This window comes from Tachysurus fulvidraco, chromosome 6 (assembly GCF_022655615.1).
Source record: "Tachysurus fulvidraco isolate hzauxx_2018 chromosome 6, HZAU_PFXX_2.0, whole genome shotgun sequence".
Classification (NCBI taxonomy): Eukaryota; Metazoa; Chordata; class Actinopteri; order Siluriformes; family Bagridae; genus Tachysurus; species Tachysurus fulvidraco.
The window spans coordinates 20379158-20451246 of NC_062523.1; the positions used below are offsets into that span (position 1 = coordinate 20379158).

The window sequence follows — 72089 nt, forward strand, 5'->3', positions numbered from 1 at the left end:
AGAAAATTATTAGCAGAAAATAGAATGTCCATTAAAAAATACAACAGAATATCCATTAAAAGATTTTAAACATAAAAAATAAAAACTGACTGAGCCACCCGCTTCCCCAGCTCAGTCCCAAGGCGGAACAATGATCTACACCTTTTTTCCAGTGAAAAAAAATCCTTAACTGTAAAGGAACCTGCATATCATTGTCTCAAAATGAAAAGCTAAAATGATTTTTTTTTTTTTTAATGTTTGGGAAAGTGATAAAAAGATTTTTATTTTTTTTATTTTTTCTATGTGAAGGTTTCAGGAGGGGTTGTATTTTTCTACTAATGTGGAGGCAGATTTTGGATATCCTTAATCTTGCCTCCAGCAGTTTGGAAAAACAGAGAGAGAAGGAGAGATGCGGGAAGCTGACCAAGGAAATCCTGTTCTTGAGATTGGCAAGCATAGAATCAGCATTAGAATTAAAAAAAAAAAATCTTAAGGGATTTGGGCTTTTACCAAAAACAGCAAGCCTACAAGGAACCATATTTGTTTGCTTTCTTTCTTTTTTTTTTATTCTTTAAAACAATTTTCATGTGCATTTGCCTTTGCAATAACAGGGGCCTGTAGGGCCATATCCATACTAGAGGTGAGTATGACAAAGCTTCAGTTCACATGAAGGAAGTGAGATCTACAGGAAACAAATTATTTTATAGACTAATGCTGCCAAGCAGAATTTGAAGACCATTCATGCACCTATTGAGCTTCAAACATCTGTAAGTATTTTCCATATTTCACTACAATGTAATATGCTAAATGCCCAAAATGCTAAATCTAAGGTTCCTCATTCAGGATCATGTTGCTTTTCAGTGGCACAACATTCTCTAATAAAGCCATGTAATAAAGATAAAAATGGCTTATCATCAGCTGAAATAAGTGACAAATAAATGAGAAATTAGGATAGTTTGAGAATGAGAATATTGCACGATCGCATCATCAAACACTTGCTTTGCCAAACATTACACTCATTACATACCCCTTCCAAACACACACACACACACACACACACACACACACACACACACACACACACACACACACACACACACACACACACACACACACACCATGCAATCAGAACAATCAAACACAATGAAGTTAGTTTCTGTCCCCGTTGCAACACACAGAACTGACATAGTGAAAAGCCGTCCAGTGTTAACTAAAATATTAAAAATACTGAATATAAAATACTGCAATATACAACATACATCTATTTGTGAAGCTTGATGCAATTCGTCTTATATAAGTTAGTAATTTTCTAGTTCTTAGGTGCAACTCAGCAAATTATGACTTGCTCATTTGTTTCAGTAGTTTTGCCTATTCGCTATTGTATGCTGTTCCCTCCGCATTTTTTTGGTGAGAGAAATTAATTAAGTGCTACTAGGTCTATTGAGCCTTACACCATGAATGTCTCTTGAATTTCTTTAGAAATCTTACTGTTATGAAGTAGGCTTAATAAAAGCTTATTCAAGCATTTTATCTCATATATTAATTTTTGGATTTAGGGCATGTATTGTGTTAGCATCAGTACTTTCTCTCCATTTTACGCCTATTCTAGAAGCATTCTAAATCCTAATCATATATTATAGTATTCACCTGCACAGTTCCTCACAGCCGTTTCAAGTATGGTCAGCTTTATGAGGGGAATTATTCTTTAAAATCACCCAGAATACTTTTCTATGCTTTTGAGAAATTTAGTAATGGAAGTCTGATCTAACGTTTACTGTTCATCTGTGCGTGTACATATTCAGAATGGTGTATTTCTTTTGTGATTAAAAATGCACATCATTTTTAGCACGTCTGCTCCATGTCGTGCTTGTTCTAATTCGTATTCTATTTGCCAAACAGCACATCAATCTAGTTGCTAGAATAATAAACCATCAATATATGTACAAAAGAAGGCAGAAATTCGAACTAGATAATAAACAAGCATCAAGACCTAATACATGTCATGAATTTCATCCTGTCTTTTCATTCCACCTGCATATCAGATAACACATTTTAGAAAGCTACTCTATACAAAAATATCATATTGTTTATCGTATGCTTTACTTCACAGGCAAATGTTACCCGATTTCAGTGTCTGAAATGAGAGGATTCCATCAGCATTCAGAATATGTCCAAGCAACCTAAAGGATCTTAGCAATTGTCTGCTCTGTACTTGGATATGGATTATATACTAAATGTTCTTAATGTACTTGAAAATTAACAAAAACATACTATCTTTAAAACATCAGTCATATAAAGAAAGCCGAAATCAAATTTCATAATGTTCGATTTGAATCGAAAGTGATACATACAAAGTTGCACAGGCCTAATCATGATTTTTTTTTATAAATTAGAAGATTTCAGATCATCACTATGTCTTTCTGTTCCTCTCTTTTAAGCAAGGCCTTATTGGTTTTTTGTCGAATTCAATGTATGTACTCCAGCCTAGCGCTGTGTGGTAAAGAGAATCAGAGATATCACAGAGGAAGCTCCCAGCCACCTGTCAATCTTCTGTCTTCCTCCCCCTGGACTACCCACCCATCACAGCTAAATTGCAGTTTAAAGGATGGGGGAGCATGAGTGTGTGTGTCTGCGCATGTGTGCTGGAGGGGCTCGAGGGACAGCACACAAAAGAGTGGAGAGCTGACCAACGCTCAGGTGAAATTGACTTGGAAATCTTCCATGACTCGTTAGCATAAGAAAAGAGCTTGTGGCTTTAGACAAAGACTCCTTTTCTCATGCAGAAAATCAATCTCTCCTGGGGCCCAGCCATTGTTCACTGCCACAGTACAGGTGTCCCTTCAATGGTCCTTAATCAAAAGTGTCAAAACAAAGTTAGAAGTTATCTCACCACTGCTGTCTTGGAGTGTGTGTGTGTGTGTGTGTGTGTGTGTGTGTGTGTGTGTGTGTGTGTGTGTGTGTGTGTGTGTGTGTGTGTGTGTGTGTGTGTGTGTGTGTGTGTGTGTGTGTGTGTGTGTGTGTCTGTGTGTCTGTGTGTGAGAGTGTGTGCGTGTGTGTGAGAGTGTGTGCGTGTGTGTGTGCCAGCATACCAAGGTGTGTGGTATAGGTTCTTGGCATGCATGTAATTTTTCTGGAATTGGTATGTATCATACTAGGGTGAACTTAAACGTAGGTATATATGCACTTAAGTGTGTAACCAACTTGTGTTTAACTGGTAAAATAACAGTTCTTGTCAGTTCTTCAACCAAATGCATATAGTTTTTGTTTGTATCCATAATGGAGCCAAACAAGTATGAATACAAATCCTTATACACAATGAAACGGAGGTCTGTTCGAGAGCTTCAGCTGCTCCAGTATTCAGTCTTGCACTGGAGCTGCTACAGTACCGAAGCTTAATTCAGACACAATACTGTATGTATCTAATATGCAATATGTAAATTAGCTATGCTTTTTATATATTTTATTTTAAAGATGCACTAAATTATGCTATTTATTGCTCGACATAAGAATTAAATTCAATAATGACATTTGCATTTGCCATTTAGTCTATTCGAATTGACATTTTGGAGCTATCTGTTACATTCGGCGTGCCGTGGCTCTGCCTTGATGAGCAATCGGACTGGTGGCATATAGAAGAAAATGAAAATCTAATCAGCTTACAATGCAAAAAAAAAAAAAAAAAAAAAAAAAAAAGTTTTTTTTGCTGCAAAATCACCATAAAAGGCTCTGTTTCTCTATATATTCACATTTTGTGTGAGGATGTTTAACGATTTCAGACCTCTCAAATAAAGGAGGGTACAGTGGCATATAACTTAAATGATAGATCAGTTACTGTTTTGAGACCATTACAGATTTTTCAGTTTTCCCTTTCATTTAAAATACAGATATTTATTCTACAATATTGTTTTTAAACAGTTTATTACAAATGGCAATAACAACCAGATTTGTAGCAACTGAGTTGATGTAAAAAGTTGAGTTGATGTTTATTAAGCCTATACTGTAATATAATGAGAATTGGGGCACTAGACCTTTCTCTCTTACCACCGCTCACAGTCCTTTTTTTATATATAAACATATAAGTATACATCCTGTGCTGTTAGATCTAGTTTTATTTGCTTATAAGAAGTCTGATTTTTTTGCGACACTGTCAATACTAATCTCCATTACCGAGGTTTCAGACGGGCATCTTCTCCAACACTTTCCACATCCCAGGCCTGGGTCAACTTCTCCTCCCCAAGGCCTACCACCCCAAACACAACCCTTTCATTCCCGGGGCTATCCATATGTAAACAGAGGGTTGATTATAAATGACTTAGCAGAGCAGAGAAATAAAGCCATCTCATTTACTCAAAGCCCAGGGGACATCAGCGTTAACCAACCCAGAAATGTAAAAGATTACTGCAGATACACCAGTTACATCATTGCTCAGTGGAGTTTCAGCAACAGCTTTCTTTAGCTTTTTCAATAAGCCAGTGGCATGTGGGTGATAACAGACAGAGTGGGAATTTCACAGTCTGCCTTTCTCACAGTTCAAGGTCTCAATAGAGGACTCAAGAAATCTGTGAATGTTAGGTCTGCTAGAGTCCGGTATTGTAGTCAGCTGGTATTGTAGGTGTGAAGCTTTTTTGATAAAAGCAAATCACTTAAAGATGGATAAAGAAAGTATGTTTTTGCAAATCAAGTGGTGGGTCAAATGCTACTAATTAAGCTTTTTTTTATATTTTGACCATGCATTGTTTTGCTCAATTTCAGTCAAAACACAAATTTTCTAAACTAACATCATTCTAGGATATATAGCAGTTTGAGAAGCTGATTCTGCTCAAGGCAACATTCAGACCAACTCCACTAGCGCTTTAAAGCAATAACTGAAAAAGTAATACCGTAGATTAGGAAGATGTTGTGAATATATGGGAATCATCATTAAACACTCAAGAATGAGTTAACTCCTGGTCTGATTCATTCATTTATTCATTCATTCATTCATTCATTCATTCATTGTCTACCGCTTATCCGAAAATAATATATATCAGACAATGTTTATTGTGTGTAAATTCTGCATAATAGCTAAACTGAAACAGAACTGAAATGCAATTGGCACTATTAGGGATTGATCAGGAAGCCACTGCAGTTTAGTGACAACCAGCCTGTGAGACTTAGACAGGTGGGGTAATATACAGCTGGAGATGACAGAGGGGCAGGATGTCACACTAAAGCTTTCAGACTGTCACTTTCAGATGGTAACACTGGTAAATATCCAACAACAACCTACCTTATTGCAAAGCAACACACACACACACACACACACACACACACACACACACACACACACACACACACACACACACACACACACACACACCCCTTCATAATTACATAATTATTAAAGCAGCTAATCAATGCTACATCTACACATACAGTAAGTCAACAGGAAGCGTTTCTGGCTTTAGTTTATCTTCAAACGTTAAAAGAAAATTAAGAAAAATTTAAATATTCCTTATTATAGCAAATCTATCTGTATTCACTTCAAAATGTTTCTCTATAGGTTCTCCCAGTATTTTATGAACAACAGTCTTTCCCATTTTAAATATCACTTGAAGTACATCAGGCATCATGAGTGGGCCAGTCAGCATCAGTCAGCTGATTCAGCAACCAGATTCAGAGTCTTAATATCAATAAAGATGTGATCTGTTTTCCATTACACTCAGACATCTGACACATGGCTCAGGGGGACACTTGAGAACAAAAAAGGGATCAAGGGGTATGACAAAACCAGAGTCTGACAATAATCCCTCAGGGAGCCTACTGGACAAGCCCTAAGCAGCGTCTAAAGATGAAGAGTCTACTGTAGCACAGAAGGATTAAAACCTTCTGTGCATGTCACCTTCAATCTCTGACTCCTGAGCCTAGAGGGCCATCTCTCAAACTCCTCTGAGTGAACTGAGAGGCAGATCTTTTATGTGTCAGACACTGTGTCCTCCATGGTATTAAAGCCCATTAGAGGTGAACAGGAGTCGGCATCAGTGTCAGCCTGTCAGTGTTGCACTGGTTTCGAGCTTGCTCTACTAAGTGAAGTCAAACTGGACACTGTTAAAATGTTCCTTGCTTAGAGGTCTCTCTCGAAACGTCACAAGAGTCTAGAATCCGGACATGGCATCTATATTGGCACTACCTCATGACAGGTAAGAAAAGAAAAGAGAGAAAAAGCAGGAGGGGAGACAGGGAAATTGATGCACCACATAGGATAATTATATCACTAGAGAGCAGTTACACAGCATGAGGTGAATTTTATTTTTTAAATGGAAGACCGTCATAAAAAAAGCTAATGCATTTGGTAAGATGTGTAAACAAATATTTACACATTTATAATTAGGCAAAATAAAAGGTTTTATATTCATTAACTTTGCTGGAAGCCCAGATACAAATATGTATTCATGTATGTACTGTACAAATATCTTGAATAGAGACATGTATATAATATATAATATTTACTATTATGATATTTTAATACATTATAACATTATTCATTTTACCTTCATTCATCTTTTAACAATTTCACTGTATTTTTTATTTATTTATTTTTATTTTCCTGGCATATAAGTTTGGTCATATAAAGCATTTATATTCAAGCAAAAAAAAAAAAAAATACAAAAATTTCTGCCAACAGATCATTAACATTCCAAGCTTCAAATAAATACAATAAAAGCTACTTAAAATCATCTATAATCTATAAACTACATGATTAATAATGTTCTATTTGTCTTTTTTTTTTTTTTTTTTTGCAGTGTACAGGTCAAACACATACATGAAAATATCGACATAAAAATATGCCAAAAATATCATAACGCTATATGACAGATTATATGTTCCATAATATATAAACTGCAAGCAAAGCATTAAATGAACTGAAACTGAGTTTAGTGATACTTTAAACTCTATAGAAATAAAAAGAAATACTTTTTAATCTTTAACATCAACTCAGCTGATTCAAATCAGATTTTTAGCATTAAAAATGCTAAAAGTAGGAGTTTACTATACACACAATATTTAAAAAAAAAGTTTAAATCTTCATTCTTTCTTGGCATATCCACTATTTACAGAGATTCGAACTAAACCCACCTGTATGCAGATCAGGCTGCAACTGCTTAGTGCAAATGGGTTTAAATACGTTACAGCCTTTAAATGATTCATCTTGGTATTAAGAGTACAGTACATTTCACAGAGTCTCTAGTCTGAACACACTATTTCCGCACTAAGAGTATACAAAGTATTGCCAGTTTTAAGCATTAAGTTAGATTTGACATATTGCTGAACTTTTTCTCAATCTTCTAATGAAGTAGAGAAAGAGGCTCTAAACTAATAGGTGCACATCATGTAGCAGTGTGAGGAGAGGAGGAGAACACAGCCGCACAGCCTGTTTGCTTTTCCTGATTATTCTCATGTCATATTGACATCTGAAATGACAACTTCACGGGTTGACATAGATAGACAGGCAGCTCTGACAGCACTACAACTTTCAACAGATGTCGAGTTCCCTCAGTCCTTTGAAACCAACATGACTGACAGGCAACAAGTAGCAATGTGTTGTTCCATTCACAGAACTTACAAAGGAACAGGAACAATAGGATAAAACTGTCAGAACCCAAAAAGCTCCCCCAAAAAAGGAAAACATCTAGGGGTAGTAATCAAGGTAGCAAATGAGACAAAGGCAACAGCATATTTCGACAAGGCTACAGAAAGTGTTTATTATCGGTCCAAACGGGCAAGACTCTTTTCTATAGTTAAAGATTTGTAGTTCTAGATAATGAGTTCTAAAAGACAAGCTAGAAGGCTGCTGACCCCTGGATGACCTGTATTTCTTAAATTTGAACAGAGATTTGGTCAATGCAAATACCACTCCCACGAGCTGTAACTCAAATGCTGACAGACAGACAGACAGACAGACAGACAGACAGACAGACAGGCAGAGAATGCAAGAGAGAGAGAGAGAGAGAGAGAGAGAGAGAGAGAGAGAGAGAGAGAGAGAGAGAGAGAGAGAGAGAGAGAGAGAGAGAGAGAGAGAGAGAGAGAGAGAGAGAGAGAGAGAGAGAGAGAGAGAGGACAACATAATGTCTCAACCACAAACATACACCAAGCATGCACAAAATTATCAGCATGACCACAAGCTGAGTGACAAACCATTAAAAAGGAGGAAGATGTAGGAAGGTGTAGAACACAATCTCTAGTGTAATAAGGAAATACGGGCTGTATGTGTAGAAGGATGAAGGGCAGAGTGGCAGGGATCACTGAAGTGAGTAAGTGGGGGTACAGAGGACAAGAAAGCAGAGACAATTAACTTCCGATAAGAAAAGACAGGTGTGTTGGGGAAAACAGAATTCAATATGAAGGTGACGGTGGGAAAAGATGGATAAAAGAGGGAGTTGTGGGATTGAGAGATAGAGCTGATTTAAATGAAGATGGCCATGACTGTAAATGAGAGGCTCCTCTTGGGATTCCAACTAATTAAAGTGTCCTCTCTTGGAGAGACAGAGATCACATTGACAGGCAGCTGTTGGTAAATGCTCAGTGTCAGAGGGAATGTCCCACAATGCATTGCTTTCAGAGGGGCTCCGATCAGACCACTAATTACAGTCTGGCCCTGTCAATGTCATTTAGATTTGCTGCCACCGAAACTGTAATGTGGCGTCAAAACCTCACAAGCAAGCAAGCAGGCACGCGCACACACACACACACACACACACACACACACACACACACACACACACACACACACACACACACACACACAATTCTGAATACAGGCACATTGTCAGTAGTGTAGTGTACACAAGCGTTGTTCACCATGTTATGATTCTTCATCTTATTTTGCTGACCTTTGCATGGAGTGGGTTCAAAAGGACCTGCACACAATCTAGCCCAATCTCGCAGTGCTGCACCAAGGGGGGAATTGAATCACCTCTGCACTGACCCAACCACAGTGACGCCCCGCTCTCCGTGGCCTCTGGTGTTGGGGTGAGCGTTCGGGACGTCCAAACCTGACCCTGCATTTCACCCCACTCCTCTCTGCTGTCTCCTAAATTTCCATAAGTCCCTGTCACAGCCCATCTTTCTCTCTCTCTCTTACAAATACAAATAAAGATGACAGGCTACACCGTAATCTGTCTGCCTCAAATACATGTATGGGTAATTTGTAATATGTATATGTGTATTTACTTTTGCATTACAGCCTTTTTGCATTTCTTATTATATACAAAGCAGCTTAGTATTTTATTAACATCAAAAACTGTGTTTCCCATGCTTTCCATTTATTCAGCTGTAATTAATTTTAGAAAATGAATTCTATACATATATAGGGATAACATATAAGGAAGCAGGTCAAGGTTTGTTTGGTTTTTTCACAGAATGGTGCATTTTAGAAGGCACCCCGGTGAGACGTCCATGCTTAAAGCACAGAGACAGAAATGACTGATCACACAGTTCTCGTTCAGTTTTCACTCAGTCTTAGAGTGATACTCCCCCCATAACTACCAACAGACAGAACCATCATACACACAGAAATAATTCTGTAATATTTATTTTGAATAGCGAGAACAGAATAAAGCAGCATGTGGTACAGGCAATACAGTAACCTTGGAGGTCAGAACACTGTTTTATTCTATATAAACAGCAAACCTTCCAGAATAACAGTGACCTAGAGAGAGAGGGAGAAAGAAGGGGTGGATGGGGAGACAAAGAGACACATCTTGAGTTAGGTATTCATTTAAATGCCTATGAATACAAGCTATTGATGAGAAATAGGCATCATTTTAAAAAGCCTGGCTAAAACCAATTCTATTTTAAAAACAATTACAGCTTTGAATTCATGTCCCATGTATGAGGTTGTAGATGCTGTTCACCTCTCCATGGTTACTGTCCGGCAGTGTGGGGAGTAATTATGGGCCGTTTTAGGCGAGACCCCCGTATTTGTGTAGCAGGCCACAGTCTGTGCATCTGCATGCTACCATGACTACCCCGGTGGTTTTGTCTTACTATGACCTGTATAATGAGTGTCACATTAGCAACACAACAAATCAAAACGCACAGCTGTCGGCCATATCGTGTCATCCGATTTTAATTAATATGATAAGTAATGCTTATTAGACAAGCCTGCTTCTCTATCACTTTTCAATTTGCAAAAATTTAGGCTGGGATAAATAAAAAGCTATGGGGGGTTTCTGTGAATAAAAATGAATATGAACTGATGTCACACACCATCCATTAAGCTTTATAAATAACGAACACATGCCAACATTAGCTCACATTCAGACCTTCCAGTCAAGTGAATCTTCCCGTTTCCTGTAAATCGGGAATTTTTGTTCATGGAGCAGGAAAAGTTTCTGCCGTTAATCGCTGCTCGATTTTTCTGGCTGACATCCTCACTTCTTTGAGGCAACGGAAATGCAATCACTGGCCTGTTTCACCTCCACATTGCCACCCAAACCTTGCCCTCTTGTAGGGGAGTAGAGAGTGAACCCCTACTGACTGAGGCATATGAGCTTATGAGACTCTTTCATTAAGCTAACATTGCTAATCAATGGAACATTCAGTGGATTTCCTGTACCACCGCTTTTTCCCTGCTAGGTCTTAATTGGCCTATTCTCTGGTAACTAAGATGAGTTCACTTCAGCAATTGCCAAAATCGTCTATATCATACATACAAAAAACATACAAACAGATGTGTTTCTCCATTCACATGTGTACACACACACACACACACACACACACACACACACACACACACACACACACACACACATACACACACACACAAGAGAAGAAACAGAGAGAGGAAAGAAAAAGGGAGTGCACAGCGGAAAAAAGCTTCTTATAAAACGGCATATTTTCTTTAACGACCAAATTGAATTTGATTGACTTAAAGAAACTGAGGGCCAGTGAAAATAACTACATCTGCACAAACAATAGAGAGAATATATGATCCAGAATAAGGACAAAAAACCTTGAATCAAATTAAGGCCTCCTCAAACTTCGATTTCATTTGGTTGAGGGTTAGATTATGTTCTATAATAGAGGTAATTGTAAATGTGTTTTCAAGCTCCAGTGAATACCACCTATACACAAAAAAGAGAAATGCCTAGCAATGCCTACTTGAACACTGCTGAATGGAGAGAAAAAAAACTTTAAGCCAGGTAGTGCAACAGATATCTACAGTGGCTGCTGATATCATGATATGATCTATAGAAGGCAGGTGTTATAAAAAACTAAACCGACAACATTTTTAAAGCATCTGGTTCAAGTTATGTCCAGTTTACAACCACTAGACCATGCAAAAACAAATAAACAGCCAAATCCTGTAAATCCTGTGATGACCGTGTCCTGGGGACATTGCTGACACATTTGTAAGTGTCATTCAATTGAAGAGAGCAGCACTTCTACCGAAATAGACGCCATTACCAGCCTCTCCATGTAGCACTACTGACTTGGAGCATCCTCTCTGACAGGGCTGTGTGTGTGTGTGTGTTTGCTCTGACAGGTAGAGTGATAGCAGCACACACCTCCACTCCCTCTGTCAACAACACTCAGCACTCAAGAGCACACTAAAACACCACTGCAGATAAAGTACATAAATATTAGTGTAGCATAATGTGTGTGTGTGTGTGTGTGTGTGTGTGTGTGTGTGTGTGTGTGTGTGTGTGTGTGTGTGTGTGTGTGTGTGTGTGTGTGTGTGTGTGTGTGTGTGTGTGTGTGTGTGTGTGTGAGGTCCTAAATGTGCTTGTGTGTAAAGGTGTGATATGGATGTACTACAGTAAACTAGAACAAAACACATTCACTAAAATACAGCAGCATCTCATTTCACAGTACTTAAGGTAACACACACACTCAATTGTTCACGTCTTTGACTGTGACACATCAGACGAGTGTCAAGAACGGCTTAGTTTTACGACAACCGAAACAGCATGTAATTTCATCACCTCTGTTATTGAAAAGTAGGTTTTGAATGCTTGTATTTATTTTGCATTCATTTGAAAAAATCAGAAATACAAATCTTTGTGACTATTGCAAGGCAGCTTTATAAATACATCAACCTTAGTTTTGATCACTATGACTTTCTCTACTCTTAATGCGTTCACAGTACAGGTACACCTTTACCACCTATATCCAATCAGCCAATCGTGTAGCAGCAGCAAAATGCATCAAATCATGCAGATACAGTTCATTAGCTTCAGTTAATGTTTACTTTAAACATCGGAATGGGGAAATGGTCTGATCTCTGTGACTTTAACCCTGGTGTGGTTATTGGTACTAGACAGGTGGGTCTGAGTATTTCAGAAAATGATGACCTGTGATTTTCACACACAACAGTCTCCAGAGTTTACACGAAATGTGAAAAGTCAAACCTTAGGACCTTTGGACCCTGATTTGGGGCTATGAATCCCTGTGGGTAGCTTCATCAGAGTCACTGAGTGGCTTCAACAATCATCAGCATCATTAGAAATAAATAATTTGCTGTTATCTAAAATCAATTAAAAGAAAATCACAGAAGTAATTTGAATTTTACTGTAAAGAAAATATTCATTTCAACATTCATTTCATTCATTTTTCATTAAAAAATTCATACTATCTTATTTTTCATACTATCTCATTATCTTATCCCTTCTCAGTAGTTTTAACACTATTTCTGAAAAGGAGAACACATTATGATAGTAAAAAACACAATCATTAATGTACTGGAATAATAATAGTGATGTTCCCCTCTTGATCTCTTGCAGACTGTTCCTTGTAAGAAAAAGTAACAATATCAATGTCATTTCCCATCCATAACACAAGATTACAAGATCACTTCATTGTGCTAAATCTATATTTTGGCATATTATGCGTATAGATAATTATTCAGAATTCCTGTTTTGAGTTGCTCTGTAATATTTAAAAAAAGCCCCAAAAATTACATAATGTAATGCAGACTGAAATGAAAATATTATGAGATGAATTATAAATAGGTATGTACTACAATTGACAGTAACAGACACATCAGCATTAGATGCTCTCACCATGCATTCTAACATCAACATTTTCCTTGAAATACACACCAGCTACGATAATGAGTAAAACTCAAACTATTCACAGGGAAAAAAAGATCAGCAATCTCTCTGCCCCGCACGCACACACAAGGACAGTAGGTCTTGTCACTAATCACTAGAATTAGATAAAACAATGGAGGTTAATGGTCCATGTGGCCCAGCAGCACATGAAGAATCAAGATAAGAGTCAGGGCTCTGTATCATGGCCCTCAACAGAGCCATTACTCTCTCCTCCTATGAAAGAGAACAGAAGGGAATAGCAGTGGGACAATCGATGCAAAAGAGAAGCACTCCCTCACAGTTAAAGCTGCAAAACTTATTGTAAAGTCGAAGGAAGAAAGGGCAAGGGTCTCATTCTAAAACACAACCTTTTGTATCGCCGTCACCTTCTCCCTTGATGTATAATGGTCTATTACAAAAGTGTGAGGCCAATCTCTATTCAATTAGCCTATCAAATTCTTAATGGCCGGATCATGAATGGGTTATCAGCAATAGAGATAAAATGAATTTATAACCCTAATAATGATTCACAACAAAAGGGCTTGTTTGTGCTGAATGTCACAGTTTCTTTCATTGCAGTTAGGACTTTTACTTTAACGCAGAGCAAAAAAATACACTGAAAACAAAATGTTTTTTTTTTTTATTGTAGACTGCTTCTTTCTTTGGTGGAAGTGGTTTGGAAACTAAGATCCAGCCTAGATTTGATTTAGCACCTGTGTGAGTTTTGTGTATCACACACATCCATTACATTTTAAATTCTGAATCTCAAAACACCAAGTACAGCTTTTCTCGGCTGAATAGACTCAGAGTAAGAACAGGAAGGAATTTTAAATAACAAGCCAAACTCTTCAGACTATGCATTAGAGCACATATGCATTATACCTAAGTAGACAAATGGATACTGGCATGCAAGCAAGCATACAAACAAAGCTAGAATTAAAATTCATATTCAGGCCACAGAACAGGATGTCCAAATTCTAAATGACAAATAGACTGTGACGACTAGAAAATAGCACGCAATTTCCTTTTCACTAAAGCAGCCAATACAATGTCTCAAAGATCGATACAAATGCACTGTGAGACTCTGACCATTACTCTGATTGAATCTCTGCTGTGATGCTCTCATATGACAGAGACCCAGGTACAGCACTCTACTCTATAGGCTGCGCAGATGGATTAATACAGTCTTAAAGCTAAAACTGATGGCCTGCCATCTCTGCCATTGGCCTCAATAGAGAGTACCTGTCGCTGGAAATGTGTATTAGTTCTAAAAGAGCACTGGATAAGTAAATGAATAAGCAAGTAATCAAGTCAGAGATAAAATGAAAGAGAGAAGACTGGCACGAACACACACTAAAACACATGATTGGACCGAGGTCTTCCACTAGACACGGAAAGTGAAAGGAAGTGGACAAAGAGGTGAATAAAGAATGCTTACTTAAAGGTGACATCTGGGCACCTGTCAATCAAGTACTCAATGGCGGAGCCTGAGAAATGGCGGGGGTGGGGGGTGGGGGGTGTCATCATGGATACAGCTCAAGAAAAAAAAATTTAAAGCACAGCATAAAGTCAGATATAAACTTATTTAGAGGGCTGTTCTAGATGCCTAGTCAGCACTCCCGTACAGCAGATTCCCAACCCATGTCTTGAAGTACCCCTGTCCTGCACATTTCAGTGTTTTCCCTGCTCTCTATATCTCTACACACATGCACAGTGTAATACAAGCACCACTTGTTGTAGAGCCTGATAACAACATTTCTTCACGAGGAAATGGTGAAGCTGGACAGCGAAGCACATAACCTTGGTTACAGGAACACCCACAGGAGCTTTACTCTTACTCATCTTAGACTAGAGAAACAGAATTAAAACACACTATTACACAATCAAGGACAATGGATGATGTGAAAACTGATAACGCTGTTTATGTTTTTAAAGTACACTCAATTCCTGAAAGTGTTCCTGATTGGAATTTTATTTCTCTCGGACAGTGTATGCGATTTGCACTTACTTAAATTATTTTAAATGCTTTTTAATTATTTAAAATTGATGTAATCTGTTATTGTGCGTCTATAGAATAATATCCAATATTAGGACATGTTTAATTATTTAAAACAGCAAATGTGAGAGTGCAGACAAAGTCGATGTTAAACCCATTCTTAGGCATCATTTACAGAAAGCTTAGTAACCTTAACTAACAAACCCACTCAACAGTTTAGCAAAGCATTTTTAAGCGAATCTTTCACATTATTGTGATTATTATTATATACTAAAGACAATCAAAATACCAAAGACAATCACCAGAATTTTGTCTCCTCCATGAGCACCATTCATACTTAAATCTACACATTGGCCTCAGGTAAAACATAGGGCATGTGGTAGTTTAGTGGTTAAGGTGTTGGGCTACCAATTGGAAGGTTGTGAGTTAGATCCCACCAAGCTGCCACTGTTGAGCCCCTGAGCAAGGCCCTTAATCCTATAATATCTAATTGTATAAATATTAGATAATGTAAGTAACCCCTGGATAAGGGAAATGCTGGAAATGTAAAATGAACCGAGTCATTTAAAGGCAGATGATATGAAGTATACAAGATACAAAAAAAGTTTACATAAGACAACTGTTATGTTTCCAATGCAAACGGGGGGTTATCAGTATGGCCTGTGAACTTTAGCTACACTTTTATTTTACTAGTAGGTCAAAAGCGTCTCCAAATGAACAGCACTGTCCTATTGGTATGTACCAAAACTGGAAAAAATGTTTCAAGAGCGCCATCTAGTGTTCACTGTGCTTCAAGTAAACTTTATAGCAGAGGACGTGAATAAGTGGTAAAGTTACTCACTTGTTCCTGTTAAACGTTGCTTTCTATCAGATTGTTCGGAAAATATGGGAAACACACATATTTGGTAGTTATGAGAAATGTTATTTAAAAAAGCTGCAAATTAATCACTTCTCAGTCTGTGAATATCTGCGTTTTTTTTGTAATATTTGCCCGACGTTATATCCCCCAGTACAACTCTGCCCTCTGCTGTCCAAATGTTAACACTACAAAGAGTTTTAATATTCTGCTTTGTGCCTCAGGTATGTAATATAACACACCCCCTTCAGATTATTTTTTTCACAAGACACTTTTTAATAAATTTCAGAGCCCTGATAAATCCATCTAAATAATCAATCTTAGTCTGATCAGCTGCACTGACTGGACTGTGGTTAAACAGGTAGACAATACCTGCTGAAAAAAAAAATCTCATAGGAATTGTAATGTTTCCCACTACAAATACCATAACAAAACATCATCTGTTCCATCAAAACCATTACTCAGTTTGTTTGTGGTATGATGCATTGTATAATGTGTTTGTGCACATCATTATATATTTATCATCAACCTCAATAAACTAGTGTAGAAACTTATAATAGGTCTAGATGTTTAAAGAAAGCCTAATGGTTGCCAAACTTGCTAAATTTGTTTTAATCATCCTTAATGGTATGCACTGGTAATAACATGCTGACAACAGAAGGCAGTCAATTACCAGTAGAGACCAACAGGGATGTTATGATAATAATAATCCCATTGTAGCCAATAAAACAATTACAAAATTATGCAGGATTACTGTTGTTTGTTTGATTACCTGTTTTAACTTGACAAAACAAGCATTAAATGCTTGAGGATTACCTAAATTTTGTGTAATGCTACACAACACTAAGGTAATCCACTTTGGCCACCTATAATCTGCCAAAGAAAGATTAGAAGATTACAGCAAGGAATCTAGTAGATAATCTTCAGCAGCTGGTTAGTGCTTGTTATAGAGTTATAACTACTAGCATTAAAAATGTGGCCAAAGTGGATTTTTCAGCATGGAGAGCATCTTCAAGACTGGTTGACACATTGAGAAGAAGTAAGTGGAGTCTGTAGGTATATTAGAACATCTTAGCCGCCATTAACTAAACTGCATTCAATTATTTGAATCGATCCTAAATGAACAAAAAGATTCTGACTACAAAATGACAAAATTCTTTTCTTTAGCAGTACAGTCTGAGAATCCTGACTCATATGGAAAAATACATGAAAAATAAATTTCTTTTAACTGGAAAATCAGTCGTGGTCCCTGTCGACCCCTGGTGTAGGTTATGAACAACGTCCAAACAATATTTTTGTCATTCAAAACTGACCACCTAGACATATTATCAGTTGCTGACTGACAGAAACCGCCATAAAAAAGTGAATGCATCACAAGAATTATTAGCAAATGTCCATTAAACTCAGTTCATATTGCAATGAGTAAATACTCAGAATAAGCCTTAGTCAGAAAAACACAAAACACACTCACTTACTTGTTGGCTGATTTATTGATGACATGTCATAGCTCCAAATGAGATTTATTTTCAATTAAAATATATCCATCCCAGAAATGGTCCTGAGAAGCTTACTTCATCTTTATGGGGAAGGTGAAATTTTTAGTTGATGTACGTATTAGTAGCTGGCTTGTCAACAGCACCCAAAACTAAGAATAAATTACTCCATATCAGGTGTTGGTATTGTTTAAAAAAAGTCAAGTGCAGATGATATCAGTCTCAGGAGTAATATCAGAAGACACCGAGAAGTGTCATTTCCTGAGATAGGATTCTACTCGGTTTCCTCAAGCGTATTCTTACGGTATGTGAACAATACAGGAATTTTGACAAGACACATAATTCCACTGACTTGAAAAAGCCAAAAGAAAGAAAAAGATGTTAGCAACTGTTTGTCATCTTGTTCATCAAGTAGTTCCATTAGTTGTTAAAATCCAAACACCCTGCATTAGAAAACACATATCCTCAAGTTTTAATTCCATTTTCTTGCTTCTTTTTTTCTGTGATCGTCTGTTCCTATGTTCCACCTGCGCTGTGATGACAGGCGTCAGATATTCCCTCAGGATACCAGTCACTCTTTCCACCCCTGTAGTCACATTAGGATCCCCTAGGGATGGCAGACGAACATTTAAGAGACAAATCAAGCACATTATTCAAGTTTGTAAGGAAAAAAAAAATCCTGTCCTCTGACGCCAAGAAAAGGAGGGAGGAGAGTTAAACGTAAGCTCCAAAACATACACAATACTGAAATGTAAAAAAAATCTATATATATCTGTGAGAAGTAGGGAAAAAGAGAAATGCAGAGAGAAAAACCATCACATCAAGAAATAAGATGGAAAAGATGTTAGAAACAGATGGAAAGGATGAAAAGAAATAAGAGAAAATGAGACTGAGAGCTTAAGAAGTGAAGAGAAGCACTCACTGAGCAAGCTGTTTATAAAGTCCAGGAGTAATCCATCCCTCTTCTCTCCTCATGCACAGAGCCATAGTACTGCCTTCTAGCCTCTCCACAGCATGAATATATTACTATGCACACAATGACACTGCTTATTGTTTATGAATTACTGGCCTCCCCTCCAACAAAGGCTATTTTCATAAGAAAACTAATTCATTTCAGTTCCTATTTGATTAGAGGCAGAGGAAAAGAAGCCCTTTGGTCAAAGCCCCAGAGGACTGTTTTTATTCAGTCCTTTTCAATAGAGCTTTATTGCTCTTCTTTTCAAAGCTGACGGGGAAAGGCTTTTAGAGTTAAACATTGACGAAAAATTATTGGGCGGCTGTTTTTTGTGCAATAACAAACCCTTTCAAAAGGACACTGAGCTCTTATCCATCCATCCGTCCCTCACTCTCCTTTCTCTTTCTTTTTGGCAAATTGTAAAGCCTGGAAATTAATGACAGACAGTAGCAAAAGAGGGAGAGAGCAAAAGAGGAAGACAAGCTCAGCCACAATGCATGTCAAATCTAAATGATCACAAGCTACTGAATAGACCCAGGGGAAGAAAGGAAAAGACAGGGTCTTAGAAGTGTGTGTGCGGGTGTGTGCATAGGTTGGTCAAAAGCTAATTGATTCAATGTCCACAGAGTCCTGCTGTCCCTTTCACTCAGGTCTTCAAAGACAGCTATTATAGTTCACTGTCAGTAACATTGGAGGTATTAATACCTGAAACTTAAGAGTCAAATAGAGCAACATCACACTCTACAGGTGTTACTAGCATTGTTCTCAACTGTCTGCTCCTCAGTCTATACCCTTAGTCGGTAGTAATACTAAGACTACAGATAAAGACATGAATGACAGCCAGAAAAATGATCCATTGCTATGAAATAGAAGAGAACAAATCATGCTGTTTCCTTTTTAATAATATACTTGTTATTTGGTGTAGAAGACAGTTGTCTTGTGAATAATACAAGCATAGCACTGAAAGCAACGATGCTGTCATCTAAACTGAATAAGATTTTTTAAAAATCCAAAAGAATAGAAGTGAACAAAAAAAATTAAAAGGCCAACCTGGCATTTATCTGCAGGATTTATCTACACACTAAAGGATAAATCGGGATAAATCAGAGCTTCCATTTTATCAGGATGGCATTATGCCCCTTTGTATTTATGCAGGAATATTTAACAAGAGACAAAAGGTGACTTTCTCCTCATTCATCCACGAACAAGGCAATGCTGGCATTCTGAAAAGGCTGACATTTGAGCTTTTTGCCAACACCAGCAAAATTATATCCTTTCCATTGTAAATCAATGAAGTAGAATCATCGCCCACAAAGGGCCTAGATTGCCTTGTCAGTGTAATAGGTCCTGGTGTATGCTCAACCTTCATCCTGCACTGCTGTACAGGGAAAAGAGACAAAGGCACAAAATCATCCTTATCATTGGTCTCACCATCATGAACTAAGTGTAGAAATTCCACTTGTTAAAACTCTGGTATTACTTTTAGACTCTTTTCTATATACTAGACACCAGATTGTAAAAATGCAATTGTTAAACAGTCGGTGCTGAAGTATAGTACATGAATAAAGAGTGCAAATAAATCTTCAAAATAGTCACCAAGTCATTAGAAAACACTTTTATTTACAGAATGTAAAATACAAAGGGAGTCGTGTGGAGGTAAGGGTGTTTAGTAAATACAGTGTTTTTATGAGGTAATTCCTGTCCTGACAGTCCTCAGAGTCGACCCATAAGTGCAGCTACAAGTAATTCAGAATCAAGTTACAAGAGATATAGCATATTAGTAATGTGGTTCCAACATTTTTACTACACTGTTAAAGAAGATGAGAAAAAAAACCCCAACAACATTGCATTAACACATAACATGCATGATAACTTTTTAAAAGTTCATCTGTATTCCTTATATAGTGAGCTTGTGGAAACCTAACAAAATTAGGCATTATAGGGTTAATTCCTGGTCACTTTTGAAACGAATGAACATGAAAAATATTGAACATCTGGAATAAGTACATTAGCTCTGGATTATTTACAAATTAAACATATGGAGTATTTCTAAACACAAATTTACAGTTAACACAAATGTACAGCAGTAATATGTGCAATAGTCAGTGAGGTGTCATGCAGCAGTATAGTAGCTGAGGTGAACCAGGAAGAGTTTGTGTACAATAACAGTCACTTCCCCTCTAGCATAATTGCATGGTCAGGTCAGTTGTAAGAGCCACATATTTCTTAAAATTGAATTAAACCCCTTAGTGAATTTACATTATTCCGCTGAGTAAAGACTTGAAATCAACTATGTGGAGGTTAAAAGTTAGAGAAGACTTGTTAGATACAATTAATTCATAACTAATTACAATCAAATTAGCAAGTATTTAATGTAATTGGTCAGAAATAAATGCTGAAGCAATGTAGCGATTGTCTGACTGGGACTCAATACATATATATATATATTTTAGGATTGTCTCCTATTGCAAATAGTTTTTGGATACAAGGCCACATATGGACCTGGAAAGTAGTTACCACAGATTTTTGAGCACATAAATGTCTAGATTGTTTCCTGAAGCTATAAAAATGTTCTTTAATGTAACCAAGAGACCCAAATATCTACTAGAATGACGATGGCCCTGTGCCCAAAGTGAGGATCATGAAGACATGGTGTGTTTAGCTTGGAGTAGAAAAGCTTAAGCCATCTTCAAAGTGAACTGACCTCTACCCCAATGAACGCTTTTGGGATGAATCTGAACACGAAAGGTCACCACAGGTCTCACCTGACATCGGTGTCAGTGTCTCACTAACGCTCTTGTAACTGGATGAACATAAATCCCCACAGTAATGCTTGAAAGCTTTCACAGAAGAGTGGAGCCTATTAATATAGCAAGGGGAACTACATCTGGAATGGGCTGTTAAAAAAAAAAAAAAAGAGAGATCAGTCTGTTGGTAAGTTGTCTACAAACCTCTGGCCATAAGTACCTCTATGTTATGAACTATCTGCATGTCAGTTTCTTCAAAAGACATGCAAATGTAGTAATTCCAAGATAATGAGCTAAGAGTGTTCATCTATATTTATATCAGAATTGGTTTCTAGATCATGGGAAAGATAAAAATTTTAAATCCTCCACAAAATGTTACCAAACCTGTAAGAAGAATTTTCATGATCTCACAAATTAGTCTCATCCCAAGAATGGTCATTCAGATTCTTTAGAACTTTCCGTACAATTCTCTCCAGATCTTTACGAGCTCGCTGCTCCTCTTCAATGGATCGTTTAATTTTCTTACTGTCCTGTTGATTAATTCAGTCACATCACCACATCAAAATACATAACAAGGTAATCGTACCACAGAGAAAGGAACAGAAAGATGGGTCACACGTACCTGTTTAAGTTCTTGGATTTCATCTTTTAGTGAATAAACAACATCGATGAGACTCCTAAGAGTTATAATAAGTTATTTCGTTATATTGTAATTTAATTGATTACACACAAGTATAAATGCTCAATATGACAGAGAGCCTTGTGAAAAATAGATGTTATATAGCAACACATGTACTCTTACCTCTCTTCCGTATCAGTCTGTCCATTGCTTTTGATTTCCTCCACAATTATCTTCTCCTCAGCAGATAGTATCAGGGCTGGAGCAGTGTCTCTCCTCTGTCCTGTTCCAAAAAAAGAAAGTCCTGCAATTTGGTTTTCACACATCTCTATGTGAAAGACTGATCGGTACAAACAGTTAAAGACGCACGTGCTCTGAAACAGTGAAAGGATCTAGTTAAAAGAATTGTGCAGGAGACTGAAGTAAAACAGGTTAGTCATGCAGGAAAGAAATGTCAAGCCATATTCCAGTAATGGCTTCCAAGGGAATTAAATAATTAATAATAAAATTTCATAACATTTCAAAAACATATATAAAGCCGTTAAGCAGTGAAAGAAAATTATAGTTCCCCAGAAAGGACAAAAATATTGACAAAAGTCTAACAAAGCCCATATTTATTGAAAATGTATATTACAGTGAGTGTTCTGTCATACTGGATTCTGTTTATATATATATATATATATATTTGTGTGTTTTTGTGTGTAATGGACACATTAATTATATCTTATTTTTGAACCACGTAAACATCACTGACTTCTGAATTGTACAGGGAATCAGAATACCGGCACAGTACAACAGACAAAAGGGCAGCAAGTGTTTTACATTTCTTGTCCATTTTTTTTTCTTTTTCGCTTTGTTTTACCACAGAAGAGAACTTGGTCACAAGGATTACATCACAACATGAAGAGTTATATTCTTATCCATTGTTCAAGTACTTTTGTAACTGGCAATATGTATTTCTCTTCTGTCTGATAAACAAATTGTACATTAGAGATAAAAGGTTCATTTTAAACACTACAGGTACTCACAGAGCTTTAAATGAGTAACAAAGAACCACAAACCACAGACCTGGTTTTAAATTATAGTTCTGAAAGGGCATTAAAATTCAGCATATTTTGGTGATGTGTAGACATTATTATGAACATACATATAACATATAAAAATAAAAATAAATTAAAATGCATGTAATGTAAAAGACAAAAATAAATACATAAATAAAAGACAGAGGTACATCTGCTAATACTGTCCAAAGTAGGAATTTTCCTGTATTTTACCAAAGCATTTGTGTACAACTCTTCTATTGTCTTGCATCCTAAAAAACTTGAACCTGGAATTTTTGTGTCTATGCTTTCCTTAGGTAAACCATAATACTTCACATTTCAAATATGACAATACTTAAATATTTACAAAAAGGTTAGATCTTATCATTTCTAGTGGAACATGAAAATGTTTCAAAATTCCGTAAACAAATGTCCTTCTTCATTCTTACTGGTGAAATACTAGTTAAAGACAGAGAAAGGCATATTCCCCAATTATCACATGAGGGGACACCAAAATAACAGGCAAAAAAGGTGCCAAGGCAACAAGGACCAATTTGGATAAGTGCACAAAGAGGACAAAGTGAGGTTTAATACAGGCAAGAGAAAAGACAAAAATATAATAAATAAAAATATAAATAAACATCAAAATAAATTAAATAAATAAACTAAAGTGAATGGAGTTAAATAGTACAAGTGAGGGAGTTTAGTTCTGGTGGGAGATGTAGGAGCTGCAGCTCTTACGGGAAACCGGTCCCATCCTGTAAGAGTGAGCCGTCCATATACTGTCATAGTCCGAGTCCTCTGAAAGGTCCGAGCTGCCCTCGGGCCTAGAGATGCTGCTGCGACGACCCATACACTCAATGCTCGATTGATCCAACACATGGTTATGCATCAGATCAGTGCCCTGCCATGCTGAGGTGACCAGAGGAGACAGTCCAGAGACAGAGGAGGCACACCAGTCGTAGCAGGGAAGGACAGTCCAATAAAATGAATGAAAAGTGGGAGATTTCCCCCAAAACACAATAGCGGTACATGGAATGGCAAAATCAATATGAATAAAAAGTGTGTCATCAAGTTGGAGACACGGAAATGGAAGCAGAAAAAAAATGGTTATATGTGAATGAAGGATATAAAAAAAATAGAAAGGAGTTAATGGTAAATAAATAAATGAATGAATGATGTCGAAAAGAGTGAAGAGGAAAGAGAAAAAGAGGATATTGTTACCATAGTTCCAAGAGTGACTTTGTTAACATCAAAGAGACACAGTGTTCTGTAGCCTTACTATTATGACAGACATACAGACTTAATCTTACTTGAGTTGAGAGTCTGTCGGGTTTTGGCACTCGTACAGTACGCCTCAATCACTTTCAGGATCTGAGCATCCTCTTCCAGTGCTACAGTACCTGTTATAATTACAGAGTTATTACAAGCGTGTTACCACAGTAACGCTCATCCATCAGCAGCAAGAACAAATCCATCAACTTACTTTTCCTCAATGCAAACTCCTCATCAGACGGCTTCCTTTCAGGTTTCCGTTTGGGCAGCAGCTTCTTCATACTTTTGGGGCTTTTACTGAGGTCCTGGAGCAGTGTAAAGAATGGAGTCAAAATAAATACAGGAGACAAATTTTAAAGAACATCACATTTTCATATGGAAAAAAAGTTGTTGTTGTTTTTTTTTTTAAGAACTATAAGAATTGGGATCAGTATAAATTCTTTCAGACCTAATCAAGACTATCCATTCACTCACTTTCTGTCCTGCTTATCTTACACGGGCAGTGGGGAACCTGGAGTCCCTGGGGACTCGGTATACAAGGTGAAAAGACACCCTGGACATGTTGCCAAGGCAAAATTACATACACTCACACACCCATTTACACACTAAAGACAATTTTGAGATGCCAATCTTCCAGTCAAATGCCACACACACACAGAGCAAAGGCGAGACCTGAGCCAGCAACAATCCTAATCCGGTCAACATCTCCTTTTACATTTTTAACCATACAGGTTTTTAATTACCTTTAAAATACACATGAGGTAAGGATTTGTACCGGTGTGGGATTGCTCTAACATATAAGCTGGAGAAAGGATAAATTTGGGAGGTACAAACAGAGAGAATTGAGCAACAAAGAGCCATATGTGTGTTGTGGGTGTTTGTACAAAAAAAAGTGGAAAAATGATTCCCGTAAATTGCCTGCCCCAATCTCCTCATTCCTGACTAAACTCAGGGAAGTACACAATATTTTAGATTATGGTGCACAATACATATGATCAACCATCTGAAAATATGCCACCAATCCAATAAAATAATCAGCAAGGACAGATGTCAAGACCCATTCACAAACTGACCTCTTTATAGCAGAGGGCAGCTGATGGTCTGAGTGGGGGTGCTGGCCTCAGGCAACTCAGACTCCAAGGTTTCTGTGTTTTAGGAGGTTCTAGAGGCCCCCACATTACTGTGCTGTTTGGAGCTCCATGAGAGGAGGAGTGAGGGAGAGTGTGGTAGACGGGAGCCACAGTCAGGCCTCGGCTCTCTGCATGCCTGGATGGAGTTAGAGGATGGGATGGAAGCTATGGAATGAGGCAAAAAGATGTGTTACTGTAAAGACAGGACAAACTATTACCATTTAAACTAATATGCTGTAGTTTGTCCATACAATGGTCATGTTATCTGTCTGTAAATTTTTGCACTCTTTAACAAAATCTTGCTTCTGAATGTCAATTGGGTTATGGTGAAACAAGACTGACATTTTTTTAAACTATGCAAACAGTTAGCCTGTTTGGTTTAAAAATAAATCTACATACAAGGAAACACACCAGATACTGTAGTTGATGGTAGGTCAATTGGCAAGTCTGATAAATTGGCACCAAATCTGGTAAAATCTGGCTTGATTGCCTTAAGACAAAACGTTCGAAAACAAACTTCATTCTTTAGGAGGTTATGAGTTAGCCATCGGTTCCCTAAAATAATAAGCTAAACATCTAACCAAATCCACATTTGACCAAACATAAAACCAAACCTATTAAAGCAATATGTTATGATTTGGGAAGTGCATGTATATTTTTTTTGGTGATACTTTGACTAAGCCTAATTCAGGCCCTAAAACTCACCGTGTGACAGGGGACGGTGAGTGGCTTCATGCTTGGGGCAGTCATGCTGGTATGTTTGGTCTGGCGCTTCAGGTGCTCCAGCCAGTCCTGTTGATCATGCTTATTAAAGCAGATAACCTGCATCCTCTCAAACATACAACCTGCAGGGAAGAAACACCGACACTAAACAAACCAACCTAATTCATTCACTTCTGCGCTGTTTGTTGTTAGTAAAAATGTCAAAATGTAAGTCGTCTTTTTTTTTTTTACCTGAGAGCTCAAAAGCATTCTTGTGGCGTTCACAGTCCTCTAAAGGAGTTATTGCCATTCCACTCAAAGGCAGCTTGCCCTGTGAAAAACAAATTGGACACTTTAATGTCTGACAGCAGGGCTGGAAATGCCATCCTGCTTATTTACACTAGGACAGAATGGTGACCATAGTCTGACCTGATAGATGAAGCCACTCATCCTCGGGCTGGCCGAGAGGATAAGCAAAACATGATGGAAAAGCATGAGGTACCGTTCATTCCTTTCCTGAAAAGCACACATCAGCACCATGGGAGAAGCTTAAATACACAATTTAGTGCCAACGTTTGTATACTATTGAGTAAAGAAAATAGCACTATAACATTTGTAACAAAGCAGATATTTACTATGTTTGGTTTTACAGATTCCTTCTTTATTACATCTAAAATAGTGAATCAAATAGTGTACATTAAAACATCGATAACCATAAAATAAAATAAACCATTTCACTTCAAAAGTATGACATCCCTTTCTAAATGTGATAAATAATCTATAAGAACATAAAAGCCCATCCTTTACTTTAATAATTCCCTCTAGTTTATAGCTTTTGAATCCTTTCAGTTGTAACAATTCATCCACCTTTTTTGTCACCAAGGTAAAATAGTTCATGCACATATAACTGTATGAATAGATGATAATCTGCTGACTCACTGCCAGTTTTTGTGAAAGGTACCATTCAGGACAGGAAGTTTTGAACAGCAGTTATGTAACAAAATTCTATTCTATTTTTTCTCATCGTAAAGGTACACTACACAGTACGGATAAAAGCTTGTGGACACCTGACCATCATACTAATGAAAACAACAAAACAGAAGATTTCAGTATTCCCCAAAAGATTTCCACCATTGAAAATCAGGTGGAGAAAAAAATAACCACACCCTTCCTACTTTGAGTAATAAGCCACAAGATATGAACAATAAATGCACAATTACCTCATTAGGAATGGGATAAAATTTATAAAAGGCCATGTGCAAGCCTTTTGAAATTCACCATCTTAGAGGGAAATGATATTTATTCATTCATTCATTCATTCATGCATTCCAAATTGAGACTAAATGTTGAAATCTTGTGTGTGTTTTCTGTTTTTTCACCTGATGTTATTTGTTTGTTTATAGAAACTGGTGATAAACATTATTGATGCCCTGATTAATAAAAACACATAGTAAAAGGTGGGTGTACTTTCTTTTTCTCCTGACTGATGCTTGCTGAGCATTTAGTTCCATGACCATTAATATACAGCTGGTTCCCACTTTACTTGAGCTCTTCCAATGCAGCCTTGGCAAACCATGTCTTCCTGAGCCTTGCTTTGTGCACTGAAGTCAAAGAATGACAGCTGTGTTGATATTCTGTACAACAGCATGATTGTTATGTATAGATAACTTTGAGTAACTGACTGACTGACATTTCAGACACAATATGACAAGAAGAGTGATACAAAAAGTGAATGTACCTGTGCTGTTATCCCAAATATCAGCACTCTTGAAAGAGAGAGGTGTCCAATCAAATTAGCAGACTGGAACGTGTATAACATATTGCATACTAATGAAGATGAACGCAAAGAAATCAAGCATCGCGTTAGTTCTGGCAGGCCACATCGTCAAGCATGCATCAGCTGTTAATCAGCTGTTAATCAGCTGTCCACGACACGCACCAATCCGGTTACAACATCCATATTAACCAACCATATTAAATTCCCATTCATAGAGCCATTCTAGCGCTTCGCTGCTGCTGCGATCTAAACTCCCTCCTCCAACCCCGACTCCACCATGTCGGAACCCGTGTTAGCTGTACCAGTTTACATCTTAAATCTCCACATATTTTTTTCTCTCTCTCCCTCTCTCTCTAATAATTTAATTATCTATCTATCCATTCTTTTCTTACTTTCCAAAAACACGTAAGTGAGCATATCAATACCATGCATGCTAGGGGGGTCTGTTCTATTTTCTATTCGCTGCTCTCCCAACTCTGTCCATGCATGCACATGGACGGCCGCGTGGATTCTTGCCCAGAACAGAACCATACCGCCAACACTAACTGTATGCATATCATCTAATAATTCCCTTGTCACAATGTGGTCCTGACAGAACACCCATCTTCTAAGAAATGAGTCTCACCTCACAGCCTTGGTTCTGTACCATGGCCTGGCTCATATAGATCACGGAGCCAAAAGTCTTGATGTCTTCACCCTCCCACAAACGAATGGATTCTGTGAGAATTTGCAGCTCCAGCTCCTTCCGTTTCCGCACCTCTTGACACTGGGCCTATAACCACAGAAGCATCAGGTGGAAAAATGGTTACCACTGATATGTTCCACGCCTAAGAGATAATGCAGTGTGACATGACAGTAGACACGACACACTAACATTTTGTCGCACATAACCAGGGTTTTTCCTACATTGAAAAATTTTTGTCAGCCGCAAAAGCCTTATTTGATCTGTAATTGGGTTTTGTGAGTGAAGCAGGCTACTGACGGAGTGATTGAGCACAGTGTGTGTGTGTGTGTGTGTGTGTGTGTGTGTGTGTGTGTGTGTGTGTGTGTGTGTGTGAGTGTGTTGACAAATCTTTCACAATGTCCTAACAGCTAGGATTCCCACACAACACGTCCGCTAAAGTCCGATTCGCGACCTATGGACTCCTTTGAGCCGATTCATTATAATGAATGGTTAAAGCAATTTAGCAAGAGTGTTTAGTAAAATTTAGCCTTAATAATCCACAGTATGCATAGGCCTATGACAATGTGTAGTAAATTACATGTAAAATAAGTTGTAATCGCTTTCTTTCACTATCTAGCCTTACAGTGATCGTTTTTTCATGAATAAATAGGATGAGAAAAAAAAAAAATCAAACTGCTTCTTTGTATTTATCTTAAATTTAACATTTATTGTCAATATTGTGGCTTGCGGATCATGTGGGTACTACAGTAGGGTACTCTATGCGGTGTCTGGATGACCATGTCGGTCAGCCACCACCGAAGACCAATTTTGACCCAGGAAAAACCCTGATAACTAGACAATGGACATAAATGTATAATCCCTCACAATACTAATTAGAGCAATATACAGTGATCAGTCATAACATTTAATTAGGTTTTAATGTTATGGCTGAGAGACACACTTTATTTGGCACCAAGAGTTAGCAGCAGACCTATTAATTCATTTAATTTGCAAGGGGGATCAGATTTGTTTGTCTCGCACAGCCCCCAAAAAAATCCCCATACACAGCAAGTTGTGGTGCATTGTGTGTTCTTACACCTTTCTATCAGAGCCAGCATTAAATTTAACAGCAATTCATGCAACAGTAGCCCTTCTGTGATATCAGACCCCACAGGATAGCCTTCATGCCCCACGTGCTTCAGTGCACCTTGGGTGTCCATGACCCTGTCACCAGTTGTCCTTCCTTGACCACATAGGTACGCTGGTACGTTTTAACCACTGCATACCAGGAACATCCCACAAAACTTACTGTTTTGGAGATGCTATGACCCAGTCATCTAGCCATCACAATCAGTCCCTTGTCAAAGTTTGTTTGGATCCTTATGCTTGCCTATTTTTTCCACAACAACTTCAAGTTCACTTACTGCCTAAGATATTGCACCCTGTGACAGGAGCCACTAACATGATCAGTTTTATTCACTTCATCATTCAGTGATTTTAAGAAACATTCTATTTTAATTATATAAAAACAAAAATAATTAGAATTATAACTTACAGAAAGGTTCTTGAATGCGACCATGCACTTTTGAATTTCAGCCCGATCTGGGTGACCCTCCTGAGAACAAAACATTTTTAACTGCTTGTTAATTTAATTCAGATTTACATATACAAAAGGATGCGTGGAGTTATTTTACTACCTCCATATGTCTCTCCAGTTCTTTCAGCAAAGTTGGGTATTTGTCTAGCCTCATGAAAGGTTTGCTAAGGCCTGTGGTCAGAGTGAGAATGCCCGGGGAACTTGCTCCTCTACTCTCCATGAAGTCTCCTAGCTCCTCACTATGAGGCAAACAAATACTCAGAGTCAGTGCTATTTTATAACTTACAGTGAAATGATTACATATAAAGTCAGGACAGATTGTAGTGGCATACCTGTGATCAGTGAGAATGTTAACAGCTGATGGATGGTTTGAGCAGTAACCTGTATACAGTGCTCTCATTTTGGGCATAAGGTTTAAAAAAAAGCTCCCTACTTTCTGCTGTAGCTCAGGAAGTCTGAAACAGCAATGTCAGAAAACGAATTAAAATCACAGACTACAAAAATAATGATTCTCCATTCTCATAGTTTCTTGCTTCTCTTTAGAAACTTCTCTAAAACAGAGCAGGGAATAATTATCAGTTATAGAGACAACAGAAATAGTGAGTTATTATGGTAGCAAAAACGTACATTACTCATAACGTCACCTTGTCTTAGAGGAAGACTAAATCTTCATCTAAAGTGAAGATGCAACTGCTGTTTATCATTTGTGCAATTATTTGCCTTCCTAAAGGTACATTTTCTCATCTTTCTCTAATAGGATTGTTTTTGTCTAATTTTAGAAATTATAGCTGGATTATTACAATTTAATTTATTCTGACATTTAGTCATTTCAGTGACAAACACTACAGAATTCCCAATCCAACTTTTGCATTTCCTGACCACAGTATCCATCTTACTGTGCCATACATTATAACGACAGACACCATAGTCTTTACATGCAGTATATACGAGTCTTCCAAGAGTCAGTATATTGCATCTATACATTCAATCAAGAATGAGTCATAATACTGATAAACATCATTACGAAGTGGAACTGAGAACTGAGTAGTCTGATATTAACAGTACTAACTTAGTGCAGTCTTCTAGTGACTGGACAAGAGTTTGTTGGAAGGTACTGATTTCCTCCAGGTTGCCCATGATGACACTGATGTCTGCAGAGCTAAGTCTAAAGTAGAATGAGAAATAAGCAAATGCGTCATGGTAAAATCAACGATGGTTAAGATTACAGAACAGATTCTACTGTCCATATTTACGTCATTTACTAAAATGAAAAGACTCACTTTTCTGTGTTCTGAAGTGGCCTCAGGTAGTTGGTCAGAAGGTTCTGAAGCTCCTTTGAGTACTCGGTCTCCGTTTCTAAAATGTTTTGTAGCACCTGGTGAAACAGAGGTAGGCCAGACAAAACGAAACTGATGTTAACCTACCACTGCAAGACATCAAGCTAAGACAATAAGCTAAAAATTCTTTGCAGTAATTTTTTCTATTAAAGCCTGAAAACAACCGCATTGTCTGAATTCTCTTTGCTCTCACAAAAAAGTAGGAAGACATAATTCACAGAACAAAATATCTACACTTAAAGCAATCACAATCAAATATCCTTTGTTTGTCCACAATATGATGATCATTTTCATATTTGACACACATAAGCATTAACATTCAGCTTGCTTACATGTAAAATATACACCATGACTGAAAATGAGGAATAATATTTTATAATCATGAATCATGAAGTGGAATGTTTCATAAATGTTATTTAATATAAGAAAAATATAAACAGTGTGATTGCAGGCTACATAGCGACAGCCTTTTCAGAACAACTATATAAAAATATCTAGACAAACTGTGCCAAGCTTGCAGGCATACCCAGTGTGTTAGCTCTAGTAGAGCCATGTCAGCAGGACCTAAAGAACGTTATCTCTGGTGTCCTCTGCTAATGAGAACATCATGTACTAAGAATAATCAGAAAAAAACAGACATAAATTTCTCTCTGTCCTTACTTTTTAATCGCATCAATAAACAAAAAATGTCAAATAGATTCCCTGTTTGCTGAACAGGAAATAATGAAGAATTATAAAATGTACATATGCTGCTTGATTTCCATTTATTATCTAGTTCAGCGCTCACATTAAATAAAGAGATGTCACACTTACTTTCTACAATAACAAGAAGCTGAAATGAACTGTTAAAATGTCAAATGGGGTTCCGAGACTGACAGAACTAGGGCACTCTTACATAAATGTTCTTCATATCTCTCAGACAAAAGAAACTTCACCATCAGAAATGGCCAGTGATCATGTCATCTCCCTAAATGACTCCTCAACAATCAAGATATCTTGAGGTTTTATCAGTTACTGTGTTGCAGATGTAAACATTTGAACATAAAGTCAAATGAAAACATACACGTTTAAAGGTTTGCAAGTTACTGAGCTACAAAATCTCACCAGGTTGTAGTAGGTTTTGCTCAGGGCAGTGGTGTCAAATCCTTTAGGGGGGCTTTTAAGTGTTCCAGATTTGGGGGAAACTTGTTTGTCTGTGACAGAGAGGAAGAAAAAAAATTCAATGCCACACACACACACACACACACACACACACACACACACACACACACACACACACACACACACACACACACACACACACACACACACACACACACACAGCCCAAAGTCTTTGAATGATCAAAAACGATATTGCATTTTTTTCCCTACATAATTGACACTTGCCACAACCTTTGACCTCTCTGACATAGTTGCTTGGAAACCAGCCAGTCCTTCCGTTGAGGTTGCCCTCCCACCATCCTCCCTCCTCTGTGCGGGTTACGGTGATGATATCACCCTTGGTGAAGGAAAGCTCATCCTCGTTGGTCTGCTGGAAGTTGAAGCGAGCCTTCACCACCAACTGGCTGTTACTGTTCTCAGTCATATCCTACAACAGGAAATATCACATCATACAGACAAAATTTGCATGAACTTAGTAATCAGAATGAAAACACACACAGACACACACACACACACACACACACACACACACACACACACACACACACACACACACACACACACACACACACACACACACACAAATAACCTGTATGTGCATATGCTGGTTTTTTGATCAGATTCAACAGTATGCAACTTGGCAAATAGTACACTGTAAGTCACTGCCTTAGTATACAATCATACCCACCAGGCTTCGGAACTGGTTATGAAGGAGTTTGGACGACCGGCCCAGTGAGGTCTGCGAGACCAGAGATTCAAAGGACTTGATGCGATGGGCAGTAGAGTGACGAGTGCATACAGAATCACTGCCAATGCCAATATCTGGTCCGATGCAAGCGAAGAAACAAGCAAAAGCAGGCATCGTAAAAACTGCTAAATAAGGCATAGTAAAAACTGCTAAATAAAGTACAATGTACAATTTAATGATGGACAGGTTTTGTTTAATATTGATGATGATAAATTAATGTTTAAATACAGAATGTTTTAGGAATGATGGGGAATTTAGCAAATATGAGGAAATGACAATCTGATAATATCCTTGTATTTGCTTCAGTAGAGTGTAAAACCCACCTGCAGTCACTTTGTTGAGTGCCACTAATGTGGTGAGAACTTTGCTGAAGTTCTGGCCTTGCAGTAGATCTCCTGCCTCAAATGGCTAAAGAGGCAGAAAAGAGATGAAAAACAGAATTAATGTGAGCTATATTCATGTCATTCAAAACTGATCACACTAAGTACATACATACACATGACTCTAATTACATCTCTATATTGGCTCTGTTTTAGAAAGAGTGCATTGGGAAGCTCAATTCTGAAAACAGTATGATAAATAATCTAGAACCACTATCGATATATGTCACATTACACTACATGTCAGGAATGTGGGGTAAATTTCTGACCTGCTCCTTAAATTTGTATAGAGTAAATTTCAACTTTACACAATTTCTAATTAATTAATTTTAGATAACCTAGACAACATTAAATAGTAGCTACTTTTATATCACACTTGCTACAGTATAATGTTACTTATAGAGTCACACACACACAATGATTCCAAAATCATAAAGTGCAGAATAAATGTAGAAAATAATATTACACACAATAATTGCAAAAAAAAAAAAATCCACTCAATAATTGGGAGAAAGTTCATTGATCGTTTTTCTACTGATAATTATACTCTCAAAAAAATTTTTTAACTATATATAAATAATTTAATCTCAAAAGGTATGTTGCAAATATCTTTGCTACCCTTAAGGAATATGACCAATACTAAAGTGGGATGGATGGATGAGCAAGTCAGAGCTCCATTCAGGAACTAGCTGCAAAAGCTTGATTGTGCAGTTTGTGCAAAACAAATCAGTTTGCAGGGAAATGTGGAGTTTGTCAGTCTCGTCTTTAATCAGCCCACTCTAGCTGAGGGATCTGTATCATTGCTTTTACACACACCCTTCTGTCATTCAATTTGGCATTCTGGACCTGGTAGTACGGATTCAAACATCTCCTACCTTACAGTTAATGTGATCATTTAGATCTCATGTAATGTTACCTGATGAAGTTGAAAGCAACACCAGGTTTGAGAGGAAGAGCAAAATCATAATACGTCCGAGTGTAAGTTCCACTGACGGTAAAATGCAGGAATCAAATGCACGGTCTACTGATTTCAGATCTGCACCCAAGGGAGCTGGATGAAGCAGCAGTGTTACTGTTTCAGTGTATATTTGTTAATAGTGTATGGTTCTGCCTGTGTGTGCATGCAGTGTTTGTTTTTTTTACTCTAGTTGCATTAGTTACATTAGAGTAATTAACCTCCTGTCATCAGGCTGATCCATGAATTTACCTTTAAATTGTACTGCACCAGAACATACAGGAACTGGTGTGATGCAGTGCTGCAGAAAGGAGCTGTCATAAGACACTACAAACATAACCAAAGGAACAAGCACATTCATTCTAGCAAGCAGGGTAAATAACAATTCAGCAAATAGTATAGCTGATATGAGAAAAACGATAGTTACTGCAAAGTAACTGCAGTCTGAACAATCATGAATAAATAATTAATAAACAAAAAGCTATGAGCATCAAGTTAACCAGTCAGACAGATTATTAGACTCCACCAATACTCTGTATGCACCAGAAAACTGAATCAGGGTGTGACACAATCTGGGGTTCTGCCCATATTGGGAACTCAGCTTTAGAAACATCTGGACATAAAGACTACATGCAACTGAGTGCTTGCATCACTACAATGAAATTCTTTAAATTGTTCTACACTTTTCCTTTTAACTAAGATATTAGTATAGTGTTAGATATTCCCCAAAAAACATTCAAAAAGGACTGTTTTGCAACCTCTGTAAAACAAAAAATATGACTCTACATAAAGAAAACTCTATAAGCCGAAGTGTAGTAATTACACAGAAAACTGAAGACCTACATACTTTAGTTTTTCTTCATACACAAGAAGCATAAATCCGTGGAGTTTAATCAGGGGATTTCTCCACAAAGTAGACTATCTCCATATGCCAAGCTTGTTTCAACAAGCCTGAATAATTTCCATCAATTTTAGTGTCACAAAGAAAGCTAATCTTAAGCCTTGCTCAGTTACTGAGGTAACATATGCATTTGGTGAAAAATCAATTTTTTATTTTTATTTTTTAGCAATTTCACTAGACAGACTGCATAACGTGATGGTTTCAACATTCTGCTATGTCACCTAGTAAATTTTATTACATTTCACATGATGTAGCCTAAAGCTTTATCAAGAATATAAGAATTAAAAAAATAAAACAAAGAAGCAGTTTAATATTTGGATATAGATATAAAGTTTTCAAATTAGCTATAATAGTCACAAGGCCAGAAACAGAACTTGATCCTTTGAAGAACTTGACAGTGATGTCTCCATCAAGTATAGTCCTTTCAGATATTTGACCTTGCTAAGGTCTTGACCCAGTTTGGATCAATTATAAAATCTAATCGGTTCATCTTCTGGTTACAATGATAACTTCATATAAATCCTACAGACATTCAATTACTCATTCTTGAGACAACAAGAATCTCAGAGAGGCACAGATGTTCAGACAACCCTAGAATGAATGCTAACAGTTTGTAGCAAAGCAATTAAAATATATAAAATGTAAATCATATAAGGAATACAACACAGCAGGCTGTACAAAAATAACCAACAATGTGGTGATATGACCTGCAGGTGTGTTGGACGATCTCCTTACAGTTCTGCCTTAAACTATATGTAATTTTGTTCATTTTATTGTAATTTGAGGATAATGAAAGATATGCCAAAAAAAATTAATTATTGTATAGAATCTAGCAGACGAACTTGGTAGGTATGAAGGAAATGGACAATGAGATTGAGGTAATATTCCTAGATTAACAGTGTGAACAGACCATGATTGGGGAATCAGTAGCCATGTGGAAATCTTATAGTGAGCCGTGATCGAACACAACAACAATGATGCAGGCAGAATACGCTAGCTTCTCAAAAACAGCGTTCATCCTGGACAAAGAGGGGCTTGTGTGTATATGACCCAGCTGGCCACGAGCAATGCCAGGACACTGCAACTTGTCAGCACTCTACATGTGTGGAGAATCCTGCAGCATCCTACACAATACACAGTTTTATAATGCACATTTATAGTTCACATAAAAGAAACAAAAGCAGTAGCTTCATTTGTGACTAAAGCAGAAAACTGACAGAGCATGTGCAGTCATAAACTAATAATCAAAAGCATCTCTATCAAAAGCAAACCGAAAAAAAAATTGTCGTTAAAAAACTCATTAAATATTTACAATCTGCTTTTTTGTCATGACACAGTTAAGAGGTGAGCCAGTGATGGACGAAACCCCCGTCTTCTATATGGGCTGTTTCCAAACCCATCTGGCTCTATAATAAATGCGCATAATTCAGCATGCTGCAATCTGGCCCTTTGTATTCTCACTTAATGAAATATATAAGCGCATATGTTCTAGAAACAATGGGGAAAGAGTTTCACCTGGCAATCTATAAGTATAATCCATCACATAAAGTAATGCAATGGACATCTTACACAGTTAAAAAGCTGTCAATCTAACCACATATGTGTGGAATAAAAATAATTGTGTAATATCTGCAGCAGTGTATAACATTGTTTACTTAGTAACCTATATGCGGAGCAAATAACATCTCCTGTTGATGTACTTATTTACTAATAATGTTTACTAACGTCTTTCAAATATTGTATACATAAATAATCCAACAACCAAACGTATGTGGTGTTAGTATAGTGACAAAACCAAAATCAGTGTGGAAAAAGCCATCTTTGAAGCTGATATCACTCATAAATCTGTGATCTAGCCTTATTCATTTTTCTATAGTTCTTTTATAACTAAAATCACAGACACTACACGATGAGCTTTACAAGTAGGTAACAAAATTGCTTTCTGAGCATGAATCCTCCCAGCAAGCACAAAGCATCACATGAATGAACACTGCACGACTATCCATCTTTCATCAGTATGTTGTATGAATGTATGGAAAGTTTCATTTGTAAATGTCTTAATTTGTGAAGATTTTTCATAGCAACCAACAATTTATTTGGCGCTCAGTTCATAGCTGTGCCTCCTACTGTTAACCTCCGTCCACAAGACTCCTTTGTTGATTGTTTTTCTACACACCGCTATTTATTATTATTATTATTATTATTATTATTATTATTATTATTATTATTATTAACCATAACGTTCGTCGTTTCAGCACCAAAACCTCCCTGACCGTTAAAGCCAAAAATGAAGCTGTTGTTGTGTCCCTTAATCAACTCACCTCGACACGGAACGCAGCACAGCCTTTCAGAAACTCCTTTATGTTGCTCAGACACTCGCTGTCGTTTTTGGGCTCCAGAAAAACCTGGAGAAAGAAGAAAAGAACAAGGAGAGAGAGCCAGGAGTGCGACTTTCTCCCTCTTCAGCTGGTGGAGATCTGGAGCGAAGCGCACTTTCAATAGTCTGTTCCTCATGAGTGTCCAGGGAAGAGCGTACAAATTATAGCGTCATAATCTCAAATAAATGCCTACTCTAGGAAGTGAGGACAGATATCCGGAAATGACGCTATAGTTTGGAGTCAGGACGCATACATTGTTTATCGGGCGCGCAAAACAAAACGAGTTCATTGATCCAGTCTGGATTAGAAGCCTCATGACATTATGTTGAGACATGTTTATTTTCAGACTTCATACAGGAAAAAAATGCACGGCTAAAAACTAATAAAATCTGTTGTATGAATGGTTTTATGGTGTTTATAGTATAGATAATCAGTCAGTTTCTTAAATGAAGGTATGCATGAATTTTGTCATGATCAAAAGTGTATCAAGAAACAATCTATAATGTTATACATTGGCTATATTCCAGCTATAATTATAACATAAATGAATGTAAAAAAAACATAATAATAATAAATACTTCCTTGCCCCTTAACCCTTAACTAATACTATAAAATGTCTAATATTTATATTGAGTTCTGCGGTGGGTTTCCTTATCCTTTCCACTCTTCGTTATAACTTACACCTGATTATTTCCTTATAGTATTTTTTACTTTATTTATCACCGTTAACCTATTTAAACTGCTGTCACATTTCCCATTGTAAGTTTCATAAAGGTGCTCACAAGCGCCCTCTATGCGCAATTATTACGCCCTTTATCCGAGTCCACATCAACGGTCTCTAAAAAACGGTCTCTGATTATTTGCAAGGACCCAGTCGTGGTGTGTTGAGAGTGAAAGCTAGACAAGCAACATGCATCAACGTTAAAGTCAGCATTGGCACAAAATAATAATAATAATAATAATAATAATAATAATAATAATAATAATAATGAAATATAACCTTATGGTATAGGGAAGGTCTTTAAAAACAGTTCATCAAACTTAAATCTAGCATTGTTAGACATTATAGCCCTTCTTCTGAGCTCAGAAGAAGGGCTATAATGTCTAACAATGCTAGATTTAAGTTTGATGAACTGTTTTTAAAGACCTTCCCTATACCATAAGGTTATCATGTAATTCATGCCAACCACAGGACTGGTTCCCCTTGGTGGGTTTGCAGAATGAATGCAATTGTTTCCATGAAAGGTTCTACAGTGTCTCCATGTGTAAGTCCTTACTGATATTGCTATGACAGTCAGTTATTAGCATTATGATGGCAGATGGTTAGCTGTACTAAGAGCAGCTCATATACCGGAGCTGTACGAAAGCTCAGATAAGTGGCATCTGCTTTTAATAAGAAACCCCAAAGGTCCATATTGAAGGTACACATGCAAGATGTCAGTCAACATCACACACAGTCACTCTACAAAACACATCAGTGGACTGGAACAGAAAATATGCCATATCCTGTCTGATATCAAGCCAGCATTTTAGCTAGCCTAAATACCAGCCCAACTGTAATACTTAATACTTAATACTGTATCCCTAATATGCATTTCTAACCGTTTTAATAAGCATTTACTATCTACTTAATGATTTTTACCAGCATTTTACCAACTGACAAAATAAGTGACTTAATAAACAAATGTATGCACACCTGTAGGCAATTGATGCTGTCAGACAAAAAAAGATTAAATCTACATCCCTTAAATTGTTCTTTGATTGTCGATGGGGAATGTTTTATGTAGAACAACAATAAACAACATTTCAGAATGGGCTCCAAGTGGAACCCTTATAGAAAGGTAACAACCTTTAACTAGCAGTTTTTTTTTTCTTTAAAGCTTAGATAATTTACCAAATAGAGGACCAATGAATCTGACTGTCCCCATGCAGGGCTTTGTCTAAATTTTAGTGTAAAGTACAGCAGTGGGCTATATGAAATATTAACAAGGTGTCAGTTTCTTATCATGTGCACAGATATCACCTGCAAAATACTTAAAATTGCACAGAGTATTTTAATAGTCCACCTGTGACATTTACATTTATGTTTATAGCATTTAGCATTAAATTGGTGTTGATCTGCTTTTGGTAGGTTGTTATTAAATGATTAATGACAGTAAATACACCTATAGTCCAGCTCTTCTTTTATTGTGAAATTGCAATCCATGACAGTTTTATAAATGTGGAATAGTGCTGAATGTCTTTTCATAAATAAAATGTGAACATTTAACCTATATAGTCTTGATTGCCTTTTATACCTTTCACAGATGACCTAGGGCGAAGTCAATACATGCAGGCCTGTTTCTCTCCAGAAGAGAAAAATATAAGGGTAAACACGCAGGCCTGCACAATACGATTTTAACACAATTTGCGCAGCTTCAATTCGTACCCAGCATTCAGTCATATCTGGTGCTGAATATTAAATATTTGATGTATTAAACGTTTTGCGTTTATCCCCCGTTTAAGGCTTAATACCGTAGGCGCCTGCTGGAAATAGGCTGTATCGTGTTGTAGGATAAAACACAATGTGATTGATCTTTTATAGCGGGCATCACGGCGCTTACTTGTTCGGTTGTACCGGGGCGCAGGCGCTCGATCAGCCTGCAGAGCACGACTCCGTCCTTCAGCGCGCACTGCAGAAACGCGGCCGGATCCGACACGCTCTTCTTTGGCGACTCCATAACACCGAGCGTTATGAGCCATGTAACCGTTTGTTCTGCCGGATTCATGGTCAAATCCCCCGAATACCCTTGTTCCCAGACGTTAGTATAAAGGGAAAACAATTAAAGGAGCGGTTATAGGCCGGCCGTTGAATTAAGCACCACCATTTTCCGTGCAGCCGCGAATGTTGCGCATCGCGTAGTCTGTCCCTGCCTCTGTCCTTCTGAGATCTGTAAAGCTTTTCTAAATATCATTAAACGACGTGGCTGTCAAAACGCCTTCAGCAGGCACACAAAACCCTCCACCTGCCTCGTCTGCGACTTCACCTTCTGCCAAATGACATCACTAACAGCCGTGTGTGTGTGTGTGTGTGTGTGTGTGTGTGTGTGTGTGTGTGTGTGCGTGCGTGCGTGCGTGTGTGTGTGTGAGCGCACCTATTTGCATGTTCACAGAGTCGGATTTACATTATATGTACATGGACATGACAAAAACATCCGGGTTTTATTGTACAGTAGGTTTAGTGTATCCCATTAAGGGTCTGATGAACGATTAGTCTATTGCCTACAATATGCAATAATATTCCGCATCTAGCGTGCACAGTGTTGAGCAAAATATACTATAGGCTCCATTTCTTTCTTCTTATTGCTATTTCTTCAGGTTACCTGACGGAGGCGCTATTTAACCTTCAATATCAGCTTGAGTGCATGCAGGCATACAGAAGATATCATCTTAAAAAATTTCCATATCTTAGATAAAGCTGAACAACATCGCCATAACAATAAAGGGATTGTTTGAACTTGTATAGTTTTTGTTACAGTCTGTGAAAATGTAAATCCTGAAAAATCAAGAGGTTTTGTTAATATTTATGAATACCTATCACTAATCACTGTTTAGGCCCTTGTGAATTCATGATTTATTGTTGGCATATTGTTGGCATTTTCCCTGTTTCCATTTCTGGTAGTCCCTCACACAGTGATTATTTTAGCTGATATATTCTATCCAGGGTTGAAGGTTCGATTCCTGCCTCCGCCTTGTGTGTGTGGAGTTTGCATGTTCTCCCTGTGCCTCGGGGGTTTCCTCCGAGTACTCCGGTTTCCTCCCCCAGTCCAAAGACATGCATGGTAGGTTGTTTGGCATCTCTGGAAAATTGTCCATAGTGTGTGTGTGTGTGTGTGTGTGTGTGTGTGTGTGTGTGTGTGTGTGTGTGTGTGTGTGTGTGTGTGTGTGTGTGTGTGTGTGTGTGTGTGTGTGAATGAGAGTGTGTGTTTGCCCTGCGATGGGTTGGCACTCCATCCAGGGTGTATCCTGCCTTGATGCCCGATGACGCCTGAGATAGGCACAGGCTCCCCGTGACCCGAGAAGTTCGGATAAGCGGTAGAAAATGAATGAATATATTCTACCCAGCTGATGGAGATTCAAATCTGAAAGTCACTTTTATTGGAATCTGTGGTAAAAGCAGACCAGAAACTCTATCTATGATACACGTTTAATGTCCATGCTCCATGGCATCACCTAACCAGATACCTGGAGGAATCTAAATTCCCAATGGGTCACCATGGATACTGGTAGAGGTTCAGGACTCTCAGGGGTGTTATGTTAAGAGAGCCTGCACTCCTGTGGATGAAAGTGCAGAATAGCAGGTATTAACAGGCATGCAATGGGAATAATCATAATCCCCTAGGTCAATCAGCAGGAGTAGTAACCAAGGGAGCTCCTGCAAAGACTTCCTCCTACTATATTCCCTACATGATTGCTTTCAAATTCAATGTTTATCTTTGCTTCTAACATCATATTGGGCTCCTCTTTAAGTCCTACTTCTAGCTCGTTTATTAAACTTTTAACTGTCTTATGATTCATCTGAATGTAATATTAGCATGTTCCAATGATGAATGATGGAATGTACTTTGGTTATATACAAGAATCTTTATCTCTGCAGTGAGTGAGAAAGAGAGAGAGAGAGAGAGAGAGAGAGAGAGAGAGAGAGAGAGAGAGAGAGAGAGAGAGAGAGAGAGAGAGAGAGAGTGAGAGTGTGTGTGTGTGTGTGTGTGTGTGTGTGTGTGTGTGTGTGTGTGTGTGTGTGTGTGTGTGTGTGTGTGTGTGTGTGTGTGTATGTATGTAGGACACTATGAGGTTTGTGAGATCATTGATATTGATTTTTATTACTTTTTATAGATGAGTTTCTCTATTGATTTATAATGTTTTTGATTTATGCACTCCTTCACCCTCATGTGTAGGCGATGTAATAATGGCATAACTCAAGATATCATGTTAAGATGTGATATATGAACAAACCATTAGGCATCATTAATCGCAAAGCCTTTGCTAACACATTGTCTCTGGTGCACATGTAAATCCACTTTGCATTCAAATGAGCTTCTGTTTTCAACTCTCATATCTAAAATGTTTTCCCTTCTTTTTGCCTCTATCTCTCTCTTGCTCTCCCTCTCTCTCTGCCTGTCTTTCTCAATCATTGTTCCCTCTTAAGCTCTCTGTTTTTACTTCTTGTATTCTCTATACACTGTTATGCACTCTCGCTCTCTGTCTTTCTATTACCCAATACCCACAGATGCAGATTCTTAGTTTCAGTTATTATTTTTCTGTCCAGGTGTGTTTCTTTTCTTTGACCTCTGAGGTCACAAGTTGCACATGCTCTATCTGAATTGTGAAACCATGACAAAGAGAGGGGAGTGAAGAATAGAAACACAGCTGCACAAATGGGTTAAAGCTTGGCTTTAAAAAAAAAATCACTTAGTAACTGTGTACTGCAGATCAGTCTCTAACACATTACCGCAGTAAAAATAGTCATTCTAATATTTAATTGAGTGTATTTAAATGTCACTACTCTTAACAGTTTTAAAGTGAAACAGTATAAATTGCATTGCCTGGGCACCCAGGTAATAGAATTATGATGATCAAAGCTAGCAACACATTTCAGCAGACATATAGCAAATGTCTAAAGCAAAAGAGAAGCTTGGGGGTAGCTTTGTGTCTGTTGACATTAATGTGAACCTTAAAGCAAAGTGTGATCTTACACACAAACAATAATATCTTTAATATCAACGTTAAATGCTCCACATTTTATTCCTCTTTATTCTAGTTACTAGTTTTCTTCTTAATTTAAGATATGCATGTCGTACTGATATCAGGTGACAACCATCCAGTGTGAGAACTCAGACATAAGATAATGTGAGAACTGTAAGTCCATTTTCATGTACTGTAGGTGAAATTACAAGAAACACATGCAAGTCCAGGTTACATGTATTTTACACTCTGCAAATCTCTGTAGATGAGGACGCTCAGTTTCAAGCATTTATCCAGAAATCTGTTTTGTGAATCCATTTAAATGTCTACACTAACAAGTACAACCTAGGGACCTTATTAAGGTTTGTGGTCGTTTAGTAAACAAGGCTCCTTGAGACATATTTCTAGGAGGCAAGAAAGACTAAAAATATCTTCCAGGGATCATTTAAAGTATGTAGGTTTACAGTACAAACTGCTAAAACACGCCTTCTAATAGATCTTTCTGTACATCATGGTGACTGTTCATACTTAGACCCGTTACAGCTGTGACACAGCCGCTGCACAGGGACTCAATGAAGTGTATCTGTGGCCCTGCCCACGCGCTCCCCGGGCTCCTAGTGTGTGTGTGTGTGTGTGTGTGTGTGTGTGTGTGTGTGTGTGTGTGTGTGTGTGTGTGTGTGTGTGTGTGTGTGTGGCGTGCGTGCGTGCGCCCGCGTGACCCGCTAACTCTGTTTACGCCGTAGAAGCGGAGCGCACAAACACAACGATGGATTACTGAAAGGACTAAAACAGCAGCATGTCTAAAAAAAAAGAGGAAACGAGTAGGAATTTTTTGCATGCTTCAGTACTCATCACATGTAAGCGAGAAGTTTTAATTCATTCTTTTTTTTTGCTGTTTTTGTTGTTGATGCCATAGAACATTTCCTATTTTAGAATATTTCATTAGGTTCTTTTTTTTACTGAATCGGCTTTAAAATCATATTTCATCCGGAGCATAAAAGCTTTTATGCATCTAAGTTGTTGCCTCATTACAGATTGCACCACGTTAGTATTAATTTTCAGTGGTGTTTTGTATGTGTTGGGACAGTACCGGTGTTGGAATAGCAGTGTTTACCGCAGTTTTGTCAGTTGAAGACGTTTTCCGGTTGTAGGTGCGCTGAACGCAGTTCTTGTGTTTTCGGTTTTGCTCTGTGGCCGCGCGCGCAGACGATTAGGTGAAGCTTGAGATATTCAAATGTAAACATTCAAACTGAGACTTCCTCTGCTATGTCACTGCAGAGCTGGTGCACTCCGTCAATCAAATCTCTCTGCGTCCCAGTATGGCTCTCAAGCTGTCTCTATGCCCCGTTTGGAGATGCCGGTGAAGCACCGAGGAGCTTTTGGAATCGTAGGGCACTTAACGGGTAGAGTTTCCACAGACTGATGTCGGGAACTGGATATGCAAACACATCAGCACCTGCTTGGAGGAAGAAGAGTTTGAAGCATCGTGGAAAGTTGGTTCATCACGTCAAAAAAAAAAAAAAAAAAAGAGGCAGAGGCTTTTCTGGCAGCACAGAGCGGATCTGTTTGCATGAGTAAGTGATCAAATCACCACCATCAATGAAACGCATAAGTAGGCTATCTCTCTCTCTCTCTCTCTCTCTCTCTCTCTCTCTCTCTCTCTCTCTCTCTCTCTCTCTCTCTCTCTCTCTCTCTCTCTCTCTCTCTCTGTCTGTGTGTGTGTGTGTGTGTGTGTGTGTGTGTGTGTGTGTGTGTGTGTGTGTGTGTGTGTGTGTGTGTGTGTACACAGTCTTCTACTCACAGCAGATGAGTCATTCTGGCAGACAGGAAAACATGTAGAGAGGTGGATAAAGGCAGCTGTTGGGTGTGTTGGGAGACAGTAGAGTGAAATGAGTGTGTGGTACTTATGTGCTATGAGATGAATGGACATACTTGGTTTAACTTTATTCAACTTATCATGCTAATCATCTGTTGATGCTTCTCTAGGAGTATCCACAAGTCAGCTTTACTGTGTGTGTGTGTGTGTGTGTGTGTGTGTGTGTGTGTGTGTGTGTGTGTGTGTGTGTGAGGGAGGGAGGGAGGGAGAGAGAGAGAGAGAGAGAGAGAGAGAGAGAGAGAGAGAGAGAGAGAGAGAGAGAGAGAGAGAGAAAGAAAGAAAGAAAGAAAGAAAGACAGCAAGACTTGTTTTTATGTGTCACACCATAAGTAGGCCTACACATTGTCTAAAATGATTCACCGGCTAGTTATTTAGTGTGTTAATGATAGGCACACAGCCTAGCCTCATGCTACTGTTCATGCACTTGTTAATGTTTATTTTTATTTTCAACACCTACTATGAAGAGAATAACAACACCAAGCCTTTATTCTTAACTACTCCCCAAGTAATTTCTAACAAGATTGGGGACACTTGTAGTGGTATCTTGGCCCACTCCTCCATGATCACTGTGAAACATGGATTTTTAGATGCTCTCACTAAGACAAATAAACTGTTACAAATTCAGTTGTGCAATTCTTTTCTTCATTTGGTGTGGGTGGTTCAATCCCTAGCAAACTCCAACATACTTTGTCATGACCCTACATTCTTATTTCATTCTTATAACTATTATACAGATCAACATCTATCTGTTTTTTTGTGCTGAGAATTCTTAGTTTTTTCCCCCTATGCAACTGGATGACAGAGGGATTATAAAAGTGTATAGCTTCAAAGTTTTACCCCATCCCTGAAATGATCTCAACCTCAACTAGAACAGTATACACAGGAGTCCATCCTGAAACCCCACCCTCAGCATGCTTCCCAGGGCTCACCGATGTGTGACCTGCTAGTGCTGTTTATTATATAGCACACACAAAAACACTCACACTAACATTGAAAGGTAACTGCTCGGAATAATAGTTACAGCAAGTGCAAGATGATGAGTTGGAGATGACCGCGACAGCTGTGCTTACTTAGACATGGAATTTGGAGGTCATTTCAATGGGAAAGAATGCAATACATTAATGGCTTTCATTGGCTTTAGACGGGAAGGTAAACCACACTATACTAATAATCAGGGGTTTTTTTACTATCAAATGTATAAATATACTATCAAATGTATATATATATATATATATATATATATATATATATATATATATATATATATATATATAGAGAGAGAGAGAGAGAGAGAGAGAGAGAGAGAGAGAGAGAGAGAGAGAGTTAAATCCTGCCATACCACTCCTAAATACTTTTAACTACAGAAGCTACTGCCATTTCTTCAGTCATGTTTGTTTAGAACTTAATGTTGCACAAGGGCTTGTGGGAGTTGAGTGGGAGAGGAAAACTTCAAGTTTCCAAATGATAATTACAATGTAATATAAGTTCATTGTAACTACGGACACATGCATACTGAGTACAATATAGTAAGCAGTAAAACTTAAATGATTGAGTGCTGACACTGAACTGAATGTTATTGCTGAAGTTAACATGTTTTATGAAACTTTTAAGACTTTGTGAATAGTAAATTACTACAACTCTCACTTAGAGGGTAGTTGCTAGTGCAATTTGAATTCTTTATAGGCAGTTTCAGTAAAACAGGCGGGACATTGCAGAGGCTTATAGAGAAAGCATTTGCATTAACAATACCTAAGATTGATATTCAGAGTGTGAGTATTGCAATTCTGACCAAGATAAAATGGTTACTTCAATTATTATTAAGTTAATGGACTTTTTGTTAGACACTTCAAACAGTCTCTTTTGTCTAGGTAACCAAAAAAGAGTTTGTCTTGAAGAATACTAAATGTAGTAGCTTGTTAGTTGTACTACGGTACAGGATCTAGCAGCCAAAGATGCTTTTAAATGTATTTATTTAGTTAGTTTTAGAGTTCATATCTGTCATAGCTCATTGAGTCTGTAGTGAAAACTATGAGTCCCTTACTGGTGTGTGACAAAATAAAATCTAGCTATTAGTTAACATAAATTACATGAATATGGGTTGATACCCTAAATGGGTACTCAATTTAAATCTAAGATCTTAAAGGGACTACTGGGAAAACTGTATTCTACACCAAATGAGAGAGGCATGTTTGCATACTGACTGTGATTGGCCCATGACTGCAATCAGCATAGAATGGAAACAAGATACAGGCCACATCCCAAACTGCATCACTCTTTATTTTAAGTAACTACTCAAATTTGGAACACCAACTGTCTATAAAACATTCATTTAATATACAACTTTGGCTTATATTGATATGGACCATACTTCTTCCATCACTGAGCTTGATATTATCTAGCTAAGTTACCAGAAAAAGCCTCAGCTACTATTGATAAACTTGGAGCCTCCGGTTTCCTCCCCCGGTCCAAAGACATGCATGGTAGCTTGATTGGCATCTCTGGAAAATTCTCCGTAGTGTGTGATTGCGTGAGTGAATGATAGTGTGTGTTTGCCCTGCGATGGGTTGGCATTCCATTCAGGGTGTATCCTACCTTGATGCCTGATGATGCCTGAGATAGGCACAGGCTCCCCGTGACCTGAGGTAGTTCGGATAAGCGGTAGAAAATGAATGAATGAATGAATGAATGAATGAATGAATGAATGAATGAATGAATGAATGAATGAATGAATGAATGAATGAATTTGGTAGTCTCACTAAAACAGACTGGGAATTTGAGAAATGCATAAAGAGAACTATTAATTTATATATAAACAAACAAACAGACAAACAGACAAACAAACAAACAAACAAGCAAACAAACAAACAAACAAACAAACAAATAAACAAATAAATAAATAAATAAGCATGATATTTACTGCACCCTGTGATGGAATAGCATCCCAATCAGCGTGTGTCTCTGCTTTTTGCACAGTGTTTCTTGGATAGGCTCCAATTTTGTCCCTGCAAACCAGGATGAAGAAGTTATTGAAGAGTAATGAGAAGAGATATGAATGAACGAATGAATGAACAAATGAACGAACAAACGTACGAACAAACGAACGAACGAAATAATGATATTCAAAGTGAAAATCAACTGACATATATACATAGTTTATTCTTCTAGGTACATGGTAATATGCTTCATGGCACAGTAATAGATTTTAAAAGCTGGTTTTGCTGAGGATTGCCTTTGCTAATTCTATATTTGAATTAAAGTGATGTCCTTCTTGAATTATATGCCATGAGCTTAACTGTGTTAAGCTTAAATTTGATGTACACTGTACACTCCACTTGCTGTAATCTCATAGCATTCTGTAGCATATTTAAAGCTAAATTTGTGTGTTAGAATGCATGAGTGCTGCAGTTTTAGTTCTTGCTGTGGTTGTTCATTGTGGTTCTTGCACTCAGCTGCCGCCCACCAGCACTCACCTGCATGCAGTCACACTATCTACTGTTTATCTATGTGTGTGAGAGTTTGTGGGTTATTTTGTATTTTTAGTTTGTGAATGTTTCTAAATTAGGCGTATTTCCTTAATCACGTTAGGGAACATCATTCTCTCTCTCCACACAAGATTCTCATAGAGTTTGATTAAAAAGAACGTTTCTCAATGGCATATGTGTAGGCAGGTATAGTTTCCTATTCCACAACATTAACTGTCTCTACTCAGCTTTGATGTGTAAATCTGTCTCCAGAACACCAAGTTCAAATTAAACTGGAAGATGAACAAAACCATGGGTGATTTTTGTGTAAACAGTCAGACCAGAAATACAGCACATAGGAGTAGCCTCACCTGGGAAGCCTTGTTGTTAGAACAGAGGGACGAGCCGGTCCTTAGTGACTGAGAGAGAGCAGAGAGATATAACAATGCCAGAGGACAAGTGGAAAGAGGAAAGCTTGTACTCCACTGGGAGGAGTGTGTTTGTGTGAGATGCTTTGAACAAAAGCTAACAAAGGTAGGTGGAAATGAGTTGTCTTAACTGGGATCAATATTAAGTTTTCCATTTAATCGAGGAGTGTCCTTGGCAAATGGTTTTCCTTTAAAGCAATATCACATAGCTGGATTTAACAAGCATTAGGATACTCACTGTGACTAACGTCAGTATTTTGAAATACACATCTGGATACACATCTGTATCCTTTCTTGGTAAATACAACGACTTTAACCTGCTGCTTGTCATAGTAAGTGTTTCTACTGTCAGATGTCAAGTATGTGACACAGATAGGATTCTATACTGTTCTATCCTGATGTCTGCACTACCACACATCCTAATCTGTTCCTCTGACAAGCTACCACTGTCAAAGAAGATAAAGCTTGACCTTTTCTCCAAATTACTTCCTGTATATACACACACACACACACACACACACACACACACACACACACACACACACACACACACACACACACACACACACACACATGCAGAGCATTGCATAATATATGCAAGAAACAGATGATGCAATACACAGTTTTGAGCTATATTTGCTCAAAACTGAGACAGACATTATGCTGCACAACCTATTTAGCAAGTGAAGATATCTTGAATAAAAAAAGTGTTCCTTCCCATTAAAAAATTATTATATAACAATAATAATACTGTATATCAATAATGATATTTGTAGAAACGTGTACTCATTTAAAAATTTAAATGGTCTTAAGCTATTGTCAGCTAATTTTGCTTCTTTCTAGCTATAAACATTTAGAATAAGATTATCTGCCAATAATCTTCTAAAAAAACATCAGACATCTTACTAATTTTATTATTTCATTACTAATAGATTGTTTACATGGAGATGTGATTGACACCATTTAATATACACTGAAAGAGCCATGTAGTATATCAACATGACATTAGATTACTTGTAGTAAAGAATGAATGCTCAGTTGTATTTGCTGTTAATTTTTGATAAAGCCTGTGTTTCTTGAGTCTTAGAGGAACTAGTACATAGGCAGGATAACAAAAGAGAGAGTACTTCTTCAACTTGTATGATCTATTGCTCTGTATCCATACAAATTGTATGTGCATCAGTTGTTTATATATAGTAACAAGAAGCTTTTTTGTTGGGAATCACTTCAATGCCACTGTGTATCTGTGACTGCTTAATGCTGCAAATGAAATTGAACCAGAAGTAGGTGTGTTATTACATTTATGTATTGTCATTTTTGTATTACATTTTTGTTATTTAAATATTGCAGAATATTATGTGTCCTTATCATATCTGAATTGTTATCTGTTCGATCAAATTATGAATTAATATTCCTTAACAACAGAGATATATGTGCTAAAAAATGTGCTTCACAACCCTTCTTTCCTTATATGAGGATCAGTTCCAATCACCAACACCCTGCTCAAACTGGTAAGATGCCCTGGATTGTGGTTTAAACAACCTGGTGTGGCCTCTAGTGGCCAACAATCATAATGACAATGTGTAAATGAATCAGAGTCGAGTAACAGAAAACTGAAACAGAAACCTAAAATGTCAGTAGGCCATGTCTGTCACCTCAGCCAGCAAAACTCTTGCATTTCCACTCTGCATGTATTTCACACAGAGTCTTTAAATCTATCTGACCTCTCCCGTTTAACCTTTGACCTCTTCTCTCCCCCATCAGGACATGACCCACTCTTGGCCTTCCCAGCAGCCCCCAGGTGGAGGGGGGACAGAACGTTTCCTGTACTCAGATTCAAAAGTGAGTATAAGTGATATGATCACTTACTTTGCCTAGGGGGATCCACACCTTCTTTCCTGACAGCATGGTATTTGTGTAACTACCTAGTAAGCTAATTGTATGTTTTATCTGCTTGCTGCAGGACGGAAAACGCAACAGCACTCAGCAAAAGCAAGGTAAAGCTTCATGTAGCTACTATTTATTGTATGTCTGAATTAGTTTTTCTTATGGGTGTGTATTAATGTAGATTAATGAAATGGACAAGCTTTAACAGTTTTTTTTTTGTTGTTGTTATGCACTTGCATGTTCATATGCTTTACTTTTCTCATACAGTCTTTTGTTCTCTTTCTCAGTAAGGAATGATGCACCTATAAGGATGCCACGTGTGGCCCCTCACAAGTCGTAAGTGGGACACATGACACCTATTCTGGCGTTGTATCCACACACTAGCACTACATGTCTGGATTGCCTCTGACTATTATTTAGTGCACACACACACATTTATGTATGTATTAGAACAGCCCAGAGCCTTAACCACTTGAGCCTACCATCACTATATTTAGGATATACAGTATTACTATTTATTAGAGTACCTTCTAATTACCACCTAATTAACTCTATGCTTCCAAACCTAAATTTTCAGTAAAAGTTTCCCTGCTGCTTTGGTTACTGCCAAGATACCAAGATATAAAAACATGCCCCCACCCATTCTCACTGGGTGGATAACTGGTCTGTGTGGATTGCTAATAGACTGGCAGTTGTATTCTGAATGGAATGAAATATATAGTCATAATACATAAAATACAGCCTTGTAGACAGATAGGAAGGGAAAGAGGCAGCTTGAGACCAATTGATGGTTTCAGTTTGAGTTCATTTGGAAGGTTAACGTATGTGGGAATGTGGTAGCTTAGTGATTAAGGTGTTGGTTTACCAATTGGAAGGTTGTGAGTTTGATTCCCATGTCCACCAGGCTGCCACTGCTGGGCCCCTTGAGCAAGGCCAGGACAAGTTGCTCTGGATAAGGGCATCTGCCTAATGCTGGAAATGTAAATGTATGCTCTATCCTCCCCAGCTTTGACAGGTTTCATCCAGTACATAAACTTCATGGAGTTATTAAAGAAGAGATTATCATAAGCAGAATGATCTTAGTTACACACAACAAACAAAACCACAATGCCAATTAAAGTCTGAAGGGAGTGTTTTTGTGTGTGTTTTGGGATGGTACTCAACATTCAAGCTCTAAGGTCATAATTGTTCTTTTTCATGCTTTTTCATGCTGGTTAACACACACACACACACACACACACACACACACACAGGTACAGATTCTTGTCTAACCACATGTTATTTTGCCTTTTCAGCATGCTTGCTGATGACCTGAAACTCAGTAGTGATGAGGATGACAATGATAAGGTATGGGTGCTTTTCAGAAGCCTCTAGAACATATTTGTTGAGTTGTGTTTATGTATCCGTGGGCCTTTTTTCCACTGCACAAAATACCAGACCCATTGGCCATTTGTCCAGTAACAGGACCTAATTCTTTCTTTACTAACATTGGGGTGAGAATTGCCTCACTTTTCATTGCTGTTTTCTTATGCAACAACATGCACACAGGCAAATACAGAGTTATCATTTTTTAGAACCTTTCAGCAGTCCAGTTATTTATTTATTTTTTTTGTAGCATAAAAATGGTAGACATAGACATATTGACTTTTGATCATATCCAATATAAATTTCTTAAGCAAATGGACAATCAGACAAAAAATATCCTTTATTACAGTATTTCTTTTGTGATGTAAACAATGAAGTAGAGATGCCATGAAATGTGATGCTATCAATTGTAGAATGATGTAACAGCCACTTTCCTCACTTTAATTGTACCAACTGATGGAAAATTAACTGGTCACAATACCAAGTTACATTTGTTCCAGTTTATGCCGGTTTTGCTTTTGACTGTGCAGTGGCTCAGATCTGGCCAAGTAATGTGGCAATAATACTTTCTCTTTTTAGTGCATGATTATAAATTGGTTCCAATTATTACTAGATGAGCAAGTGTAATAGAAAAAAAAATAAGTTAGAAGAGTGAGTGTGTCTGTTTTTCCTCAACATGTACAGGGTCAATAACAGTTCAGATGCAGCAATTTTATGAACTGTCTGTGAGACACAAATAGTGTCCTTTGTGTGAACATGCATAATATCTGACTCAAATGCACTTTGACACACAACTTTAACTCTTTTCCTTGAACTAGTTCTTGAGGAGTGGCTTTGACTTCCTCTCATTTTTTATTTAAGACTGCTTTCAGCTTGTAACAACATGGATAATTATTTTTAAAGCAGAGTTGTTAACTCCAGTTGTTCTGGGGTGTGGAAGACCCAGTGTGTGTGTGTGTCTGTGTGTCTGTGTGTGTATGTGCGTGCGTGCGTGCGTGCGTGCGTGTGTGTGTGCGTGCGTGCGTGTGTGTGCGTGCGCGTGTATGTGTGCATGTATGTGTGTACACCAGGTGGGGGTGAAGGCTTTTAGGGTTATTTTATAATAATTTGACAAGTTTGTATTTGAATAGTTGTGTGTATGCCTTTAAGCTTTGGCCTCTTCACATCTTGTATCATTGTCATACTATGCTCCAAGTTGTGACCTTTCTATTAGTTGACCTTTTGTTGATCCTAATGTGCTGTGCTCAATGTTATGTTGGCTCAGGGCTTAGGAAAATGTGAAGTAAAATATTTCAATTTTTTTATATATATTTTAAAGGGACCTCACCAAAATGTTTCATGGACTGAAAATCACAAGTAAGTGTTCATGTATTCTGTTCTTGTGTATTTAAACTTGGATGTTAAGTACAATTTTAATTATAGTATATAATCTTTATTATTACGTCCAATCTATTATGATGAATCATTCTGAATGTGCATAGCACAGCTCACATAGTTTTAAAACCCAGCATGTTTGTTTGTGTACAACATATTCACTTGAATATATTTTCATAAACTTGATATGCATAATGGTTCATTACTCATGCTTGTGTATATGTGTATGTGGGTGTTGAATAACAGTCTGTCAGGGCAGCACACACACACACATGGCAGGAGGGCAAGACATTCCAGCTCGGGCTCCTCGGGATCTGATTCCTCTAGTGAGTCTGGCAGCAGTAGCCAGCGGTCACGCAGCCCAAGCCCAGAAGCACAGACTCAACCTGAGATCCCCAGCCAGCCCCTGCCTCTTACCTTCAGCAAAGAGGTACTTTTTACAATTTTGTTTTTTTCTTCCTTTGTCTTCTCTGTTTATTCTATGGACTGACCAGCAAAAGTTATTTTATGTTGGAAGAATAGATGGTAGTGAGTGGAGGAGGAAGAACTTGGAGAAGTGAGTGGGGTATGAGGAATGTGTGTAAGGGGGGTGAGGGGCTGCAGGCCGCTGAGAATTTCGAGTTTCAGTGTCATGTCAAAATGTGGAGTCTTCTTGGGCTAAATAGGTGCTGAATACAGGAAAAATTCCAATTGTATTGGATACATGCACTGTGTTAAGTATCGGATTGGAGAGTAGAAAAAGTGATTAAAGAGATCATAATTTCTGTCAGGTGAGTAAAGACTGTTAGCATTTGTCACTCAAAGCCAAAGTGTATCGTTGTACGGTTCTGGTCATTATTTTGCATGAGGGAGAGTTAATTGTCAGAGGGGGTGGGGAAGACAGAAGGGTCTGCTACCATGCATGCTCCAGGAACAGAGACCTGCACCAGTGTATGAATGAAAGTGCCTGTGTGACATAGCTTCCTTTACATGCTCAACAAGCCCTTGGTGCAGAGAGGAGGGGACGCCATGTGTTTTTCATCTATATGCAGCTATAGAGTGTCTCTGAGGAGGAAAACTTGGAAACAACGTGCAGTTCCAGGTAGAGGGTAGTTTCAGAGGACGGGTGGGGGAGAGAGGGCACAAGAGATGTAGTGTCTTCTCTGGAAAAAGTGCGAGGGATAAGGAAGGGGGATGTTTGAGTAGAGCAGTGGATGTTTAAATTAGCTCAGGTCAGCCACCAAAGGAAAGCAGGGAAAGTAGACTGCCCTCATTCCTATGTATGACTGCAAGTGAGTATTGTCCCATTATACACATTTAGGGTAATTGATATTTAATTGTTCGCACAGTTTTAGATAAAATATTACGGATTTCATTTTATTTGCTGTTATAAAAGTGAGCTTTGTCTTTTTGTGTATGGAAAAAAACAAGTTTAAAGTTTCTGTTTTGACTCAGAGCTCTCTTTAAACCTCTCTCTCAGGTCACTGAGTCCATGCTCTTGTGTCAACAGTTTCATTTTAGACCATTCCTGTTACTCGCATTGTGCCAAACAATTTGCCCCTTTTTATCAAATGTACACTTGTACTGTGGTTATGTTTTTCTGAAACGTTTCATGCAGCATCAGTCGGACCTGACATTACTAAACTAAATCAACTATCAGACTACCTTAAGGATATTTTATCATCATTTCACCAACATCAATTCAGTGTCATTTTGTTATAACAATTAAATTTTAAGATTTAAAGTATGATTTTATATTCAAACTAGTATTTATACTCTTGTTTGTTTTGTGAACTGAATGTTTGTCTTGATTTGTTTCCAGAATAAAGGTTCATCCCTGACACACTGGCAGCTGGACAAGTGGCTTGAGAAAGTTCATAAAACTCAACACTCAGATCACGACCCAGGAGGTCACGGCTCTGGTGCAGGCTTCGATTCTGAAAGAGGACCATCTCCAGGAAGATACTGGGACAGAGATTCAGGCCTTGGAACAAGAGGAAGCTACAGCCCAAGCCAGAGCCCTGTCCCCAGCCCTAAGTTTGACTACAGCCCAAGGCATAGTCATCAATCTAGTCCAGGATATAGCCCTTATCCAAGCCCAGGAATTAGCCCTGTGCCAAGTCCAGTGCCCAGTGTTTGTCCAAGCCCAGGAACTAGCCTAAGAATAAGTCGAAGTCCCAGTCCTTTACCTCTTCACCCACCCAAAAGCCCTAGCCCTAACCTCACCTCTGCTCCTGCCTCTCCAAGAATCACTTCTCATTCTCAGGTTCACTTGGAAAGCTCCAGGCTTGCTGCACAGGCTACATTTACCTCCAGTCCTGTGCATCCACCTAAGGTCAGACAGTGGTTGCCACCAGACCGTAATACTCAACGTATTAATGACTCTAGACAGAAAGATTCTAGACAAACTGCCCTTCCACAGCATCATTCCAAACACAACTCAACTCACAAAGAGTCTCCACACAAACAAAAATCCCAAAGCAGTGAATCTAGATCAAAATCCCGCACTAGTCCTACTTCAAATCACTCTCAGTCGATCTCCAAGTCCAACCTCAGCCCCAAAACAAAGGCTAGGCACTTGTCTTCCACTAATTGTAGCACTGAACGTAGACACAGACCCAGTGATCATAAGAGCAAATTGAGTCACAGTTTAAATTCCAAACCGAAGCCTAGCCCCACACCCAAACATAAGGCTGTGACTGAGACAAACTCGGTCCAGAGTTCTAGCTCTAGGCCATCACCTTGGCCTGCTCCAGAGATTTCAGCTAGATCCCACTCAAAACCTCAAAACTCAAGACTTAGCACCACCACAAAATCAGACACAAAATCCAGAGAGGAAGTACCCAGCACTAGGACTTCTCAGAAGGATCAAAAGCCAAGGGGTCAAGAGCCAGATTCGCATAGCCGAGGTAAGGCCCAGGGAAGAGCCCTGGTCCAAATTACAGAAACTCAAAGTCACAGGAGACTGGCGGAGGAGCAGCTAATAAGGCAACGCTGGGTCCGAAGTTCTGAGGAAGAGGAGGAGGAAGAGGACAGGAGAAAAGAGCAAGGAGAAAGAGAAAAGAAAAAGAGGAGGAGGAAGGAGCACAATGCTGAATGGCAGGCGGTACAGCCTAAGCAGAGACCCCACACCAACAGTCAGCATCAGCTGCGAACTGAATGCAGTGGGCCTGAGCAGGGGGTCAAGAAGTGGAAGAAGAGGAGGAGAAGCAGTGAAGAACACTCCTCCAATCCTGGAGTTGTAGACTCCAACCCTTCTCCTCCATTGTCCCCACCTTCCCCTACTCCTGTTGTCCAGCCCACACGTCGGCCTTTTACCTCTTCTTCCTCTTCTTCCTCCTCTTCTTCCTCCTCTTCTTCCTCAGAATCAGACTCTGAGCCTAGTCCGCCCCCAAATGTTGCTAAAGTGCCTGCAGACTCTACATCCAATCAGAGACCTGCACCAAAGCAAAGGCATCAGGAGCAACGTCGACCTTCGGAGTTGAGATCAAATGATGCTTCTCCAGATGAAGGACAACAGCGTTCGGGCAGACACAAACTCTACACACTAGTGCCATTTGGTCGTACAGAGAAATCCACTGCTGTCTCTCATCGAGGACTGAGGAATCTGGTAGTCAAGATAGACCTGTCACTTCTGGCCAGAGTCCCTAACACAAGTGAGGTCCCACGCAGGGGGTCTTCATCTTCATCATCCTCTTCATCTTCTGCTAAAGCTAAAGAAAAGATCTCTATGAGACATCAGTACTACCAAGACCACGGACCTGGAGATGCCAAAAGCAAACGGAAGGTTAGAATAAACGTACATTGAAAAATTTGAATATTACAAAGAAATAAAAGCTATTACCATCTCTTTGACACGTGCCAATGTGTTCATCTAGGCTGAGAATGGAGAGGCTCAAAGGGAAAGTAAGAGAAGCCAGGTTCACTCTGAAAAGCTCCCAGTTTCCACACACTCAGCTGACACTGAAAAGAAAGAGGCTCAGTCCAACAGGCAGAATGAGTATGTGTGATAAACAAACACAAATTTTATATAGAAGATGCAATGATGTGCATATCACATGTATAACAATTCTCAGAACATTTTGTATCATTATTGATTATATTGATTATCAGTAAACTGTAAACGTGATTCAGTAAATGGTGTAATTAAGATTCTTATTGTATTCATTTATTTGACAATTTAGTTGTGTCAAAATCCATTGGAAGAAATCTTAAAAAAAAAACATATGCCAATACTGAAAACACTGAAAGAAAAAGCTGCCAGCTTACTGTGTATTAAGTTGAACCACACCTGAAGAATTCTTTATTTAAATACACAGCAAACATGTGGATTATATTTACACCAAGAGGCTACTGTCCCCACTCTCTCCTCCATCCGCTTCAAAGATTCAGCATTCAGACCAGCAACATACAATCCCACCAAGAGACAGAGACTCCACCGTGAAAAAATCACAGGTACACAAAGCAATTTGACCCTTGATGGTTTTACTAACCTTGATTAACATCTGGTTGGTGCTTAAGTGGTGTATACTATACTATATATTAATGTATTTTACTAAATAAATGATCCTTCCACACTTAGATGTGTGGGGTCAGTAGTCAGAGTACATTTTGCCACACTTTACTCATGTCTCTATGTCATCCCAGGCTCTGTACAGTAAGAGCAAACACAGATCATTTAGACCACCAACATCAAACCAATCAGGAAAAGAAGTCATCCCTGTATGTTGTCTGCCAATTCAGGAAGCTCTCTCTCACTTCCAATTATTTAAACATTCTAGCATAAACAGCATACGTCTGTGTTTTTTGGGCATGGCTATTGAGTGGATCATGATGTAATCAGCTGTATTTAATTGAAATTTGCAACACATAGCTTCAGCTAGTACTTTTCTACCCTGTTGTAGATACAAAAACCTCTCCCCAAGATTGAAGCAGAGTGTGCTGGAGTGTCAGAAAACACACAGCCCTCTTCGGGAACCTGGGCTCCATCTGCAAAGGAACTGTCCTACAGACGAACTGTGCCTTACACTGATGTGTGAGTTATCAATATGATCTGTTTTACTCTAGGTATTGATGGTAGTATTAATATCCACTAAATACCTAACCAGAGCGTTCAGAAAGCACTCTTCTACGTTTTTATTTTTTTAATTTATTTATTTTAGCTCACACCATGCAGAGTACTACATGCATGAAGCTAAAAGACTGAAGCATCGAGCCGATGCTATGGTATGTTTGCAAAACAGACACTGTGACCACTACATGACAATAGATAAAATAAGCTTTGCCATTTAAGCTGTCTGACCGTTCATTTAACATTGCACCATTTCATTTATTTGTCCTAACCTGTTATTCATATTGCCATCAGGTGGATAAACTAGGTAAAGCTGTGAATTATGTGGATGCTGCTTTGTCCTTCATGGAGTGTGGCAAGGCCATGGAAGAAGGCCCTTTGGAATCTAAGTCTCCTTATACCATGTATGCAGAAACTGTGGAACTCATAAGGTAATGAATTAATTGCATCGTCATTACACATCATTATTCACCATCACACATCAACACAGCTGCCTGTTTATTGTCAATACACATGATATATTATTGTCTTTGGTAGATATGCTATGAGACTAAAGAGCCACACAGGCCCTGGAGTCAGGCAGGAGGACAAGCAGTTGGCTGTACTTTGGTAAATATGACTCTGTAACCATCCATATCTATCTGTGCCATGTTTTTATATTGACTAGAAACAGCACCACCTATCCAGAGTGACAGTTCCCACATGTCTTTCTCTGAAATGCTTTACATCATTACCAGCCATCTAGTATCTAACTACCTTAGAAGGCCGATCCTGATTGGCTAAATCTTTACTTACCTTAAACTTAAACTTGTGAAGACTTAGAAAATATATTATTGTGTAGCCATCTCAATGTGTAACAAACACTTTTATGTGTCTGGATTGTAGTTTCCGCTGTCTTGCTCTTCTATATTGGCAAATGTTCAGATTGAAAAAAGACCATGCCCTAAAATACTCCAAAGCTCTGACAGACTACTTCAAGGTAGGTGGTAGCACATGGGATCATTCCACAAATTTAATGCATAATTATTTAAGTTGCTAAGAGAAATCCTCTGTTACTTAATTATTAAACTAATAATCACCTTAAAGGCTGTTCACTACCTTCAGTTGTATCTATCCTGATTTTCTTGTACCTGATCTTACAGACTTTACCAAAAGTGCCTCATACACCACCTCCTTGGAGCGATGGCACAAAGTATGGTTTTAATTATCCTGGATATTACATATATAAACAGAGGCTTCATTTAAACATGAAAATCATACTAAGTATGCTGTGTGTTTGTGTGCTTGTATGGGTGTGCTTGGGTGTGTGTTTCTCCAGGGGAAATGTGCCTCCAACATGTATATCCCCTGTTGGTTTAACCGGGTCCCAACCTGTCAGCTCTATCACCTACCCTTTCATCAACATTCCCCAGCGCATCCACCAGATGGCAGCAAATCATCTCAATATCACCAACAGTGTGCTGTACAGTTATGAATACTGGGAAGTAGCTGACACCTTGGCCAAGGAAAACAAAGGTGAGTGAAACATAACTGATAGTACAGCACACTATATTCTACCAATCACACAATAGTTTTTTAATGAACAGCCATTTAATGTATTTTGTTTCATCACCACTACCATTCAAAAATCTAACACCAATCAGCACACAAAGATTGTAATATCACTCAAAAAATGATGGCACTGTTTTTGTATGTTTTATCTTAAAGAAAATATATGATTTAATTTTTTTATTAAAAAAAAATACATTTATAACAAATATATTTTATAAAAACTTATTTATATAATGAAAAATGAAACTTATTTATATAATGAAAAATATTTATAAAATGAAAATTCTGTCTGTCTATTTGTCTCTTTCTTTGTATCTAGAGTTCTTTAACTACCTGAACACACTGACTGGACCTCTGACCCTACACAGCAGCATGGCTCATATAGTCCAGTACACAAGACAGGGGCTACAGTGGATACGGATCAGTGCCAATTTATCCTAGCTTTCAGACTCAGTCACCACATTGTTGGCTCCATTGTATTACACACTGTAACCTAAACCCACATTCAGCTTTTACCAACCAGCCACTTGCCTTTACATTTACCTTCAACTTGTTTTAAGAATCCATTTGTCTATTTGTGAAATAATCCACATTTACAATATTACCAAACCGAAGAGTCTCTTGTGAGGAAGTTAAATGAAATGCTATTTTTTTTCTTGACAGCATTAAGTCATCAGGGAAACCTTGTGTCTTTATAAGATAACAGCCCACAATTAAAGGACACAAAATTAGATATTTATGAGGCTTTTTTGTGGAGAAGTTGTCCCATGAAAAAGTATGAATATCTGTAGCAACGTTCCATAGGTATACTTCAGTACAAAGAACGTTATTTTGCCAAATGTGCCACATTTTTATAAAATGTGGTGAAGAAATCATTTTTCAATTGCAATACTATTTGGAATGATGTGGATTAAAAATAGTGAAGTGTTTAATTTCAATAGCTCTTGGCATTGGCCAGCATATGTATGCAAACAGGACACTTTTTGTTATCATATTTTTGTATTTTATGATGTCCTTAATGCACTGTGAATGTTGTTAACATTTTTTCTAAAAATGACTTTTATAAAGCTTTGTGTCGTTGAGTCTGTTTTAGTGCATTAGTGTCCCATTGTATGATACATAGTGCTGCTGCAAGTCATAATATTGCCATCAAAATCTAAAGTTATCTGAAAAGTCTAAAGTCTAAAGTGCAGACATGGCCTAATGGTTAGAGAGTCTGGTTCATAACCCAAAGGTTGTGGGTTCGAGTCTTGGGCTGGCCACGAATGAGGTGCCCTTGAGCAAGGCACCAACCCCCCCAACTGCTCCCTGGGCACCGCAGCATAAATGGCTGTCCACTGCTCTGTGTGTGTGTTCACTGCTGTGTGTGTCCACTTCGGATGGGTTAAATGCAGAGAACAAATTCTGAGTATGGGTCACCATACTTAGCTGTATGTCATGTCACTTTTATGTATATACACCACACAGACTACAACAGAATGTCTTTATCTGACTACAAAATGCTGCTGAATTGATCAAATATATTATTTTGAGCTCTAATAATTAAGATAATTGCATCATAAAAACAAGCTTATGAATATATACCTGTGATTTGCCTCACAGACATCACCTATGTCAAAGCTGTTAGAAAATGAAGTGAGAATGGCTAAAAAAAAGTATGTGCACGTCATAATCTGGGTTAAAACTCTGTGGATCTCACTGGTTAGTTCGGTTTTACTCATTAGGTCACTCATAAACTAGCAGTGTGTCTCTCAGGGATGAGGGTCATTGGTGATGCTGGGCAGCGTCTCCACGCCCAAAGAGGGTCGTACACTGTCTGCCCCCACGCAGTCTGCCACGCCCCTCCGCTGTATGTCCCGCCTCTTCCCGCCCCGCCCCGCCCAGCCCGCGCGCACCCACGTCCACATTAACCAGAACAGCTCCTGCTGCTCTCCAGTCACAGTGGAGTTTGTACGTTAAGGCGAGGTCTTTCCGTTCAATGCTGTTTATGTAGCAAGTTAAGAAGTATAGTTTTTTACTTGTTTATATACAAATGGATTCCTGTGCCGAGAGAGCGGACCCTGGAGACAGCGAACAGGATGAAGAAGAGGATGTATACGAAGTGGAAAGGATTATTGACATGCGAGTGGAAGATGTAAGTACTAGCTAGTCGGCTAGTCCCTATCATGCTAGCTAGGATGCCATCTTGTTAGCTGGCGCAGCAGCTGTTTTAACACTATACGCGATTAGATTATTCAGTTACGCGCAACATGTTTGTGCTGAAATTGTGCAGATAAACGAGCAATGTGAAGAGGCTGAGTTTTCAGTGACAAGACGTGATAATTGTTGCTACACTTGCTCAAGAGTTAGCTTAGCTAAACTGGGCTAACTTTATTAGCGTTAGCTAAAGGCTAGCTTTAAGGGTCATTCTGTGCTGGCTGACTTTAGCCAACAATGTAGCAGCAGATTGTGATGGAAACAACTATGTAGTGTCTATTTTTGGTTCTTTGCCCGTGCTTTTTTGCGTAGTATAAAATAACCAAACGTTACTTAAAACGCAGCGGTTTTTTTTGTTTGTTTTTTTGGAGGGGGTCAGAATTTATAGTAAAGTAAAAGAATTATTCGTCTTCTGTGTTGTTGCTACAGAGATTAGTTAAGAGACCGACCGGTTGTCGATTATTGCTCGATAATACACGGGGTGGATGTTTGCAACACTCTTCCTAAAGATTTTGTGTCCTCATCGTGTTTGTTTTTGTCATGAAAAGAGATTATCAGTGAGTGGACAAACCTGAAGTGTTGTGTTAAAATGCTAGCTGACTGCTCCGGGCCTGTGTCCTACTTATAGCAGCAGGTAATGTTCTTACTTGTATTGTAAGTGAGAGAAGAGTAAGAGCGTTTGCTGAAGATGTAAGAGATGTTTCACTTATTATGTGTGTTCATGAGCCGTGCTACATGAACTTTTGGTGCTTTAGAGCCATTTGATGTGCCAGTTGGGCTCCAGAGAGAGTAAAATCCAATAGTTTGTACACAGCACTAATAGGAATCCTCACTACTACTTGTAGTACTAGTGTACACTCTTCCCTATTGAACTGGTGCCTATTCACTGACTTTGTGTGTTTTGTGTGCGTGACACAGGTCTGTATTTGCTTTAATGCAAATTAGGTTGCAGACAAAAGCAAGGAGATATGTAAGAAACTAACTTTGATGTATTGTGATTTAGTGTTATATTGTAAAATGATCCAGAGCTGCTAATGTCTGAATACCAAAATAGACTCCTAAATAGTTACTTTTGTACTTTTGTTCAATTACGGTCTGTGAACCTGGTATAACAAATGATCATGCACGGGGAAATACACCAACTGATATGTCACATAGATAGCTGCTTACGCTTGTTGTCATTAACCAAGTCATCTCTAAACAAAGTGGGCGAGTAATGAAACAGGAGATAGCCACTAAGGATAACCATTCTGCCTTTCCGTATTTGACGGATTGACTGTGGCTACCAATTTGGCATTATGTGACTGAACCACACACAAACACACAATTCACTTACTTTTTACTTTCTTTGTTTATAAGACATTAATTCCCAAAATCAGTTGCACTTGTGTATAAAAATAAATAAGCTCAGAATGTAAGCATCTAACTTTAAACAGATGGTAGATCTTGGGGCTTTCTTTTGATGATTAAAAGATGAGACCGAGTGCTGTTATTATATGAAAAACTTTAAAGCACCAGGGAAAAGATAAGCAGTAAGAGGAAGCCATGGTGCAACTGACAGGAAAGCAGGCCCACACACTCTGATCCAAATGAATGCAGATCTTTGTGTTCAAGCTGTAGTGATTATTCAAGTGCTGCCCAGAAACATCGGCAGAGAGACGAGTAGTCCAACTGGTTACTGTTACTAAGCAACATTATTAATGGTGAACATCCATGGTTTTTTTTTGAACATCCATGGTTTTTTGAAATGCTTTTGATTTTAGTTAAACAAATCTGCCTTTGTGATTGTCTTTCCAGGGAGAGATTTTATACCGTGTGAGGTGGAAGAACTATTCATCAGATGATGACACCTGGGAGCCCAAAGCTCACCTGGAGGATTGTAGTGAGGTGCTGCTGGCTTATGAGAGGTCTCTGGCTGAGAAGAAACTTAAGAAAGACCCCAGCATGGTGAGACTATAATATAAGAGATTTTCCAACACAGCCCAAAAAAATTGTTGCACTATTTACTTCATGACCAAATGTTACACTAAAGGAAAAGATGTGTTGCATATTAAAATGTGACCAAGAAACTTGACATTTTGTGAACAGTGTAATATCTCTTAATTTTTCCTCAGAAGCTGCCTATGAAGAGCGAACTTTTTGATGCAAACTCTGAGAGTGACAGCGATAAAGATAAACTAAAAGAATCCCCTAGTAAGAAAAAGAAAAAAAAGAAAAAACATGCAGAGGACTCCGAGGATGAGAAGTCTGAAAAGGACAAGAAGAAAAAGAAAAAGAAGGAGAAATGGAAGGAGGACAAACCATTGCCTGCTCCTGAGTCTGATGAAGAAGAGGAAAGAGTTCCTACACTACCACCTACGAAGAAAGATAAGTCCGCAGATTCCAAGAAGCGAACTATTGAAGAGGATGAGAACGATGACGCTCCTGCAAAGAAACACAAAAAAGAAATCAAAGTTAAAGACGGAGGGAAGCAAAAGAAAGAAATTGTTGATGAAAGGAAGAAAAAAAAGGCAAAGTCAAAAAAAGAGATTGAGTCCTCAGGTGATGAGACAGACAAGAGTGATGCACCGTCAGAATTATACACCGATGACACTTCTTCAACAGGAAACCTCAGTGTCACAGCAAAACCTACAACTGCCAAAACCACAGATAAGTCCTCTCGGAGTGAAAGTGGGAGTGATCATTCCAAGGCAAAACAGAAGAAGAACAAATCTGAACTGAAGCTGCAAGGTTTCAAAGACTTGGTTCAGGACAAGAACCCCAAAAAGACAGAAAATTCTGCCCTGCTGCTCAGAGAGAGTGGTCTAAACAAGTTGAAGAGCCTGACTAGCAGTAAGAGCAGCAGCAAGTCCTCTCGCAGTGAGGATGAGCCTGATTCCAGTGATGCTGGGGCTACAGCAAAAGCAAAAAGCAAGCCTAAAGGTCTGGACTCGAACTCTGCTCCTCAAAAGGATTTGTCTGTATCTTCATCCTCTACAGTTGTAGCCGTTCCCAGCAAGCCGAGAGAGGAGGAGCAGCTGAAGGAGCAAAAGGAAGAAACTGGAGAGAAGGGTGCTGCACCTAATAATCTCTTTGAGAAGTTTTTGCTCAACTGTGAGGCCAAGGATCGTGTGCCCAGGAAACAGGCAGCTCACACACCAAAGGTGCGGGGTAGTTATTTATTTAATTGTTAATAAATGTGCTTAGCATCACTAATTTTACATTTATTTTTTGTTTTTGTGTCACATTGCAGAGTTCAGTAAAGCCTGACAAAAAAGCGAGAAAGGAATCTCCAGTGCAGAAGACTGAGTTTGATAAGGCAAAGGAGGGTAAGTGACACAAATTCCTCAAGCATAAACGTATGTACTAGGTAATTCTTTTTTTTTCAAACACCGGGTCACATTTAGTGGTGCAATGGGTCACACTCTTGCGTTTTACAGCACAATGAACACACACAGTCAAACACTCTACAAAGCATTGGGTATTGCATTTCATTTGGCCTCCAGACAAAACAAAAGCTACACATTTGTAAACAATTCACACTTGTGATTATGCATTTGCCTAACAGGGGTCAACATCTGATCTACCAACATGGCTACACACGCAGTCAAACACACTTAAAAGCATGCAGACAAAAAAATCTGAGATATGCTTTTGCCCAATTGGGGACAAGATTATGGCTGTAGCTACCAAATATTTTAGTAATCGAATATTCTACTGAAAATTTCATCGATTAATCGAGTAATCGGCTAAAATGTATTTTTGCTTAATTAACCCTCCTATTGTCCTCCTATACAAATTAAGAGTGCTGAGTCAACTTGACCTTGTCTGTTTTGACTGCTTATAAAAAATGAAGTATATATGATAGGCTTTTTTTTTTCTTCACCTTTTTGGTCTAACTTGTTTCCAACACATTAACATGTATTTTGCAATATATATATATATATATAATATATATATATATATATATATATATATATATATATATATATATATATATATATATATATATATATATATGGTATAATAAACCTTATTTATATACAAAAATGCATTTTTAGTTAAAAAAAAAAACAGAAATTTTGAATTATTTTCACTATGAGGCACAAAAATTACAGGCTGGTATATTTCAAGGGCAGGAGATTATTTTGAACCATTTTTGAACCATTTTGACCATTTTCAATAAATAAAATAATAAAACCTGTTTTTTTCCAGGCCAAATTGACTTGAATGCTTATAAATCAAAAATTCTACAATTATCACCATTCTGTGTGTAATATCTATTTTGCACATGTAAGAGCTATTTTGCCCACCTGGTGTCATCTGATCAACAAACAACAGGTTACACACACACACACACACACACACACACACACACACACACACACACACACACACACACACACTCAAACACATGCCATAATTTCATGTGAATAAAACTTCATTTACCTCCTTATTTTTTTTAATATACTAAATTTATTAACGATAAACCTTATGAAATTTTGCCATGTTTTGAGTAAAATAAGCAGAAATTATTCATTATTTTGGATAACCACAGACTGATAAATGTCAAACATTACTCAGCATATCTACAGGCCAAAGCTGACTGATGCAACTAAATTCATAAATAAGAGAGAGGAAACAAATATGATTTGAATATGAAAACACGACGTATGTGTGTAAAGATTATTGGTAGAAGAAGAAGAAGATATTGTCCTCAGCTGGAAAATGCATATAACAAGTGTGAAATATTTACAAATGGTTGTTTTTGTTTTTTTTTGGGGCCCAATGAATTGCAATGCCCAATGCTTGTGTGTGTGTGTGTGTGTGAAGCTTGTTGGTATATCAGATTTTGCCCCCAGCTGGACAAATGTATCCAACAGGTGTGAAATATTTACAAATGAGTAGCTTTTGTTTTTTCTGGAGGTCAAATGAATTGCTATGCCCAGTGCAGTCAGTGTGTGTGTGTGTGTGTGTGTGTGTGTGTGTGTGTGTGTGTGTGTGTGTGTGTGTGCCATCATTTCGGTAGATCATATTTTGCCCTCTGCTAGACAAAGGTATATCAAAAGTGAGAAATATTTACAAATGTGTAGCTTTTTTTTTGGAGGCCTAATGAAATGCGATGCCCTATGTGTGTGCGTGTGTGTGTGCGTGCGTGTGTGTGCGTGTGTGTGTGTGTGCGTGTGTGTGTGTGCGTGTGTGTGTGTGCGTGTGTGTGTGTGCGTGTGTGTGTGTGCGTGTGTGTGTGTGCGTGTGTGTGTGTGCGTGTGTGTGTGTGCGTGTGTGTGTGTGCGTGTGTGTGTGTGCGTGTGTGTGTGTGCGTGTGTGTGTGTGCGTGTGTGTGTGTGCGTGTGTGTGTGTGCGTGTGTGTGTGTGCGTGTGTGTGTGTGCGTGTGTGCGTGTGTGTGTGTGCGTGTGTGTGTGTGCGTGTGTGCGTGTGTGTGTGTGCGTGTGTGTGTGTGCGTGTGTGTGTGTGCGTGTGTGTGCGTGTGTGTGTGTGCGTGTGTGTGTGTGCGTGCGTGCGTGCGTGTGTGTGTGCGTGTGTGTGTGCACGTGTGTGTGTGTGTGTGTGTGTGTGTGAAATGTTTACAAATGTGTAGCTTTTGTTTGTCTGGAGGCCAACTGAATTGCAATGCCCAATGCTTTGCACAGTGTTTGACTGTGTGTGTGAAGCTTGTTGGTAGATCAGCTTTTGCCCTCTGCTATACAAAGGTATATCAAAAGTGTGAAATATTTACAAATGAGAAGCTTTTGTTTTGTCTGGAAGCCTAATGAATTGCAATGCCCAATGCATGTGTGTGTGCATGTGTGTGTAGCATCATTTCGGTAGATCATATTTTGCCCTCTGCTAGGCAAGGGCATATCAAATGTGTGAAATATTTACAAATGTTTGCCTTTTTATTTTCTGGAGGCCTAATGAAATGCAATGACCAATTTGTGTGTGCATGTGTGATTTGGGTGCATGTGTTAGTGGACATTTTATGTGTTCGTTTTTGTGTCTGTATGTATGTTCATTGCGCTGAAAAGGGCAAAAGTGTGCCCTATTGCCCCACTAAATGTGGCCGGGTCAAAACGACCCAATCCAAAACGCAAAATATATATTGGTCTGAACACATAGTTCAATGAAAATAGACAAAATAAATTTTACTTGCAAAGTTCATAATTTGAAACAATCCTGGTAAATTTCAGGCAAATATGTGGAAGAAAACCCAAGTTATGACACATTAAAACCTTCTAGATGGTCAAAAAACCCCAGGGAAAATAGGAAGGTTAAAGAGCAATATTAAATATACAAGAGAAAATAAGGCTTGTCTATTAAAATTAACAACTAATTGGTTTCCTTTTTTTAGAAAAATCAAGCATCACATTAGTTCAGGCAGGCCATGTCGTCAAGCATGCATCAGCTGATAATCAGCTGTTCATGATACGCACCAGTCTGGTTACGACATCGATATTATCCAACCCTTTAAATTACCATTCGCATAAGTGAGCATATTTTATACTGTGCATGATTAACGGTTGCTGTTATACAGGGAACTATTTTATTTTCTAGTTGCTGTTCTCCCCGCTCTGTCCACGCATGTGCACGGCAGGCGCATGGATTTTTGCCCAGAACAGAACTATACCGCCAACACTAACTGTATGCATAGCACCTAATAAATCCTCATTTGACAAAGTGATCTTGACTGAAATTAACTTTTATTTTTTAAATGCATAGTATGCAATGCATAAAACAATATTTTCTACCCATTGTTTCTCTGTCTGTACTTGTACTGTGAACACTGACAAAGTTGCCAGAGAATAATTAAGTACATTTAAGTGCCAAACATTCTGGGCTTTAAATGAACCCGTTTCTGAGATGCAAAAACAAAAAAAAATAAATTACTTTTTATTTATGTTTACAAAACTGCACATATTTTAAAACACTTTATTCACCAGAATGAACTTCCTTGCACTAAACTTGCACTAAATTCTCAGGTTTCTCTGTTTATATTTAACACTTTGCACTATTTTATTACACTTTTATTAAGCATTCTTACATTTTCTTTCATTTTGCACCTTAAATGTTAAGAGAGAATTGTTGTGTTCATTGTGACTTTAGACTTATGCTTACATTATAATTATTTGAGGTTTCCTGGTTGTTGCCATTTCTGTCTTAATAACTGAGGGGATTATGATCAGAGGAAGGTTAAGTTTAAAATAAAAATGTTTGTTTAACTGTAATAGATATTTCTCCTGGTCCTTATTTTAAAGGGGTCATAAAAAAATATCAATAATTATCGATATCAACTGATATGAAACACTGATATTGTGATACAGTTTTCAGCCATATCGCCCAGCCCTAGCATCTACATATTATTATGAATATAAAAGTCTCTCTCTCTCTCTCTCTCTCAATGTGTGTGTGCTTTAAAAGTCTTTTAATGGAGCATGTGATTGCAATGAAGAAAGGTAAACATATCAACATGCTCAGAACTGAGGTTTGCCCTCCGCTTCGAAGCAATGTTTCCTTTGGACATTTTCTGTCGTTTTCTCATGTTTGTTTTTTCTCTTTGCTCATTGACATTATCACGCCCTTCCATTTTGCAGCCCGCACTAGCCCGTGCCCTCAAATTAAAAGACCGCTAACTCCTTGCGTCTCCTTCCACTTTGACCTAAGCACGTTGTCACACAATAATTGCACAAGAACGTGTCGTGACCTTTAAAAATTAATTAAAAAGAGGCTTCGAGGCATTCAAATTCCTCTGCCTCGAATCATTTTTGTAATCGAGTTACTCGAATTACTCGAGGAATTGTTTCAGCCCTAGACAAGATAACAATAAGCAAAAAACCCAGAATTTATAGCATCCTTAAATTAATAATATATAATATAATAATATAAACCCTAAAATTACTATTTTGTTAAAATTACTATTTTATTATGTGTTTTATAAATGAATTTTATAGTATCTGTGAAATTCTTTTTTTAAACACGTCTTTTTTTACTACTCATTTCCAGGCACTATTGCCATGGAGGTAGATGAAAGACCAGAAAAGAGTGCACAGGAGTCAGAAAAGAGTGACCGGTCAAATGAACCAGTGGCCAAGATGAAGGAGGATGTACAGCGTGAGCAGAAAGAAGAAGAGCAACGAAGAAGGAAAGAAAGACTTGAAGAGGAGGAGGAGAAAAAGAGGAAGGAGAAGCTTGAGGAGTCTCAGAGAGAACGAAAGGGTAAAATGGAAGAGGCACAGAAAGAGAGACAGAGACTGGCAGAGGATGTCCGATTAGATTGGTTGGACAGGAGACCTGCAGTGGAGGCTATGGCATCTACTGAGTCGACCGAAGACTTGAGGTGGAAGGAGAGAAGAAGGAAAAGGAGGGAAGACAGCGAGTCTCGCCTCCTTGTCACTTGCGATGACACTCAGGACTCTCAAGACCCCCTGGAACGCTCTGACAAAACACCTGGTGTGTATCGACAGTTGTTACATCAACATTTTTATAATTATGGGAGTTTTACCCACTCCTTTTGTTCTCTTTAACCTTTTCATATCGAGATGTATCTAAATAGAATATGTACAAATAACGCATTTAAAATAAGGGGCACTGTCTCAGTGAGACTCAAACTATTAGGGTTGGGCAATATGACCTCATATCATGTGAAATAATACACTCTAATAATAATTATAGTAAATGGAACAATGGGTGGCTCGATGGTGCAATGGGTAGCATTTGCCCCCTCACAGCTGCGTGGTCCACACGGTTTTCTCTCAGATTCCTTCCACTCCCAAAACATGCCTGTATGTGGATTGGCCATGCTAATATAAGCTCCTAGAGTTTTATAGAGTCCATAAACAGGGTAAAGTCGTAAATCTGAGTAATCTTCTCGTGTGCATAAAATCTTCTTGAGCTTGAGAGCTTAGACTTTCAAAGTCAACCTTCTGTTTGTATGAATATCCTGATGCTGCACAGTACATTATGAATTTTGTGCATGGCTGGCCCAAGGACCACTCCTTTAGCCATGCTTCAATTCTGTGGCTTTGTGTAACAGACAGGGGCCCGCCTTCTCTCAATCTTGGAGTTGAGCTGAATCTAGACTGGATGACACTGGAAGACTTTCAAAAACACTTGAATGGAGAGGATGAAAATGTCTCTCCCCTATCCTTAACTCCCAGTGAGTTTTACGCACACCCAATTCCACACCACCACAGAACTGTCAGATACATATTTGAACTCTTTTTCCCTACCTTTTACTCTGTTTCTTTTGTTGGTTGTTTTGTAAATACAGCTGAGCTGCGGGATGCTGTAAAAAATGGGAATTATATGGCTGTGAAACGTGCACTCAGTTCCAAAGAAGACTATAACCTGGACCAGCAGGTAAGACAGCATGTCGACAGACTTCTTGTTTTTATGACAAATGTTAATCCTTATTCATGTCTGATTTAGTAAGTATGCACATG

General features: G+C 38.3%; 3 protein-coding genes across 18 annotated transcripts in view; 2 read left to right on the forward strand and 1 right to left on the reverse strand.

The window, feature by feature from the left end:
• Positions 1 to 19952: 19952 nt before the first annotated feature.
• On the reverse strand, positions 19953 to 40829 carry arhgef7a (Rho guanine nucleotide exchange factor (GEF) 7a). 6 transcript variants are annotated; one of them, XM_047815199.1, is made up of 22 exons: positions 40367 to 40829; positions 37707 to 37790; positions 33473 to 33557; positions 33090 to 33223; positions 32627 to 32828; positions 32345 to 32433; positions 31184 to 31278; positions 30973 to 31068; positions 30236 to 30358; positions 30004 to 30142; positions 29862 to 29921; positions 28268 to 28414; positions 26295 to 26381; positions 26118 to 26196; positions 25869 to 26008; positions 25107 to 25328; positions 24245 to 24338; positions 24072 to 24161; positions 21902 to 22001; positions 21722 to 21776; positions 21564 to 21629; positions 19953 to 21249 (listed from the first exon to the last, which is right to left on the reverse strand). In XM_047815199.1, exons 1-22 carry the CDS (start codon positions 40529 to 40531, stop codon positions 21196 to 21198), a joined length of 2406 nt encoding a protein of 801 aa, XP_047671155.1. In that variant the 5' UTR covers positions 40532 to 40829; the 3' UTR covers positions 19953 to 21195. The 6 variants fall into 6 exon arrangements, with proteins under 6 accessions (XP_047671155.1, XP_027020563.1, XP_027020561.1 ...); XM_027164762.2 differs by adding an exon at positions 23500 to 23670 and having other exon boundaries at positions 19953 to 21629; XM_027164760.2 differs by having other exon boundaries at positions 21484 to 21629; positions 40367 to 40828.
• Positions 40830 to 44137: 3308 nt separating this feature from the next.
• Positions 44138 to 61558, forward strand: aff3 (AF4/FMR2 family, member 3). Of its 4 annotated transcripts, XM_047815255.1 has the most exons (20): positions 44149 to 44341; positions 44763 to 44987; positions 45035 to 45058; positions 51014 to 51091; positions 51213 to 51246; positions 51424 to 51472; positions 52432 to 52483; positions 53820 to 53857; positions 54122 to 54305; positions 55677 to 57641; positions 57733 to 57854; positions 58174 to 58309; positions 58759 to 58889; positions 59017 to 59080; positions 59220 to 59356; positions 59463 to 59534; positions 59811 to 59904; positions 60068 to 60117; positions 60244 to 60440; positions 60796 to 61558. In XM_047815255.1, the coding sequence occupies exons 4-20, from the start codon at positions 51017 to 51019 to the stop codon at positions 60915 to 60917; spliced, it is 3522 nt and encodes a 1173-aa protein (XP_047671211.1). In that variant the 5' UTR covers positions 44149 to 44341; positions 44763 to 44987; positions 45035 to 45058; positions 51014 to 51016; the 3' UTR covers positions 60918 to 61558. The 4 variants fall into 4 exon arrangements, with proteins under 4 accessions (XP_047671212.1, XP_047671209.1, XP_047671211.1 ...); XM_047815253.1 differs by lacking the exons at positions 44763 to 44987; positions 45035 to 45058 and having other exon boundaries at positions 44148 to 44341; XM_047815254.1 differs by lacking the exon at positions 44149 to 44341 and having other exon boundaries at positions 44421 to 45058.
• An 807-nt stretch (positions 61559 to 62365) lies between these two features.
• mphosph8 (M-phase phosphoprotein 8) overlaps positions 62366 to 72089 on the forward strand; it is a 16926-nt gene continuing 7202 nt past the window's right edge. The window contains exons 1-7 of one of the 8 annotated variants that reach the window (XM_027164393.2): positions 62366 to 62610; positions 64470 to 64619; positions 64787 to 65815; positions 65905 to 65980; positions 70651 to 71097; positions 71681 to 71803; positions 71900 to 72006. In XM_027164393.2, the coding sequence (XP_027020194.2) occupies positions 62509 to 62610; positions 64470 to 64619; positions 64787 to 65815; positions 65905 to 65980; positions 70651 to 71097; positions 71681 to 71803; positions 71900 to 72006 (2034 nt within the window). In that variant the 5' untranslated portion in view covers positions 62366 to 62508. The remainder of the gene's footprint in view (positions 62611 to 64469; positions 64620 to 64786; positions 65816 to 65904; positions 65981 to 70650; positions 71098 to 71680; positions 71804 to 71899; positions 72007 to 72089) is intronic. The other 7 variants (XM_027164394.2, XM_027164395.2, XM_027164398.2 and 4 more) reach the window with 7 other exon arrangements.

Bases quoted from the DNA above. Each gene is read 5' to 3' on its own strand.
- arhgef7a (XM_027164762.2), bottom strand. From the start codon at position 40,531: ATGAATCCGGCAGAACAAACGGTTACATGGCTCATAACGCTCGGTGTT. The intron at 33,224-33,472 runs GTGGGTTTTACA...GCATCGGACCAG, and splicing joins ACTCAACAAAGTGACTGCAG to ATATTGGCATTGGCAGTGAT. The intron at 30,359-30,972 runs GTTAGTACTGTT...TTGCTGTTTCAG, and splicing joins TCACTAGAAGACTGCACTAA to ACTTCCTGAGCTACAGCAGA.
- aff3 (XM_047815253.1), top strand. From the start codon at position 44,321: ATGCTTCAGTACTCATCACAT. The intron at 44,342-51,013 runs GTAAGCGAGAAG...CTCCCCCATCAG, and splicing joins TGCTTCAGTACTCATCACAT to GACATGACCCACTCTTGGCC. The intron at 51,092-51,212 runs GTGAGTATAAGT...TGCTTGCTGCAG, and splicing joins TCCTGTACTCAGATTCAAAA to GACGGAAAACGCAACAGCAC.